This window comes from Delphinus delphis, chromosome 5 (assembly GCF_949987515.2).
Source record: "Delphinus delphis chromosome 5, mDelDel1.2, whole genome shotgun sequence".
In the NCBI taxonomy this organism is placed as follows: Eukaryota; Metazoa; Chordata; class Mammalia; order Artiodactyla; family Delphinidae; genus Delphinus; species Delphinus delphis.
In genome coordinates, this window is record NC_082687.1 from 103,572,894 (window position 1) to 103,630,401 (window position 57,508).

Below are 57,508 nucleotides of genomic sequence, written 5' to 3' on the forward strand. Positions count from 1 at the left end.
CCTCTTTCTAACTAGTATATTTACCTAAATATTGAATATCTCTACTTGATCACCTTTATAAGCATCTTAAGCTAAGCTCAGTGTATGTACAACTGAACCCAAGACCTTTCCCCACCAAATCTATTCCTTCTTCAGAGAATTTCCTATCTCAGAGAATGAAGCTACCATCTACCTAGTTGCTCAAATTAGAAACTGAGGAGTCATTCCTTCTCCCCTCTTTTCCTTTCCTGCTGACATCTGGTGAGTTACTAAATCATGATAACTCAAGCTCCTAAATATTAAAAAAATTTGCCCACTTTTCTCCATATAAATTGCCACTATCCCAGTCCAGGCCATAAGCACCTTTCCCTCTAAACACTATAATGGTCTTTCCAACTGTTTTCCCCATGTCCAGCCTTGGTACTCCCCCCTGTAATTTCCATAATGCATCTTCTAAAATGTACAGTGATTACAGCAAGTTCCTGCTTAATATTCTTCAATGGCATCCCATAGAAGAGAAACGTCCAAACTCCTCAAACTCAGCTTACAGAGCCCTCTGTTATAAGGGCTAACCTTGTCCCTGTGTATCTCCTCATTCTTCACTTGGCATTCTAAACTTCAACCGTACTAAACTGTAGTTCCTCAAACTTGTCATGCCTCACATCCCCAAGACTTTATACATTCTGTATGTTGCCTCCTCACCCAACACCCCTGCTTTTTTCCCAGCTAATTCTACATAGTTTAAGAAGTCATTCTTGTAGAAGCTCCCTTCAGTATGCATTCTTATTGCAGCATCCACCCCAGTATGGTAAGTGCTTGTTTAACTACCATCATTCTTTTACTTGACAAATATTAATTGAGAGTGCACTATGTAACTAGTACTGTATTCTTTATATAGAATTTAGTCACTATAGGGTATTGTGGAAGCACGTATGGTACATGGGGTCCAAGAAATGCTTCTCAGTGACTCGCATTTCCATTTATTTTCCTGGTAGATTGAATCAGTGCTGATTTCATAATCATTTCTGGGTTCTTCGAATTACCCAACACCATAGATGGTAGATAAATATCTAATCCCATTAACTGTTGGATTTTAAACATATACAAAATGTTCTCACATTGTAAGTGGACTCCAGCCAGCCATTACTTTCTACTTAGCAGAACTTTTCTTTGTTATCACTTTGGATATAATGGAGTGTAAAAAGTGAAGAGGCAAACTACTATAGTGAAAGATATGGGACTTATTGTCAGAACACCATGGTTAGTAATTCTGCCACTTTCTAGGTATGTGCCCTTAGTCAAGACACTTAACCTCTCCAAGTCTCAGTTTTTTCATCTGAAAAAGGTAGTTACAAAATCAAATGAGATAAGAGAAAATAAAAGCATAACATAAAATATAAAGGGGTATCCAAATGCAATTATTATTATTGTTATTAGGGTGACTACAGATCAGGTCTCCCTGTTACTTGTCATCCCAGCTCTATAGGCAACAGGAGTTCCAAATCTCATCCTTCATCTTCCCTTTACTATTTAAAAGGTAGGCTTTTGTACTTTAATAAACACATACTCGTGAAAATGTTTAAAAAAACAAAAACAAAAGACAAATACTATATGATTTCACTTATATGTGGAATCTAAAAAATAAAACAAGCTAGTGAATATAACAAAAAAGAAACAAACTCACAGATAGAGAGAACAAACTAGTGGTTACCAGTGGCGAGAGGGAAGGGGGGCCAGTATAGGGGTGGGAGATTAAGAGGTACAAACTACTATGTATAAAATAAATAAGCTACAGAAATATATTGTACTGCACAGGGAATACAGCCAATATTTTACAATAGCTATAAATAGAGTATAACCTTTAAAAATTGTGACTCACTATGTTGTACACCTGAAGCTTATGTAATATTGTATATCAACTATACCTCACTTAAAAAAAAAGTCAGATAACAAGTGTTGACAAGGATTTGGAGAAATGGGACCCTCATATACTGCTGGTGATAATGTAACATGGTACAGCCACTTTGGAAAACAGGCTGACAGTTTCTCAAATGATTTAACATAGTTACCATATGACCCAGCAATTCTACTCTTAAGTATATTCTCAAGAAAACATATGTCCACACAGAAATTTGTACACAAATATTTATAGTAGCATTATTCATAATAGCCAAAACGTGGAAACAACCCAAATATTCATCAACGGATGAATGGATAAGCAAAATGTGGTATATCCATACAATGGAATATTATTCAGCCATAAAAAGAATGAAGTACTGATACATGCTGTGATAAACCTTGAAAACATAATGCTAAGTGAAAAAAGTCAATCACAAAAGATCACATACTATATGCTTCCATTTATGTGAAAGTACAGTATAGGGAAATCTATAGAGACAGAAAGTAGATTAGTGGCTGCTTAGGGTAAGGGGTGGGGAGGACATAAGGGTGTTAGCTCCAAGGTATAGGGTTTCTTTTTGAGGTAATGAAAATATTCTAAAACTGTAGTGATGGTTATATATATCTGTGAATACACCAAAAGCACTGAACTGTATACTTTAAATAGGTGAATTTGGTATGTATGGTATGGTATGTGAATTATATCTCAAAAAATCTGAGTTAAAACAAAAACAAAACACACACACACACACACACACACACACACACACACAAACAGCCAAAATATTTAACAACTAAATATTAAAGGGACAAGAGAGTCAGAAACACTAGCCTATGAAAGTCTAGAATTTAAATGTATTGGCCAAAAACCATCAGACCACAATTTTTAAAAAAATGTTAACTGGAAGGGTAGGTGGCACAAAAGAGTAATGATCTGAACCATTTCTCAGTAAAATAGTAACCCATTGAGCTGGAAAGTCAGGGTATCTGGGTTCAAGGACTAGTTTAGCTACTAACTTAATCACTTATACCCAGGTAGTCTACCCACCCACCACTTTGGTCTTTCAGTTCCTTGATCTCCTTGGCTCCTTTGATCTTTTTTCCACCCTATCTCAGCTACTCACTCACAAGGCCACAAATATGAAATGGCCACTCAATTCTGCCCAGCTATGCTGCTATGTTTCTCTAGTATTGCTACAGACTGAATATTTGTAACTCCTCAAATTCCATATGTGGATATCTTAACCCCCAATGTGATGGTATTAGAAGGTGGGCCTTTGGTAGGTGATTAGTTCATGAGGACAGAGCACTCACGAATGGGATTAGTGCCCTTATATGAGACCCAGAGAGTTCTCTTGCCTCTTTTGGCCATCTATAAACCAAGAACTGGGCCCTCACCAGAAACTGAATCTACTGGCACCTTGATATTGGACTTCCCAGCCTCTAGAACTGTGAGAAAAAAAATCTGTTTATAAGACACCCAGACTATGTTTTTTTTATTGGTTATAGCAGCCTGAACGGACTAAGACAAGTATGACTGCCTTCTATCTTCGAAATGACTAGTTTATGTCTTTTCTTCACCCCTTAAACCTCTTATCCAAACATTCCACCTCTCTTCTACTGATCCTGCCTCATACTTTCTTTATGCTCTTTGAGAAAAAGAGAATTAACTTCAGGCAGAAACTCTCTCATCTTCTGATCACTGAATCTACTCATGTATCTGCATCTCTACCTATACTCTCTTTCTTCCCATTACTATAAATTTTATGTTCATGTTCCTGAGCCAACATACATTTCTACATATTCCCTGGATCCCATCCCCTCTCACTTTCTCAAAGATTCCCCTCCTAAGATATACGTTTTCTCTCTTATACTATATTTTCCCCCTCTATACTGGGTCATTCCCATTAGGCTAAAAACATACTTAAGTATCCCCATCTTTAAGAATCCTACTTCGACCCCATATATTCTTCTATAACCTCCATTTCTCAGTTCTTCTTCACAGTGAAATACCTTGAGATGTCTACAGTGTTATGTCCATTTCTTCACATCACATTTACTCTTCATTATGCTTGTCAAAATTCAAGTCAGATTTTTTTATTTCACCTCACCTCTCACCACATTTCAGTACCACTGGCCATGCTTTGTAGTCTTGGCTTTTTAAGTCACCACACACTTCGGACTTCCTTCCTACTTCACTGGCTACTCTTTCTCCATCTCCTCTGCTTGCCTCTTTTCCTCTGCTTTACCTCTCATCATTGGAATGCTTTCTATGAACACACTATCCCTAGGTAGTTTTATCTACATCCTGATGTCTCTCAACTTTATATCTTTGGTTCCATACACAGAACTCAAGACTCAGAACTTACTTTAGATTTTTAGTAAGCAGACCAAACATAAGGTGAGCAAAATAAAAACAGTCCCCCCTCTACACATTTTCTTCTCCGGTCTTTTCCATTTGGTAAATGGCAAAACCATCCACTAGGAGCTTCTCTCTTTTTCTCGCCCCTATATTTAAAACATCACCAAGTCTGTAGCCTCTGCCACCAAATATATCTCACATCCATCCATGTTTATACCACTTTAGCCAAAACTATGGTCATTCCTTCCTGGATTACCACAAGGGTCTTCTCCTAATGCTGCTTTCCATTCCCTATGACCCATTCACCATGTAACAGGTGGAACAAACCTTTATACAATAAATCAGATTATATTACTCCCTTCCAAAAAACCCCCTACTGGTTTCTTATCATACTTTAAATAAATTCCTAACCTGTCCCATGAGTAGAGCCCCATGGCCGATTCAAAGCCCTTTGGGGTTTGAATTGGGCCGATTCATGGCCCCTATCTATGCTTTGGCTCCTAACTATCTCTCCAAGCTCATCTTGTCCCACTTTCTCTACATCCCAGCTACAGCATTCTTTATGATATTCTTTGAAAGAGTCAAGTTCTTTCCTACCTTGGGCTTCTGTAGTTGAAGTTTCCTTTATCTGCATTGCTCTGGTCCCAAATATTTCCATGGCTGTCTATTTTATATCACTGAGGTCTCAGCACAAATGTCAGCTCTTCAGGGAGGCCTTCCCTAACCAATCAATCTCAAGTAACCCCTCCCTGAGGTCCTCTCACCTCACACTGTTTTACTTCTTCACTGCACTCACCATTATCCAAAATTTCTTTGTTCACATATTGTTTACCTGTTTATTTTCTATCTTCATTACAATTTAAGCTCCATGAGAACAGGAATCTTGCATCTTTTTAACCATCGTATTCACAGTGTCTGGCAAAACAGTAGATGCCCTAAAAATATGTGATGCATTCCTGTCCCTGAGCGAGTCACTCGACCTCTCTAACCCACATTTGTGGGCTTACTGTTGCCAGCCTTACCTCTGGGTTTGGAGAATACAAAAGTGAATAAGACATGGCTTCTTGAAAATCTCATCCATTTATCCCTTTTCTCATATTTATTGAATGTATATTGTACTATGTTCCACATACTGCCCAATCTCAGTGTTTAGTTCCTTCTTCAGTAAAATGGAGTTTTGTTAACCAACTCTATCTCATAGGCTATATAAACAGGATGAGTATGAAAACAATATACAAAATGAGAAGTGCTATAAAATATTACTTTATATATTGCTATTGTTACACCTGCCTCTTTCCTTTTGTCTGGTACTGGCCAGGAGTTTATGACAACAGAGAGTCAACTGACAAAACCAGTCGTATAAATTCTAGTACTCACAGAAGGTAATAAATATGAATATCCATTTCACAGGCATATAGTGTCTAAAATGTCTGGTGCATGAATTCTTAAATGTGATAGTAATAAGTGTCACCTTCCCACACTTCTGTTGCAGTAACAGAATAACAATAACAAATAACAATACCATTTACACCTATGAAAAATGACAGAGTGAGGTGTGACCTCTCTCAGTGCCACCCAAGCCAATCTTCCCTCTCCATCACCCCATCTGATCTTTCATAGACTACAGGACACACACAGAGGGGCATCAGTGACCAGTTATGGGCCTGCAGAGCTCTTATAAGGACTCCTACATGATATGCCTGACACGTGGTACCTGTGCAACAACTGTCCTTAATCCTTCAAAAGCACTGATCTAAAGGGCTGGTCCACTGGGATAGAACAGGCGGAGTGAGGGGCGTGGGAGGAGGGAGGTGAGCCTTCCCAGGATCAGCACCCAATCCTGGAACACATCTCCAATCACAGGAGCTTACGAACGTTCATTTGCAGATATGCACCATTTGTACAGTAGTCTGCGCTTAATAAAATTAATGTTTCAGTCAGTCCTGACTGACAGACATTTCCTTACTTGCGAGTACCTGTAAGACGAAAGAAACGCAGGAGGAAGAGAGAATAAAGAAGAGAGATGTGGGGTGAGGGAGTAGAGACACGAGTCAGGGAGAGGAGAGAAAGAGGTCTGTGACTGTTTCCCCAGCGCCAGGCAAAGAAGCCCCCTAGAACTACCCTCCCTAGAACTGAAGGGGACGGAAAGGCGTTCCTGGGGGCTACCAGAGAGGAAAGACCGCGGGAGACAGGGGACTAGTGCCAAAGGGGAGAGTAAAGACAAATAGGCCGTACATACAATTCCTTTAGCATCCGCCGCTGCCCCGGCAGCGGCCCTGGCGCCCAGCAACCGCCGCAAAGCCCACGCGCAGCTCTGAGGTACAGGTGGCGGAACTTCGGAGAGCGCAGTGGGCTGCGCGACAGCGGCTTCTGGGCGGCGCTGACGACGGCGGGGCGGGGCTAATGGCAACGAGGCTGGGCTAATCGCAACGAGTGGGGGGCTGGCGGCGGCGGGGCGGGGCTGACGCGTCTAAGTGGCGTCCTGGTCTTTCCAGGCCCCGGAGCCGGAGGGTTCCAGAGTTCTCCGCGACCGCCCGGTGTGTTTTCAGTCTGTTCAACCCTTTCCTTTCCATGTCTGAGAACACTGACCTATTGTGTTGTAAAAGTCAAGGGACGGAGTTGACTTCGGAGGGGCATTAGCCAAAAAGCAGCGCCAGGGGCTGCGCGTGCCAGAAGTAACTTGTCAAAACTCAGATCATATTTCCTCTTACGTAAACTTAAATATAGTGCAGTCTTAAAATAACATAGTCTCTGGGGTCAGGACTGCGCTCAAATTTCAGCACTGCCACTTTGTAGCTTTGGGACCACAGGCAAATACATAATCTCCCTGAGTTTTGGGTTTTCTTATCTGTAAAGGATGTGGTGGTGGTGTGAGACTAAATGAATTGATGCATGGTAAGTGTCTGCAACAGGGCTTGATACAAAGTAAACAGACGATATTCTGTTATCAGTGTAAAACCTTTGTTTAGTTTTGTCCCCGGCACCATGAAATCTTATGTGGAAATCTTCATATGAAACAATGAAAGCAGAACTGCTCTGGTTTAAGGTGGGCCCAGAAGCTTTGGGTTCTCAGTGCCAAAGGTGGACTTCAAGTTTCCTCTATGGAATCCCCAAGCTTCCTATTATATAGACGAAAACAACTGTTATTGGAGAAAGTCTAAACTTCTTAGAAAGACAAACTGACCTTTCCTGTTTTTTTTTCTCCTGATACTCCAAACAACTTTTTCTCCTGCACACGCTGTATTCCTTTTTTTTTTTTTTTTTTTTTTTTGTGGTACGCGGGCCTCTCACTGTTGTGGCCTCTCCTGTTGCGGAGCACAGGCTCCGGACGCGCAGGCTCAGCGGCCATGGCTCACGGGCCCAGCCGCTCCGCGGCATGTGGGATCTTCCTGGACCGGGGCACGAACCCGTGTCCCCTGCATCGGCAGGCGGACTCTCAACCACTGCGCCACCAGGGAAGCCCCTGTATTCCTTTTTGACCCCATGTTTTTTCTAAAGTCATTTCGTCTATGCGGAGTGTTCCCTCTCTCCTTTTCTTATTTATCATTTAAGATCTCATTCAAATTACAACTCTTTTTGGGGCGACTGAGTAAAAATTCTCTTTTTATTGTAACCCCTTCCCACTTTCAGCATGGTGTAGACAGCTCAGCAAGGATTTAAAGTCATTTTCTTCCTTGTTTTAGGAGAGTAGACAAGGTCTTTTGTGATTATACGGCTAAGGAAATGCTTTGTTCTCATGGTATGGAAGGAAAAAGCAAGGAGATCCCCAAGGATACTGGGATGAAGAACAAATGGTAGAGCTGGGAAGAAGGACCTCTGAGAGGAATCTGCTGGCCTCCAGGACATTGCTCTGTGCCCCAGATGCAATGGACTGCTGGAGGTCAAATGCTTTAGGGTCAATTTAAGGAAGATGGAGGGCACATCAACAAACAGAGTTCCAGAATTCTCACCAGGTCAGAGGGCTCAGGCCATATTTAATTTGAGTTAGTCAACTAAAGCATGTGATATCACTTGCTCCCAAAATGGCACGAAGCAATTCCCATCTGTTACAGAGAACTAAATTATTCATATAGAAATATAATGTCCTGAAACATTTCAAAAATAATGTCCTTCATTTATTTAAAGACAATATAATACAAACTTAATAATAATCACTTAAAAAGCAGCTAAAGAAACATCTGAAGCTTTTTTGGTAAAAAAAGTCAATAGTAAGTTCATAGCAATTAAATTGGTTATATTTGCAACAATGTCATTAAAAGCAAAAAAAAAAAAACTTTTGAGGAACAAAGAGAACCTTATTCATTACAGCAGTTTTTACTAAATTGGATATGAAAGTAGTTTCAAAAATATCTTCTGTGTAAAGTATAAAGTTTCTGTATAAAGTTTCAAAAATATCTTCTGTACTTCTGAAAGCACTTCAATAAAAATAGAAATTTGGCCAATGATCTATTTGGTATGATTTAAGTGCCAATTTTCTTTTCCAGTCTTACCTCTCACTAATTCCCGTTATCAACCTTAAGTGTCGGCCGTTTACCCCAGGCTTTACTGTTTTCACACTTGGCTAATATGCCAGCCCTGTACCTAGCTGTTCCCTTCTTCGCTTTACTCCCTAATATCAACTCATCAATCCAAATCATACCCTTTCTTCAAAGTCCGGTTCAAGTATCACCTCCTTTAAGAAGTTTTCCTCACTGAGAACAGTTTTGAATCATTCATTTGGATTACAGCTATTTGTACACATCTTGCTGCCTTGTAAGGTTCTTGAAGGCAAGTATCTTATTCACATTTGTATTCCCCTCAGAGTCAATCTCCCACTAGAATTCAAGTCCCATTAAACAGAACCCTTGAATATCTTCATCACTGTATTTCCCAGCACCTAGCAAAACTGGCACATAGTTAGCCAAGTTACAAGTGTATTCGGAGTGAGTGAATGAATGGATTTTAGAACATAACTCCATAAAGGCAGGGATTTATCTGTTTTATTCATTGCGAAATGAATATCCGAATATTACCAGGTGAATAAATTATTTTTTGGAAGGCTTAGGATTCATCGTATACAACAAAAACTCTTCAATCTATATGCCTTCCCAGAGGTCAAATGTATTTATGTTGGCTTTCACCCAATGAATTTGGTGGATGATATATCGTTCTGAAGATAAGACAACCCCCAGAACTGCAAGAGTAAAATTTTAAAGAATCAAAATAAAATGGGTGTTTAGATTAAGAGTAAAATTTAAAAGAATCAAAATAAAATGGGTGTTTACATTAGTTTCAGTTTTCTTTATTGTTCTTTTCTGTGTTCTAAATTTTCTGCAATGAAAGTGTATTATCTTGTAATCAGACAAAAATAATCAGTACCATTTTTAAAGAATGTAATGGATGAGATCACTTGCAAACATAAGACTGAGGATATTTTGAGAACATTAAAGTCCAATCAATGTTATGGAGTTAATACCAGAGAGAAAAACACTGGACTGTGAAAATAACTTGAAGAGCTGAAGCCTAATCAGTCTGCCTAAAGACAAACAAACAGACAATAAACAAACACTTCTCAAAGGGAGAATGATGGTACCAACCCTAGGAAAAATAGGCATCTTGAAGAACATGAATTTATAGTGTTTGTTTAGCACTGTCCTTGGAAGTATGACACCCTTGCTGTGCACTGAATTGTATCCCCCCACCAAATTCATCAGTTGAAGCCATAACCCCCAATGTGATGGCATTTGGAGATGGGGACTTTAAGAGGTAATTAGATTGGATAAGATCATGAGGGTGGAGCCCTCATGGTGGGATTAGTGCCTTTATAAGAAGAGACACCAGAGAGCTTGCACACTCTCTTCCATCCCCATTTTTTCACCCCACCCTGTGAGGACCCAGCGAGAAGGAGGTTATTAGCATGCTACGAAGAGAGCCCTCATTAGAGCCTGATCAGGCTGGCAACTTTCACGTTTGACTTCCAGCCTCCAGAACTGTGAGAAAATAAGTATCTGTTGTTTAAGCCACTCAGTTCTATGGTATTTTGTTGCAGTAGCCCAAGCAGACTAAGATAGACTAAGCAGCCTAACATCTAAACTGTTATGTGGCAGGTAGTTTTCTGATACTGAAAGAGAATCTCCTCACTGACTCAGTTAATAAAAATTTACTAAATGCCCTGTGCAAACTGCTGAGGATTCAAAGATGACCAAGATAAGGTTCCCACCCCTCAGGGGTTAATTTAATAGGAGACAAACATATAAACAAACTGAAAAAAGGACTATAAGTACTATGACAGAAGTATGCATAGTGTACATACACCGTTCTTTCAGGCACCTAGAGGTTAGAGTAATGGTTCCTATCTGTGGTTGGGTGGGTGGAGTAAGTTTGGTTGGCTTGAGTCAACACTGTATCAAATTAACTCTGAGTTCACCAGCCAAGTCAAGAGCTGTGACTTACAATGTGGTGACAAACCTGAGACTTCATGGTGAGCCCTGCAGAGACCAATACTGGACAGACAGCCAGAGAGACTTGGGTGTAGAGTAGAGGTAGGAAGTAGCCGCATGCTCTGAAAATGGCATAGGCTATGACAGTGGCTTACTGTGCTCTTCAACTATTTCTACATTCTGTAAATTTCCATTTCTAATTCTTCTTTGGGGCCTTGAATATTTATAACAACATTCTCATTTACTTATACTAACTGTATTTTGTATTAGTTAAAAAGTATTCAAAGCCTGTTACATGGAGAAGAGCTACTGGTGAACATGGGAACCAGCACTGACTGCAGCACCCTTGGGCCTCACATGCCTTTTGCTAAGTCCTAATCATCCCCCATGTCCTAACCCTAGTCCTACTTTCTCTGGAGGCTGTGTCTAAACTGCACCTCCCCCTGGATTGATAAGGTGCTCCTGCTACGACCTCCCTGGCGCCCCTCTACTTCCTGCATCATGGCATGTATCATACTGTTTTGCAATCTCTTGTTTAGTGGTTGCTCTCCTCTATCAGACTGTCAGATCCTTAAAGCTGGAAACAATATTAGTCTTCATGATGTGCCTGGGTCACCAAAGGCTTTCAGTAAGTATTTGTTGGATGAATCTAGTTTCAGAGCTTGTAAAAGTAGAGGACCAGGTGAGCATTAAGTTTATGGTGCTACCCCCAAGGTGCACCTGGCCAAGGAAGTTCATCCATCTGAACTTTGGTATACATTAATCCAGTCCAATTTGGGAACGTAAACACTAAGGGAATACAGTCCCAGAAAGTAACCAGAGTCAGGCTGACATAAAAATGAAGATTCTATGGCTTCATAATATGTTAGCTTAATAAAAATTAAGCTAGTTTTGAACAGAGGTGAATGTCATGGTGGAAGGGGCTGCAACAGTAGTCTAATGATAAGATTAGTTCAATATGAGATGTTAGTCTAACAACTAAATGAAGGGCGTATGTACCCTATTCGCACTTCTGTCAGAGCACTTATATCCCTTTTTACAGTTTGTTCATATGTTTGTCTGCTAATAAATCAGACCCTTAGGTAGTCTAATGACATGTTTATTTACATATGATTATTCTAACAACTAGGCAGGAGTTGACCTAGAGTAGAGGAACTTAATGGGTGACACACAAAAGCAGAGACGTTCTGTTGATCAAGTGGGATAAAATGTGACTTTTGCAGATAAGCCTTTCTTCTTATCTTCTCTACTAGCATGTTGCAATCCCTGAAATTCCTGCCACAGAAGTCACTCTTTTGGTTAAAGTTACAAACTTTACATGGTCCTTGTTAACCTGTAAGAAGATGCTATTAGGTGATGGCAACACCCAACACATTGGTACTTCTGGCTCTCCAATCTGATCTTCCCATCTCCCAGGATGTGAATGCTTAGTGAGAGACACTTTCTCAGCCTCCTCACAGTGGGGTGTGGGCTTCACTAACATTATGTAAGAGGAGAGATGTGTCCAACTCCACAGCACGTCCTTAAAAATAAATTGCTTGCCTTGGGCTTTCTTTTTTCCTTCTTCCTGAGGACTAGAAAGGGGACAGACATCTTTAACCTTTGTCCTAAGCTAGGGCATAGCACAGCCTCAAGACAGAAGGACATGGGTCTCTGAGTAGACTGCATGAGCAGAGTAACACTGTCAGCTGGTTTCATAAGAGGGAAATAAATTTCTCTATTTAAGTACTTCATTTTTCGTTTCTTCATTATAGCAGCTTACCTGACCCTGATTAATATGATATTCATGAGGCTGGTGTAGAGATTGATAGAAATTGAAGAGGGATTGTGTTATGGTGTTTTAAAAAAAGAAAAGAGGAGCCCAAAGCAATTCAAGGCATGAGAGGCCAGGTGACCATGAACCGTGAAACTGTGATGGTAATAGTAAGTCAGAGCAAGCTGTTGGTTAGCAGAACAGGACACTGCAATTAAATTGTGGTAGTACATTCAAGTGTATATGTCCCTATAAAAATTAAGATATAATGATGAATAGTGTGTGAAAGAAAAAAAAAGGCAGAGATCAGGTTGGAGATGTAGAACATTACCCCCATCCCCCCCAGATGGAAAGGGTAATGGCTAAAAATGCTGTTTAGAGAAACAGCCACACTTGGTTCTAGTACATTTTAAGCTTAAACAGTACATATGTCAATATCCATATGGATAAAAGTTGCCTCCGAGAGCAGCTTTCTGATGACTATATTCGGCATTCTCTCTTTTCACCTCTAAACCTGTATAGAAGTCTCTCCTTCATCTTCTTCATCTTTATTTTGATGTTCAGCTTTCTGGAGAAGTCTGGGGCCTAGCAAACCAATAAGTAGACTTCCAATTGGGGCTGTGATGAGGATGGCCAAAAATGCCACTGTCAACACATCCATTCCATATCCTTCTAACTGTTTCTCTCCATGTGATCTTGCTGTGTCCAAAGCCACAGATCCTATTGCAGCCTATAAAAGTTTAAAGGTAAAGTTGGAAGCATGATAAGACAAGCACATAGAAAAAACGGTTATTTTATCATTTGCAAAAACAAATTTCTTGTTCTTCTGCTCAACTGACAAAGTTCTATTAGTCTTCTTTCAAAGTGTACTACAGTTGATTTTAATGATCTAAAAGCTCTCCCTGCCCTTGCATAGGGAAAGAATGATGATTCATATGTACGTATTTGCATAAGGTAAACTTACAAAAATATCAGGCAAATATATTTCAGAACACAAGGCAAATACAGACTTAGGATATTAATTAACTATAACAAGATTCTATATACTAAATTCCTCCTGAGTAAAGTTGAAAGTTACTGAATTGTCATCTCATTCTTTTGTCTTTAGGAATTTGGAATTAAGAAAGGACAAGATGAAAAAATGCAGTGATACTTACTGGAAGATGGTGAAATTTTACATGAAAAAACATAAGAATATTGCTGTAGAGCCTAAGCTAATTGTTAAACATCAAGAAACTTGAAAGTGGTAGGTACCTTTGAAACTTGAAGTTAACCTTATTAGGAATTTGATGAACTCTTTGCCTTAGGAGTTGGTGAAATGTTTTGTTTAAAATTTATCTACTGGGAAGTATTATGAAAACTCTTAGAGACAAAATGCAATATTATCAGTGCACATGGGGAAAATACATCAATCAATCTGGTTATCCTCTTATTGGCACAGAACATAGCAATGAAACAGAAGAGAAAATATCAGTGTGGATGAGACACAATGGCAGAGACGACCCATTGCCCACAAATATCTGAATGCCTCTTTTCCCTTCTATAATAGAACTCCTGAGTTTAGCTGGTCACATTGCTGTCCAAATACAGACTTTTTTCCCAGTCTTCTTTGCAACTAGTTGAAGCTATGTATCTAAGTTCTGGCCATTAAGAGGGGAGCAGAAATGATAAATGCTTCTTGTAACTGTTCCCTGAAAAGAAATGGACACTTGTACCTTATTCTTTCCCACTTCCCATTGGATGACAAACAGTGAAAGTTGGACTCATGGATGAAAGGCATACGCTGAGGACAGCAGTTACCCTGCCAGCTCTGGAATTCCCATGCTGCACTGCTGGTTAGAGAGAAATAAAAATCTATCTCGTTTAGTCCTTGGGTTTGAGGGCTCTTTGCTATTTCAGATCACCTTGTGCCATAACTAATTCAACATTTCATGAATTCTCAGCAAGAACTGCACACATTTTGATGTATATTTCTCTTTCAGCTCTCTGTCATTGAGTATATGTGTATGTGTGTGTACGTTTGGGGGTTTGTATGTTTGCTAAGTTGTCATTTAAAATCTATTTCCGGGACTTCCCTGGTGGCCTAGTGGTTAAGAATCCGTCTTGCAACTCAGGGGACGCCAGTTTGATCTCTGGTCGGGGAACTAAGATCCCACATGCTGCGGGGCAACTAAGCCCGTGCACCACAACTAGAGAGAAGCCCGCGCATGGCAACAGGAGCCCGTGTGCCGCAATGAAAGATCTCATGTGCCAAAACTAAGACCCGATACAGCCAAAAAATAAATAAATAAATGTTTAAAAAATATACATATATTTCTTATAGTAAGTCATAGACAAAAAAGTTTAAAGAACACTAATGTGGAAAAAATATATAAGAAAGTCTTGTTTCTTGTGCAGTGGCAAAAGAAGAAAAAAGAAATTGTATACAATACTTGCTTTGAGAACATGCATTATTCAAGACATCCCAGATAATTTCTCCTTATTTTAAAATTTGTTTTCATAGCAGGAAAGTGCCATCTTTCAAATGTTGATGTTAGAAACAAATCTTTCATACTAAAGCTACTAGAGCGATTATTTTGATATTTACCTACTAAAGTTACTGAAAGTAGTGTGGAGGCTGGAGATACTGTGAGGGAGAAACTGTTCAACTTACTGTGCTCTATTAACCTCACAGCATTCTTAGCCACTATGTCTCAGACACCTTTGAAAGTCTGATGGAAAGAAAAACTTCTCTGGAATAATGCCCCAATCCCATAGCCACACAAAATCCGGCATATAGTTACAGAGCAGCACACTGCACCCCTCAAAGCTTCCTAAATTAAGAACACCTAATTCTCATTTAATGAAACAGAAATTTACACATTTAAATAATTGCAAAATAATCAAGGATGAAACAGTTCAATCTTATTTGTTGTAATTAGTTGGAGAATACACAATACAATCAGGGATATATTACATTTGCAACAAATGATGATCTATAAAGTTCTAATTTAACGAGCAATTATAGGTATGCTACCAAATACCTGGTCAACACTTTCGAGTACCCATTGGTTACTGCTTTTTATTAGAGTGCACAAATTTTGGGTCATGTGATTGAGACGTTTGTCAGGAGGTTCAGGTGGTTTGAAAATTTAATATCAACTAATAATCTAGGAAATAAAGCATCTTCTGAGTTATTTCTCAATAAATCTTTCTCTATTAAAGACTGTGGTCAAGCATAACTGATGATCAATCATACAGACATTGAAGTATTTCCAGATACTAAGATGGGCTATGCTATTTCTGTTTCACTCTCTTCTTAGAAGATATTGAAATGAATAGAGTTAATAACTATCTCTTTGGGTTATTTTAGAGAGCTCTGACTGACAAAAATTCCAACTCTTCCCTCCTGCTACTTACTACTGCTTTCTAGTAGTGTAGGGATTTATTGGAGTTTGAGTTGCACCCTGGTGATCTAAGGAAATTTAATGAGTTGTCATATTTAATGAATCAATATACCAAAAATAAAACTTTTAAAGAGTAAATTAGTATAAAATCTTATCATAAATCAAACTTCAATTATTTATTTTCACCAAATTTGAACAAGCCCTCTTATTAAAAATGTCAAGGTATCATATAGAAATAGGAATTAAAATCCATCATTACCTGGACTGTGGCCTTTGGAAGCCATGCAAAAGAAATAAATATCTTTTCCTTAAAGTTAAAACCAGCAAAACACACCATCAGATATGTAGCCAAAATTCGTATCAATACTGCAATGCCCAGGGTGGCAATACAAAGGCCTGTAAGAAATACTCAGTTTTTAGACATAATGAAATACTGGGGGAAAAATTGAATCACATGGTTACTGATTCAGAACTCTTTCAACAGAAGTCTAAAAACATTCACAAAATTAAAAAGACAAAAATGGCTAGGCATAATTTATCAAAACATCAATATTAAGGATTAATCAGATCACTTGTTTAAAAGAAGGTATTTCCCCTTGACTTTTTTTTTTTTAGTAAAATCCGAAAGAGTTATTTGCTCTGAGAGAAACCAGAATATTCCTTTAAACTGAAAACAGAAATTAAACATATTTTAATTTCTAAAAGGAGATTTGAATGTTCTTTTAAGCTTTATAGCAAGAAACACACTTTCTTCCATGCATTTATTTAACAAGAATTTATTCAATAACTATGCATGGCAGGATCTGGACTAGGTACTAGTACCCAAAAATGTATAATGTACAGACTCTACTTCTATGAACTTCAAAGACAGAGGAAGACAGAAACATAAAAAACGAATTAATATACTATAAGGTAAGTACAGTATAAGCTTACTGGTAAGAGGGCACAGAAGAGGAAAAAATTATTATTTTCATCAAAGTGGTTGAGAATTCTTTACAGAGAGTATAAGACCAGAGGCGATACTGAAAATATTTATAAGCCATTATGGGGGCAATCAGCCAATCAGAACAGAGCTCGCTGGGCAGTGACCAATCAGAACAGACAGTGGCAGTCTACAGCTGTTTCATCATACTGGTGTGTACACTGACAGCCCATTAGCCCTGGTCTTCATATACAGCTACTGCATTCAGTCAGCATTTAGAATCCTTTGCTGGTAAAGTTAAGTTCATCCTGAAGTGCAAAATAAAGGATTGTGACTTGGCCGCTGCAGGCTACTGGAATCTGAGAAAGGCACAGCTAAAGTGACTGCTAAGTTACAGGATGATTTTTTTTAAAGTAACATTTGTTGAGTATTTACTCTGTGCCAGGTTCTGTACTAAGCTTTAAGTGCATTACTTTACTTAATCCTTACAACCTGTGGGGTAATTCCTGTCACTTTACAGTTGAAAAAAGTGAAGTTCAAAAAGGATAAACAACTTTGTCAAGTTCAAAAGCCTGGGTAAAAGGGATAGACACTGCAGGAGGCTCTACTGTAAATCTGCAATATTTTTTTTACCGAAAAGTTTTGTGGCTTTTTGTTGGAGGATATTTCTCCCAGGTTGGTAGATTTTCAAAAATATTTGTTGCTGAAGTACAAGATACAAAAGAGATGATCCCATTCCCAGGAGGGAACATTGAAGGTTTGGGGAGAAGATGAAGAGGAAGTTTTAGACACACTGAGTTTTAAGTTTTGTGGGATTTATAAGTGGTGATGTCCAATCAGCCACTGGATTTATAGATTTAGAGATAAAGATTTTGGAATTACATAGCTTATAATCAAAGTCACTGAGTGTAGATGAGCTCAAGGAAGTGATAAAAGAGCGAGAAGCATAGAAGGTTTTGGAAAGAACTTTGAGGAGGAGCAGCGCTTAAGCCATACATACGGTAAAGACTCAAAAGGCACCGGAAAATATGAAATTTCAGACTTCAATGTAAAAGTGTTTTAAAGAGGTCAGTAGTATCAAGTGCAATAAAGACTGGTAAGTATTCAGTGGATTTAATAATATAACCTTGGTAAGAGCAGGGTTGGTTGTGTGATGGGGCAGAAGCTAAACTGAAATGTACTGAGGAAGGGAATGAGAACTGAAATGGAAAAGGAGAATATAGACACCCTTCTGGAAAAGTTTGAAAAGAGCAATAGAGAGATAGAGTGGTAGGTGAGGGGGGAAGTGAAATGGAGGAAGGAAATATATATATATATCTTTCATAAATATATGTGTGTATATTTATTTAACTTTGATTGTGATAAAATACACATAAAAATTACCATCCTGATCATTTTAAAATGTGCAGTTCAGTAAGAATTAAGTTAAACATTTATATTTTTGTGCAAAAAATATCTAGAACGTTTTCATCTTGTAAAACTGAAACTCTGTACCTATTAGACAACAAATCCCCATCTCCCCTTTCCCAAAACCACTGGCAACCATCATTCTACTCTCTATTTCTATGAATTTGACTCATATAAGTAGAATCACACAGTAGTGTCTTTTTTTTTTTTTGGACCTTGTTAATTTTCTCTATTGTTTTCTACTTTGTTGATTTCTTTTTTTTTTTTTAATTGAAGTAGAGCTGATTTACAATGCTGTGCCAATCTTGGCTATACAGCAAAGTGACTCAGTTATACACATACAGACATTCTTTTTTTTATATTCTTTTCCATTATGGTTTATCACAGGATAATGAATATAGTTCCCTGTGCTATACAGTAGGACCTTGCTGTTTACCTATTCTATTTGCAATAGTTTGCATATGCCAACCCCAAAGTCCCAGTCCCTCCCTCCCCCTTGGCAACCACAAGTCTGTTCTCTATGTATATGAGTCTATTTTTGTTTTGTAGATAGGTTCATTTGTGCCATATTTTAGATTCCACATAGTAGTTGTCTTTCTATGATTGGCTTATTTTACTTAGTGTAATGTCTTCCAGGTTCATCCATGTTATAGCATGTATCAGAATGGAAGGATATTATTTTAAGTTAGAGATTAAAGTCTGTTTAACTTCTGAAGAGAAGAACACTGTGACAAGGATATTTGAGGATGAATAAGAAAAAGGGAAGAATCTATGTGTAAGGTCCAGAAAGAGGTGGCAGGGGATGGGATCCCTAGTATGGACGGAAGAATATTGTGATGCAAGGAAAGGAGGAAATAATGAGTATATGTGTGTAAATTAATTTTTAAGTGAAGTGCTATGAATTAAGAGAGTTTTAACATAATGGCTTTCAAATGTGTGAATGAATAAAAGAATGAATGAACAAACATTTTTATTCTATGGGTTCATATTATAGAACTCACTATTTATCTTTAAAATTCTGGCCCTTGATCAGGGTAAGGCTAGATGAACATTTTTATCCTTGGAAAAACACTTTAAGGCCTGCATTTTATTGATGGCAGTCAGCAGTGTCACTTTTCTTTACAAGGAACAATATTTAAAGGTATAAAATTTACTGTCTTAGATTGACAAACATTATTTTTTAACGAACTGCTCTAAAAGACTTAGCTCGTTACCTTTTTATATAATTGTGACAATGGGAACCACTGAACACACACCTACTAAAGATATTTCAACTGAATATAAGAAGAGTTGATTTTAGCAAAATTCTTACCTACAGTTTCTGGTCTGAGAGCTGTAATGGCTACCTCTGCTCCAATCAGTCCAAAGAGAAGGGGCTGAAAGATGAACCAGGCAACTGCTATAACCTTTTCAACATCTGCCTAAAAGGAACACACACACACACACAAACAGACTTTCATTATATGAATTTAGAAGTTCTAAGAATTTTATTAATTTGAAATTTGAGTCAATTTGACCTGAGATAACCTTTACCTCTGTAGCATCTATGAATAAGAAGTTAGCTAGAAGAGAGCAAAAAATTGCGCAAAGATATTTCTAACACAATTAAGATATATGAGGTACTTTAGTGTTGGTTTACAAGTAAATGTTAATTATAAAGAGTTTTAAGTAATCTTAGGACTTCTGCTGCTGAATACACAATCTGTGTGTGTGTATTATAATGAATAATATTATATTAATTATATTATTATTACATTATTGCATAGTTTAAAATTTTGTTAATTTTCATTCAGCAATATGATTTAAAGACCTTATATCAGTGCATATATCTAGATATTCACCTCATAACTGCTGCATAGTAATCTGTGGTATGGGAGAACCATAGTTGATTCAATCATTTCTTTATCAATAGGCCTTTAAGTTGTTTCCAATTTTTTCTTTATAAAAAAATACTGTTTGTGGATATCTCAAATCACGCACAAAGATAAAATCCAGGTATAACAAAGTACTGTACCAGTTATTAATTTATTGCCCTTTGGCTCCAAATCTGCCTTTCCTTGTTTCTCTGCAGAAAATGGAGCTGGGCCCTTTAAACATTTCACCTTTGCCAGCTGGTACCATGTTAAGTATTGTCAGTAGAAGGTGCTGAAATCTATTGCAAGAGAAGGAACTCTTCCTGGTTTCTGTGGCTCTTCCCAGAAAGATCTTCCAGCACAAGGCTCCTGCAGTCCAGGTGGCTTCTCCAGTGCCAGGGTCTTGCAGTGCATGGTGCTAGCAGCTTTCCCCAGCCTATACCTGGGGTGGTTTCGTAGCCACCTCCCTTGGGCCATATACCTCCCCATGCACTTAGAGGGTGGATTTCCTATAAGTTTGGAGAGTAGATTTCTAGTAAATTTTGTAGGTAGGGCACCAGGGTGATCTCTGTGTCACCCAGTGAACCAAGGCTCTAACAAGGTCTGGATTCTCAGCCCTGGAGGAGGGAGTAGTGAGGTGAGGAGGAGAGGTGGAAGGGTGTGCTTTATCTCAGCCCTAGGAGTTTATAGCTGCTATTCCTATATTATTTAGGGGTCTCTGTACATCTTACAAGCCAATCCCTTGTTAACTGATCCCCAGGATGGTTAATAATAAACTTCCCTATTCCAGTTACTATGTGATTTCTCTTTCCTTAGGAGACCCTATTTGACATAAGCATAACTTTATAACACATGATGCAAACATCCTAGGAAAAGACTGACACAATTGACCATGCAAAACTAAAATGTCTGTGGCAAAATAAACCATAAAAAAGACAGTGACAAACCAGGAGAAAATAACTGTACTATGTGTAACAGAATAAGGAACAATGTCTAATCAATAAGAAAAAGATAGAGACCCTAGTAGAAAAATGGGCAATGCATATGCACGAGTAATTGTACAAGAAGAAACACAAATGGCCAAAAACCCTGAGACACTAAAACTCAGTAATTAGAGAAACACAAATTAAAATGATATACCATATTTTGGGGGGAGGGGGTAATCACATTGAAAAAGACACTAAAAAAGTTTTAACAATGTAAAGTATTTGTAAGATTGTATAATTGAATCTTTGTAAGATTCAATTTGTAAGATTGAATAATTGGTAGGAGAGCAAACTGACAACACTTTTTTGGAGGGCAATTTAGCAGTACCCAGTACAGTACCTATGAATTTACATTTAACAGATTTTTTCAGTCAACATTAAGAATCTTTATTTTGGGGGACTTCCCTGGTGGCACAGGGTTAAGAATCTGCCTGCCAATGCAGGGACATGGGTTCGAACTCTGGTCTGTGAAGATCCCACATGCCGCAGAGCAACTAAGCCCGTGTGCCACTACTGAGCCCGTGAGCCACAACTACTGAGCCCGTGTGCCACAACTACCGAAGCCCGCATGGCTAGAGCCCATGCTCCATGACAAAGAGAAGCCACCACAGTGAGAAGCCTGCACACCGCAACGAGGAGTAGCCCCAGCTCGCTTCAACTAGAGAATAGCCCGCACACAGCGACAAAGACCCAACGCAGCCAATAAATAAATACTTTTTTTTTTAAATCTATATTTTTGGACCACATTTTTACCCTTACAATTACATGTTCTTAAGGATATGCACTTCCATATATGTATGGAATTCCGACAAAGGAGGATTACATTGTTTCTCTATTTTCTTCAGTTATTATTTCTGATATGTTTATTAGGGTGAAGATTCTATTTCCTCTTAGCTTATAAAGACAGCATCTGTGAGGGGATTTGTTGATTTTTTTATATAATTCTATTCTTCTATCATGAAAAACAGTTGTTTCTACATCATAAGGAATCAGATGATGAATGAGGTTCAAATTCTGCCACCCACTAACTGCAAGCCACTTGCCCTTAGCACCTCATTTTTCTCATCTGTAAAATGAGAGGTTTATATTAGAAAACATCCAAGATCTTTTATCATTTAATGACAATGACTAGTTCTGCCCCAACAGGTCCAGTTGCCACCCTTCCACATCTTTAAATTTTACTTTTGCATTTAATTTTTAGAGTATATCATAGCTAAAACTAAGACTTTGATACCCCCAGTTGTAAAGAACAAAATTCAACTATATTAACTTTAGGTTACTTAGCCTTTTGTTGCCAGGACTAATTGTTTAAGGAAGGTCCTCAAAAATATTTCATGTATTCAGAACTCCAATGACAGCAGAAGTCCTAAAGAGTTTTCTCTATCAAATTATCTTTACTTCTAAACTGTAGACTAAAGACATGATTTGTATTTTGACTGTAACATTTTAGACTAATTGAACATCAGATATAGGCTTACATATTATATAATTTAAGAAAGGGAGAAGAGTCACAATGTATCTTCTTGTGGCTTTTCATAACTTCAAAAACAAAATGAATTTATTTATAAAGAAAATGGAGGTCTTCCCTGGTGGCACAGTGGTTGAGAGTCCGCCTGCCGATGCAGGGGACACAGGTTCGTGCCCCGGTCCGGGAAGATCCCACATGCCGCGGAGCGGCTGGGCCCATGAGCCATGGCCGCTGGGCCTGCGCGTCTGGAGCCTGTGTTCTGCAACGGGAGAGGCCACAACAGTGAGAGGCCCGCGTACCGCAAAAAAAAAATAAATAAATAAAAAGAAACTGGAACCATAGAATAAGCTAAGTATAAAAGAAGATGAGCCAAGGGGAATGAAGACTGTGTTGTCCATTGAAAGTTAAGGCCACTTTATACATCTCTATGCATCAATGGTAAGAATCTTCAAAAATATAAATCACTTTCAAGGATGGACAAAAGAAGAAAGTTAAGAGAAATGAAGGTTTCATCATGGGTTAAATATCTATGTAAGTGGACACTTCTCAGACTGAACAATTCAAGATTCAGAAGATCCAAAATATAACAGAAAACAAAATCCCATAACTATAAAGGTCATCTAGAAGCACTGAATTTGAAAATAGATGAAAAAATAGATGACAGGCCCAAGAAAGGTGAGTGCATTTGAATAAAATAAGACAAATGGCAAGATTAATGATTATATGGAAAACCAAGCAGAAAAGTAAGAAATAACATCAGAAACTACAGGCACAAACGAATTTTATAAAATATTTTAGCTTTTCAAAGTATAACTCAACAACAGTATTACTGTAGCACTATTGAGTTTACAAGTGCTTCATTTCCATTTCCCCAAACAACAGCCACAATTCTTTAGATGTTATTATTAGTCTCTTCATATTACAGTTGAGAAAACTGAGTATTAGAGAAGGTAGGTGACATTTTGGGGATTATACAGCCTGAAGCAGGATTGGAATCCGAGTCCCCATAACTTAAATTTTATGTTCTTTATATAATATTGTGCTGCTCTGGAGGGTGTCTGCCACATAATTGATTCAATGAAGATTCTCTTGCTTTCCTTTCTTTAGGGAACCAGTTTGATGTATTCACATTGTGTGTTCTCATCCTGACTCTGCCACTTACTGGCTTTGCGACTTTAGGCAGTCTATCTAGTATCTCTAAGCCTTGGTGTCCTCATTTGTAAAATGGTCTGATATCTACCTTTCAAGGTTATTGTAGAGAATACATGAGATGACGTATGTAAAACTTTACAAGAAAGACATCTTTAAGGAAAAAAAAAAACTATTGAGGAAAGGTTCTAATAAGAGATTCATAGATCTGACCACATGAAAGTATATGATATTTGAGTGTAAAAAATGAACAATATAAAATGGCACAAAAATCTAACTTCATATGTATAGATGTGTGTATACACCACCAGGTGGTTCTGATGCATTCTCAAGTTCGAGAAACACTATTCTAAGCTGATGAGGGTGCAATGAGATAGGTACTTCATATATTACAGTGGAAAAGTAAATGGATACAACTCTAGAAAGCCGTTTGGTAATGCATGTCAAAAACCTCAAAATGTTCATATTATTTGACCCCAAAATTTCACTGTTAGAAATCTGGCCTAAGGAACTGATCAGAAATTGAATTTCAGCATAATTAAAAATAGCAGAGACTAGAAATCACCTAAATATTTAACTATAAGGAAATGGTTTTAAAAAAATTATGGGGCATCCCTATGTGTATATGTATGTGTGAGTATGTGTGTTGTGTTTTGTGTGTGTGTGTGTAGATAAAGAGATATACACAGGAGAGTAACCAGAGGTAAATATGAAAACAAGGTACCTAGTTCTTTCTCTGGGTTGTGGCTTACATTGACCTTCTATGTAATCAACCAGGCTGCAGGTAATTCAGGCAAAGTTACGACAAATGCATTCAAACAGATGCTTTGTTTCAGCTTTAACAATATTTTCTATATAACCCACACTATATTCTGGAGAATAGCACAACTGAAACTCATCAGAGTTTCCCTTTCCCTCTTTGTCCTTCTATGCCCACAGCTAGTGACCACTTGTAGTAGGGATCAGTCTCCCCTTTGATTTCCCTGTTGCTAAAACTATTGCCCTATTCCAAATGACATGACTCTTTTTTGTTGTTTTTTAAAATCCTATCATTTATGAACTTAATTTTAAATTGCAAAGTATAGAAGTATAACATTTTTAATATATGTGATATGTGTTATTCAAATAGACGTCAAAATATAGAAATGTGTCCTGTGTAATAATGCTACAGTTGTATTATAAGGGTAGTACCAGTCGCTTTGGATTCAAACCGGAGCTTAAATCCCAGTGCCACTTTTTCAATTTTGTGACCTCGGACATGTTTTAGAACATGTTAAGTTCTTCTGATTTACAGTCTCTATAAAATGGAAATGGTAATACTTTTTCAGTTTCTTTTGTGAAAGTAAGTGAGAATACTCACTTAGTGCCTTGTATAAGGCCTTACAGAGTGGCAGTAACATTTATTAGTTCCTTTCCCTCCTTTTACCCATGACAGGATAATATGAGCTGGTTGTTAATTTTTGAAAATTTTTAAGAGGTGACAACAGATAGCATTTTCCAGTAAAATTCAATTTGAAGAAACTTACTATAAGTGTATTTGAAATTTTTCCTGTTGAATAAATGAACGGAAATAAGCCAAAATACTTAAATAGCTTACAGAGCTGTTGGCTTTAGGTAGAGGAATTGTAAACGATTTTTTCTTTCCTTTGCTTTCTGACTTTTTTTTATTTCCCAATATTTTAAAATGAGCGTATAGTACTTTCATACTCAGAAAGAAAACTAATTTTATTTAAAAATTATTCTCTTTAGTAATTTATTTCTTTTAATACTGACAAATGTTTACAATTAAGAAGTTAAGGGACAGATTCCAGTCTCAGTCACTATTTGGCTGCAACCTCATGAGCAACTCCAAGTAAGAAGCACCCACCTGAGCCAAGTCTGTCCACAGAAATGCAAGACAAATTAAAACAAAACAAAATTGTTGTTTTAAGTAATTAAATGTTGAGGTAATTTGTAACCCAGCAACTGACAACTGAAATAAAAAATATTTACAACAGCAAAAAAGAAACCAAACAATATACAAAAATAAGAAGTTAAGGGACAGTTTGTAGAATGCTAACGGCTGGCAAACTTCCCAGGTGTCGGATAAGGGGTCACAATGCAACTTTAGCTGCATCCCTTTACTGGGTGAAAACTGTGTCCTTGGTCCTGAGGCAAAGGAGTAGATCAGAGAGCTTCAAGGAGCAGGTGTATTAGTCCGCAGCCCAGATTAGGGTGGAAGACAGACAGTGGTGAGTCCTCAGAGAGAAGCAAGGGAGGCAGCACAGCCCTATGTCCCAAGCTGAGATTGGACAGAAGACTGCCCACGATACGGGACAACCTTGCCTCAGCCCTCAAGAAAAGGGAAGCCATAGAAAAACAAATGTTTGATAAGAGCAAAGGCTTATGAGAGATAAGGGATGACAGGAGTACCCAATTTATACGAGGAAGTTTGTTTACTTTTTAGCTTTGCTCTTGTTCGATGTTATATGAAATCAGAAATCTTGTTCGATGTTATATGAATAATATAGGTGCTGCTGAAAAGAAAAAAAGTAGACCACCTGAAAGCCTTACCGCCAAGCCTCTGACAGGGCAACAAACCTAGGTGCCCATCTGGTGTCTAGAGCAGGGTTTCAAAGGGACCCTCCTTTTCCTCGAAGTCCAATCCATCTCAGCTCACTTTCTTGTGGCCTCAGTACCCTTGTTCACACAAGGCTCCAGGAGCCCCTTCCAATCCTTCCCTCCTCTAAAGCAAGATGATTCACACTTATACTTGTCCTAATTTTATAATCACACTGTTAGAGAATGAATGGAAGCCTCCTATCTGAATGCTATTTACCCACAAGGAAATTCTATCTCTAGTATATCTCTGCAGAGATTCCCATAATTGAACATGATTATTTATCTAATCTCAAGATTTATAACCTTCACATGTTTCCATATGGCATTATATTAAGCTTAATTATTTTGAGCAGTTTTCTTTAGGTTTTCCAAAAGGATATATCTACATTTAGTTTAGGTCACATACATCTAATTTCTTTATTAAACAGAATAGCACATGACCCTGTCAAGTTCAAATCTATAAAAATGTATTTTAAAATTAAAATAAATAAATGGCAATCAGCTGATTTCCATAATACATATTAAGAAAACAGATAACCTTAATGATCTTGAAACTTGGTAAGGAAAACCAAAACAATCTTATAAAAAACAGGCACAAGCTTTTGAATACACTGGCAAGTAAACATATGAAAAGATGATTAGTTTCACTCATAAAGAAATGCCACCAGATCAGCAATGAGATACATTTTTCACCCATCAGATTGGCACAATATCTGAAGACTGAAAATAGATCAGAGAAGCAGATTCTCTCACATACTGTTGGTGAGAATGTACATTGGTACAGTCTTTTAAAAGGGCAAATTGATATTATCAAAAGTATCAGTGTGCACAGTCTTTCAAAGAGCAATCCTATTTCTAGAAATGTATCCTATAGATAAACTCAATAATATGCTATAACATTAAAATTTTTCTCATTTTAATATTTCTGAAATTAGGATATCAGTTTAATTGGCAGCATTCTTTTTCTTTCTTGATAGCATGTAAAATAATAATAAGACTGGATAGTGCCTTAGAGTTTACTGAATATAGTATATGAAAGGGCATTTTATTGAAGCGCTTTTTGTCTTAGCAAACTAGAAACAATCTAATGTCTATTAGTAGGAGACTGATTAAATAGAGTATAGCACAGCTATACAATGCAGTACTCTGCAGCCCTTACAAAGGATAAGGAAGGCAGCATGGAAATAGAACCATGGTACGCTTTAAGTAAGTAAATATGGGTTTTTTTTCCTACTTAAAGATGTATTTTTTGTTTGTTTGTTTTGTTTGTTTTTGTTTGTTTTTGTTTTGCGGTACGTGGGCCTCTCACTGTTGTGGCCTCTCCCGTTGCGGAGCACAGGCTCCAGACGCGCAGGCTCAGTGGCCATGGCTCACGGGCCCAGCCGCTCCGCGGCATGTGGGATCTTCCCGGACTGGGGCACGAACCCGTGTCCCCTGCATCGGCAGGCGGACTCTCAACCACTGAGCCACCAGGGAAGCCCAGTAAATATGTTTTAAGTAAAGACCTTAAGTTCTAGATTCGTATGTAAGGGGAAAAGGATGTGCGTGTGTGAACTTGGACATACATTTACAAATGTATAGAAAATAGCTTTTATGATTAAATAATTTCATTAATTTGATGTTAAGGAAGTATCTGGAAAGAAAAAATTAATCTGATCAGAAAGTGATCATGAGCAGAAGAACTTAAAATAAATTCACCTTTGCGCTGGCCCATCCCTTGCCTGCAAGGAAAGCCAGGACCAGCGTGCACAGTCCTCCTGCCCCAGGGAAACCAAAATACATGCTGCTGAACACAGCCAGCACAGACAGCCCCAAGACCAGGAATGCTCTCTTCCACACGAGCTTGTCCTAGAGGAGGAGAGAGGTTGGTTAGCTCAATTATTTCATATAACTGATTTCTAACTATTGGTTTTTCCATAGTCAGGACTTAGTAGAAAATAAAAACGTCTGTGTCTGAGCATATAAATGCATGACAGAACATTTACTTTCTTTTCCTTAGTAAAAGTAGAGTTAGCACATGTACAGATGTTAGGTGCCTCTCCCAGGAATACCAGTTATCCTTCTCTGCAGTTATCAAAGCAGAATTTCACAGGGCTAAATGCAACAGCAGAAAAAAGCACATAGGCTTTAGGGACAGAGAGACCAGGGATAAAATTTCAGCTTTTACACCACTGACATATGTAGTTGGCCATATTACTTAAGCTCTTCAAGTCTTCTTTCCCCGTTCCCTAAAGCAGTTACATCCCAGGGATTCTGTGAAGGCTAAAGATATGATAGCTCTATTATTTTTAGGTTCTCTGTTCACTCTTTAATTTGATACTCTCCTGGTTTTTCTTTCTAAATCCTTGAATACCAAGAAGCTTTAAGAGGCTGTCGACAGAGTAGTTTTTCGTTGTTGATTTTTTTTCAACTTTTTATTCTATATTGGAGTATAGCTGATTAACAACGTTGTGATAGTTTCAGGCGCACAGCAAAGCGACTCAGCCATACATAGACATGTATCCATTCTCCCCCCAACTCCATTCCCTTCCAGGCTGCCACATAACACTGAGCAGAGTTCCCTGTGCTACACAGTAGGTCCTTGTTGTTGATTTTTAAAGTCTCAGAAACGTGTACCTCTTTCCTTTCACTTTTCCGTTTGGCCTTTTAAACTTCTTGATTGCTTTAGAAGGCAGGCAGGCTTTTTAGAAGTGCTTGGCTTGGAAGCGTGCAGGCTCTGGCAGTGGGTTACCTGAGTTCATTCCCAGCTCCACTGCTTTCTAGCTACGTGACTTTGTTTAAATCATTTCTCCCTAAGCCTCAATTTCCTCATCAGTAAAATGCTCATATTAACAGTACTCTTTTCATCAGTTATTGTATGGAGTGCACTAGATCAGCACTTTCCAACAGAACATTCAGTGACGACAGAAATTTCTGTATCTGCATTGTCTACGGTAGTGTTCTGTATCTGCGATGGCCACATGTAGCCAGTGGCTGCTATATTGAACTAGTGGCACTTTATTGTACCTACCACGTCATTTTATACATGGTAAACAACAAAATGTAAGCTATCATTTTTCTCTTTACTTTGCTGTTTAATTAGAAAATCCTATAACTTTCTATTATGCATTCATAAAATCTACAATCTACAATTGAAGCTTTTTGTGCACAGTAAAAATTCAAACCAACATACATTCAAGTAATGTTAATAATAACGTTCTTACGTACAGTTCGACTTTAGTTAAGTTTCTAATTCCATTCAAAATGCTCTGAAATCTCAAAATAATGCCAGTTCTTCTAGGAAAAAAAAAGACTTTTATATGTTTATCTAAGAGACAAGGGGAGTAAAGGAAAACAAACAAAACCTTTGTTTATTAAGAAATCACTGTACAGTAAAGGACTTTGATATCTTTGGTGAGAAATGTTGAACTATATGATATGAGATGATAAGGTCTGTCTATTTGATAGTACTAGAATCTAAGGTATTTTGGGACTTCCCTGGAGGTCCAGTGGTTAAGACTTCGCCTTCCAATGCAGGGGATGTGGGTTCAATCCCTGGTCGGGCAGCTAAGATCCCACATGCCTCGTGGCCAAAAAACATAAAACAGAAGCAATATTGTAACAAATTCAATAAAGACTTAAAAAAAAATGGTCCACATCAAAAAAAACTTAAAAAAAAGAATCTAAGGCATTTTGATACTAAAAAAAGAGGCCCCCAAAGCCATTTTATATCTTGATTTAGTTGAGTACTATGAATAATAATAAAATTAAAATAAATAAAAATAAAATTAAGATAAATAAAAAGACATATTGTATTATTTTAGAATTGATGTTATTTGTTTTACAGTCAAGTTTGAAGTATACAGAATATAAATTAGAGAAAAAAATTCCAGGACTGCATTAAAAATCTGATACATTCAGCCCTCTTCATAAATCTCATGGACAGCACTAATATTGCAATGAGCAGTTTTAAAATGGGGGGCCATTTTCTAAATCACATAACTCACACCAGCTTTCAGGGGAGTGTTCTAGAATGCTCCTCCAATGACATGTTAGAGCATGACTTACCCACAGATTATTTCTTTTACCTGGTCACTGCTTGGAAAATACTGAATAAAAAATCCAAGAAGCAATCCAGCTGCCATACCGACTACCACCTCCAAAACTCCTTTGAGGACATTAAAAACCGTGGAGCCTTAAAAAAAACGTAAAAAGAAAAACCTGAGACAGAATTCTAAATCCATAAATGCACAGACGTTAATCATTAACATAAAGAGTCTAATTATATAGAAGGAAAATGTACAGATCTTTCCTGCTTTCCATATTCTTAAAATGTCTAATAAAATGGGCCTCCATTAAGAAAGGTATGCATATTATTGGAGATAAATTTAAAAATAGGCATAAGCTATGATTTGTGTACTTTCTTCTATGTGTACTTCAGTATAAATTTACATAATTTACTAAGAAAATATGAAAGGTAAAATTCATAAATCAGGTCTAATTTGTTCTACTGTATTACATGCATAGGCTGGGTGAGCAGACAGACCTAGTATTCAAACTGCCATTTAAGAGCCTGATTTTTTAATAATAAATGCATATTGATTTTAGTAGCTATATACAGAATACAGTAACTTAAGAATTTGGCAATAAAAGTAAAATCTTTTCTTACTACAATGAACGTAGGGGACTCACTCCTTCTCGAATGTTATTTCTAAGATTAAATCTGAAAATAAATTATTTTTGAAATTGCTCTTGGAAGTCTTTATTTGTTGCTTAGCTTCTTTGAAATATCACAATATAGAGGTAAGTAAACTATATTTTCCCCCATAGCAAACAGGATTTAGGAAACTTTAATTTAAAAAAATCTTTGCTAGCACATTGTGCAGAAAATTATATTAATATTGCTCAATATATAAAGCCATCCTCACAAACTGTTCTAAGAAAATATGTACTAACCAGTTATGTGGTTTCTTGTTATTATAATTTCGGGTACAGCATATGCCACCCCTAAGGTATGCCACTTTGGCATAAGGATTATTTTGAGCTGAAGGCAATTGAGAAGAAACATACAAAATAAGCTCTCAGCCATCTCCCTATTTGCTTTTAAAAGAAGGACATAAATTTGTAAAGCTCTCCCTCTCCCCTCTCCATCAGGAATGACAGAAGTTAACCACTGAGGCCACGTGGAACCCTAATCAGCCCAGGGACAGCACCAGAGGAATCTACATAACAAAGCGCTGAAACCAGCCCTTATCTAACAATAGTTTGCTCGTGTATTCGCCTTTCCCCAATTTGTTGCCTCTAAAAGCTCAAAGTCCTTTTCCTTTGTCTTGCACTTCTCTACAAAATCACTGCTCTCCGCTAAGATGCTTTTTAAGCCCCAATTCTAACCACCCCTTGAGTTACTCACCACTGCGTACTCCAGTGTGTAAGCACGACGTACGCACATGCTAGTAAACATTTTCTCTTGTTAAGCTGTCTTTGGTCAGTCTGATTTACAGGGTCCCAGCCAATGAACCTAAGGTGGGTAGAGGCGAAATAGCTTTTCCTCCCCTACGGTTTCTATCCTCTCTCTTATTTAAAAGAATAATTACCTCTGTAGTAATTTTACTTAGCTAGGATAGCTCTCTGCTAGGTAATGGTGGGACTGTCAAAAGCATCTAGCTGTGATAGTAGCCTATGTCTTGAGCTAATATGGTAAATAATTTACTATAAATGTGTAGAAAGGAGCCAATTAGTTTGTCTCTGATATAGTAAGGTTGTTTTAAAAAAAAAAATACTTCTTGGGCCCTACCTCTGAAAATTCTGATTCAGTAAATCTGGCAGGGCTTGGGATCCACATTATAAAGAAGCTCCAGGGGCTTCCCTGGTGGTGCAGTGGTTGAGAGTCCACCTGCCGATGCAGGGGATACCGGTTCGTGCCCTGGTCTGGGAAGATCCCACATGCCGCGGAGCGGCTGTGCCCGTGAGCCATGGCCACTGAGCCTGCGCGTCCGGAGCCTGTGCTCCGCAACGGGAGAGGCCACAGCAGTGAGAGGCCCACGTACCGAAAAAAAAAAAAAAGAAGCTCCAGGTGGTTCCAAGCAAAAGGCCTAAGGACCACATTTAGTCCACATTTAGTGGGGCAGGGCAGAGGGAATACAGCACTGCTGACTGGGAAGGTTCTGCAGGCAGCCCTGCAGACCCTCCTCGTTGCCCTCCCTGCCCTGCTCTCCCCATCCCCTGTGATTCTAATGCAAACTGTTGCTCTAAAGCCATGGTTTCCATTCCCAGAAGTTCTAATTTAATTGGCCTAAGGCAGTGCCTACAAGAGTATTTTAAAAAACTCCCCACGTAATACTAGTATGCAGCTGAGGCTGAGAGCTATTGTTTAAAAGGTGTATAGCAGGAGAACAGTGCAAACATACTTCTGGATAGGTAGAGCAGAGGGTTTTTTTTTTGTTTTTTTTATCTGCAAATAAGCACTTTATTATCAAACAGTTCAGCATCAGAACAAGGTTTCCAAAAGAGAAAAAAGTGTAGATTTGACTTAATAGATAAGAGGAAATCCTCACTGGTTCTTGAACAAGAAGGTAACCTTATGAAAGCCATGTTTTTGATAAGATTAATTTAACCAGTGACATATGGCAGGGACTGGATGTAAGGCAACTTTGGGGCAACAGGAAGAGGCGAAGTTCTAGGTACTCAGCAGAAATCATATATAACCCCCCAAAATGGGACAGTAACTACAGTGGAGTGGAGAGGCTAAAAATACATGACTTTCTATGAAGGCGTGTTCCCACTAAATAATCTGAAGCTAAATTTAAGCTACAATTACATTTTGTCAATAATATGAAATTGCAAATCTTATTTCCAACTCTTGGACGTGGATTAAAAAATGAACTTAAATTTATGCTGTGCCAAAGGAGAGTCAAGGTACTGAATAATAGTGGGAGAGAAAAAAATGCCTTAAGTTCTTTTTCATTACTACTTAAAACATAATGCATCCATTTCCAACATTTGGTAAGTATGGAAAAGATACCCATTAAAATCATTGCTGCTATTACCCACCAAATGTTAAAACTGTTCCTGTTTTAGAAGAGCGCTCTTCCTCCCACTTGGCCTGCTGTCATTGTGCTCATTGAAAATCTACTCATCCCTTGTGTGAAGTCTCCAAGATTAAACCTTCCCAGAGGCTCCATGTAGAAGCTGTTTTAGTCCTTCTCTAAATCTTCAAGTCCTTTGAATCTCCCCTTACTGCACTTACCAAACTGCTTGAGCAGTCTATGTCTAGAGGGTGAAGCTACTGGTCCCTTCCTAGTATGGAACTAAATCTTGGGAGGTGACTTTTTCCATTTTAATTTGCCTTAATTAATTATCAAGCAACTATGCCATGCTTGTAACACCACAATCTATGTTTCTAGAGTGCAAGAGAACAGCACGTTGTGAACGCATCCCTGTACCTGTGGAAAAGGCCATGCCCAGGCAGGTGTTGAAGCCAGTGATGGCCAGAATATCATCGAAGCTGCCAGCAGCCATGAGTAAGGTCGGGACGCCTTTTTCAACACCATAGCCTCCTTCCTGCAAAAGGAGCATTGAAGGCACCACGACAGCTGGAGATACAGCGCCTAAAACAAAACTAAGCAGGCAGTGCTTTAGGCATTTATGACAGTATCTTACTCATTATTATTATTATTGTTGTTGAAAGTATAATAACCTCTACTCTTTTAGAGGTTACACTTTGGACAACTAAAGTCTTTCAGATGGGAGCAAAGCACCAACCCAGAAACACATACATATATGCAAGTTCTATAGAACACTTTTTTCAAAGTATGGCCATGGATAACCTGTGTTAGAACTACTTAGGCTGCCTAAAAAGTTACGTTTATGGGTGGTATAGAAGACCTGACGGGGTTAGGCCCCACGAATCTAACTTTTTTTAAAAACAAAACATTATGGTATGAGGTTTGAAAAACATGGCCACAGACTTTTTGGATTGGAACCCAGTGACGTTAGGCCTTTTACCAGGATTGAGTATGAAAAATAAGACAACAGATTAGAAGGAAAAGGCCATAATGACATTGACAGTGACACTCATAATGGCAGCAGTAGGAACACCAGAAAGCATTTTATAGTGCTTACTACGTGCCAAACACCATTTTAAGCACTTTACATCTATTAATTTAATCCTCACAATAACGCCATGAAAAAGCTACAATCATTATCTTTGTTTTGCAAACGAGTAAACTGAGGCACAGAGAGATTAAATAACTGGCCAAAGATTGCATAACGCAAAGTCATAGAGCTGGAATTTGAATCCAAGCAGTATAGCTCCAGGGTCATAACCCTGAGAAATAAGAACTTCTTACTTGTTGCATACTCACTAGTACTAAATTCTAAGTACTTTCATATTTATTTAATTCTCATGGCTTTTAACCATTAGACATAAGAACTGACAATGGAAGGAAGAGACAGCAGAACCATCTATTCAAACAGTCTGGTGACAAAAGAAGGAGGAAAACACTTCTGGGTGTTGATGACCGTTGATACATTTATTATCCTTTATACCAGACTCTGAGGTGAGATCTGGCATCTCTCTCACCAGTCTGGAATCACGTATAGGTAAAAGATCATTACTTCTTCAATAGTTTAAATTATTATAATCACTGCAAAAGCTAGACATACACTATACACATATACTATCATTTGAAGTTATAATATTTAGATTATGCTGATATCGATGTTGTATTTTTTGATGTCCTTAAGAAAATGCTATTACGTGTTCTCTTGTAAGGAATCGGTGAAAGCCCTAAATGTCTGTGCATATTTTCATCCAATAAAGAAAAACCATTACCCCAGCATAAATCCCCATTGCCATGGTAAACCCATGAGGAAGTGGGCAAGAAGAGCAGACGCACACGCCTCCACAAGACAAGGACCCAAGGATAATCTTATACAAACACCCTTCAACTTCTTCAGGGCCTGCAACAGAAAATTAGACATACTAAAATACTTCTCTAAAGACATGCAGAGATGATGACATTCAATGCTTTTGCTTCAATATTCAGCCCACATCTGGACCATCACAAATCTTCCAGGAATGTTCCACTTAGAACATCTAGTGTTCTAAGTGTTTACAGCTAGCTTATTTATTCCTCAGAGCAGCCCTACGACATAGGTAATATTATGCCCATTTTGTAGATGTCCTCAACTAAAAAGGCTCAAGTTAAAGTGATCTGCCTATGATCATGACAGTGGTGAGTTGTGGAGCTAGGTTTGCACCCAGGCAGGCTGCTTCCAGAGTCTGTGCTCATAATCCCCACGCTAGCTGAGTTAACCCTCTCAGGGTTAGCTTTATTTATAATTTATGGTCCCAAAATTAGGCTTGGGTGAAAACCTCCATCCCCCAAAACATGCATTTCTAAATCAAAACATTCCTAATGTAAAAGAGCATTTAAAAACCTCATACTTGAGACTCATTCTATATAGGAGGCAGTTTCCTGAGCCAGTACAGTTAGCCCTAAACTCTTATATAGGGCTTCGCATGCCAAAGAGATGATGTCTTCTCTCTCATGACCATAATTTATAACTATGGCCCATATCTCTGTCAGAGAAAAGGGGGGGCCTTTATTCTTGGTGCTGTCCCCACATAGTAACTCCACCTTTCTCCAAGAAAGAGTATGGGAACATCTTCTGGGGAGAGTTCTGCATGAAACAGATTCTGTTCTCTTCTTGAGAATGTCATGCACAATGCCCACTTCCATTTCCCAAAGCTCAGTGATTCTAAACACTGGCAGTGGTGAAGGAACAAAATTCCTAGTCAATAATTAGAAATTTATACTTCATACATTTGAATCAAGCCCAAGGCCAGCGCGAACCAATATGACAGCCAGGGCTATGCTTCTCAAAGCAGAAGACCACTTGTGCTGGATCTGTACGTTATCACTGATGACAGGGATATTTCTGATGAGAAACCCAGCAAGCAGCATGCCTAGAATGGAAAAGTCAAACAGCTCTTTAGTTAGTTTTCAAATACAGGCAATAGGTTTTGGCACTTTAGCTGTGAAAGAGACTACCCTATAATCCTAGGAAATACTTCCTTTTTTGCTTATCAGTTAGGTGAAATTAGGTTAAGCTTTTAATTAAAATAATATAATAAATTAGAGGAGTTAAGACAAGGCTTTAATACGAAGATTAAAAACAACAGATTAGAATAATTAATAATTCCTAAATAGCTGAACCTGAAAGGGAGAAACAGGATGCAGTATTTGGATAGAAAGTGTGATCAAATTCTAAATGTAAAATGTTTTGATACAATGTCCAGGGACTTCCCTGGTGGTGCAGTGGTTACGAATCTGCCTCGCAGTGCAGGGGACGTGGGTTCGATCTCTAGTCGGGGAACTAAGATCCCACATGCCGCAGGGCAACTAAGTCCACGTGCCGCAACTACTGAGCTCACTTGCTCTGCAGCCCGCGCACCACAATGAAGATCCCGTGTGCCACAACTAAGACCCAATGCAGCCAAAAATAAGTAAATAAAATAAATATTAAAAAAAGTACAATGTCCAACTTAGTCATCCCTTTGTGTGCAACTAGCAAAGAGCTCCTGACAGTATTGCCTACGTCGGATTACCTGAAATGTCAATAAATACCTATATGGATTCCATTTTACCTTCAAACAGGATAATTTAAGAACAAAAGACCCTACATAACCTGCTCTGCAAAGGCTTAAGGTGAGTTATGATGAAATGGACATTGCTCTGTCATGTCAGCTGGTGACTCCTTTTTCGTTCAGCCATTCAACCTTCACCAAATGCCTTCAGTATTTTAGATACTATAATAGGCACTAGAGATATAATAATGGACAAAAACTGGGTACTACACCTCAACAAGCTTTCAGCCTCTAGGGGAGCAAGACAAATTGACAATCTGAATTTTATGGAAGCATGAGGAGGTATTGTATGAGCTGAGACGGGAGGGGAGAGTCAGAGGGGTGCAAAGAAGGAGAAGAGGGGTAAAGAGGCCGGGGAGTTGAAAAGTTTCTGAAAGAGAAAGCAGTTTCTTCCAAGGTATGAAAAAGAAGTGTGACCTTCTAGAAACTGCAAGTAGCTGAGTGTGACTGAGGAAACTGAGTAGTTTGTAAGGGAATCCTGCCCTCAGTGATAATACTTCATGCCCATGCAAAGGGAAAGACTTCTCCAGCAGATACTGTGAGGCTTCCACCCTCCGTTCTCCAGCACTACCCTCTTCTCACCATGTCCTTATAAGCACCACCCGTTATATGACTGGACAAATTTACTAGTGTTGGGATGTTTTGAATGTAAGCTTTGAGAACAGAAAAGAATTACCCGTGTGGCTTTTTGTGACTTGCCCCAGACACCGTTAGGTAAAGGAGCATCACTCCCAGGCATCTTTCATCACTGCCATTTAATCTGGAAGAAGGTCTCTAAGTTCTGAATTCTGCAGTCGTGGTCTTTCTAGAATTTGTGAAAATATAAACTAGCCTACAATAACTATTTTTAAAAGAATAATGAGAAGAATAATATATGCTTATGGTAAAATTAAAAATTACTGACAAGTGTAAAGTGAGGGCCTCTCACTGTTGTGGCCTCTCCCGTTGTGGAGCACAGGCTCCGGACGCACAGGCTCAGCGGCCATGGCTCACGGGCCCAGCTGCTCCACGGCATGTGGGATCTTCTCGACCGGGGCACGAACCCGTGTCCCCTGCATCGGCAGGCGGACTCTCAACCACTGCACCACCAGGGAAGCCCCCAAGGGCAACTTTTGATCTTCATTCCCCAAAGGTTTTCATTGTTAAGGATTATTTGTGCCCTTCCAAAAGGTTTCTATACCTATTTAAGCATGCCTGTGTGTGTGTGTGCTTTTGTGTGTGTGTGTGTGTGTGTGTGTGTGTGTGTGTGTGTGTGTGCTGGACACAAATGAAAGCATGTTTATATACCATTGTATAATATTTCCCCATTTAACAATATATCCTGGATATATTCCCATTGATATATATATCTGCCTTATTTTATAATAGCTGCAATAGTATCTCATTGTTTGGAAGTACCATAATTTTGGAACCAATTAATGGACTTTAAGATTTTTCATTACAAACAGTGCTGAAATGAGCACAGTTCATACATCAAGTATTTATTAAGTGCCTACTACATGCCAGACCCTTATTATACCCTGCTAATACAGATAGCAGCTAGACCAACATGGTCCTTGTCCATATGGAGCTTACATGTTTGTAGGTTTGTGTAAGTATATCCACAGGATAATCCCTAGCAGTGGAAATGTTAAGCCCTAGGGTACAGGCATATTTCATTTTCATAGATATTGATGAATTACCAAGCCCAAAATGCTGCACTAACCTTATATTTCATTAATACGTCAGTAGTTCCTCACTGAAACTTAAAATGTGGATCTAAACCAGTCCTAAATTAATTATAGCATATAACTACCTGGAATCAAAAAGAATAATAATCTAACAAGAATTCAAAAATACGTTAAGAGGGCTTTTTTTTGGAGTTTTAGGGGGGAAGGGAGCATTTTTTTGTTCCCCAAATGAATGTGAAAATTTCCCTGGGAACCAGTTTCCTTTGCCAATGGTCTGGATTGCTCTGGTCACCTGATATGGACTTGGCAGGCATCTTCTTGCCTCTGAGCCCCCGTTGGCCTCTCCCTCTCATGTAGGTTGTGGAGGAAAGAACACTTCCTTTGATATAGGACTATTCTTTTTTTCTTAATTTGTATTATGGAAATTTTTTTCAATTATAATGTGCTTCAAAAAAACTTGGGAGTAGATGAAATAAGATTGGTCATGTATTGATAACTTTTGCATATTTAAAAAGATTTCCATAACACAAATTAAGAGAAAAAAGAATAATACCCCTCTATTAGGAAAGGTGTTCTTCTCCCCACAACGAAAGGAGAGGCCCATGTGGGCTCAGAGGCAAGAAGGGAATATCCAAATCAAAATCAGGTGGCCACGTCAGCCCAGACCATGGGCAAAGGAAAGTGTTCCAGGGCAACTGTTTTCACGTTTATTTGGGGAATAAAAAAAATTCTCCTTCATCCTCTATCTCTAGCAATTATTTCAATGAGCTTATGAAAATATAGAACAGGCAATCATCACACATATTCTGTCTCAACAAGTCTTTATGCATTCAGATAATGTTTCGGTTTTAGTTACTGGCCCTACTACAATAAAAAGTGGTAAACTTTTTTCTATCACAAGTGCAACACTACAAAAAGGGATGCTAAGATATATAACGTATGTGATCTTTCAGAATAATTTCAGTCACCCCAGGAGATTTCATGAGATCTCAAAGCCCAAGTCTGTACCACTTGGCAATGTGGTATACTTAGTTTGTTGTAATAATAGGCATAGAATGGAAAAAAAAAAAGGATGAGGGATAAAGTGTATTTTCATAGAGCCTAGAACAGCAGTCTCAACTTAGGTTGCATAGTAGAATCACTTGGGGAACTTTTAAAAATTCTGATGCCCAGGGCATATGCCACATCAATTAATTCAGAATCTCTGGGCATCAGCTTTTAAAAGACTTCATGAGGTGATTCCTATGCACAACCATGTTTGAAAACTTATAATTAGCTTATTAAAAATGCAGAATCTCAGGCTCCACCCCCAGATCTGTTTAATTAGAATCTGCATTTTAACAAGGTCCCAAGGTCATTTTTCTGCATGATAAAGTTTGAGAAGCACTGATTTAGATGCATGAGTCAGCAAACATTTTCTGTCAAGGGTCAGATAAGAGATATTTTAGGCTTTGCAGGGTCTCTTTCACAACTTCTCAACTCTGCCATTGTAGTGTGAAAGCAGCCACAGACAATATGTGAATGAATGAGCATGGGTGTGTTCCGATAATATCTTATTTACAAAAGAGGTGGATTGCCAACCCTTTATCACAGCATACAGGCATATTTAGAAACAACTCATTTTAACAATAATTCAGTTCATAACTTTAGAGAACAAAAAGCACTCATGATAAATAATATGAATTAAGCAAAATAACTTTATTTTTACCTAAAATTGAAAAGTATATTGAGAAATAGTGCATGGTCAAATGTAAATAACTCTACTTCTTTTTATATTTAGCTTCAACTGCTGACCACAAATTCAAAAGCAAGTAATTTTGGTCTTTGTTAGCCAATATTGATTGTCCTCACTAACATAAAATAACAGGAAAAATTGTTACTCAGGAATTGTGTGCAAATATATATGTGTGAAAGATATGTGATTTTTAAATAAAACTTAGTGATTTATAAATCTGTTAGAAAAGGACACAAAATGCCTTTTGTGGTATAATGAAAGTGGTAAATTAAAATTTTGTAATATGGAATTCTTTGAAGAAACATTAAAGATATAATGTCCAGTGTTAAGACTAATTTTCATGTGTTTCATGTTTGGACAGTTCTCATGGCCTCTGGAAGAATATTTTTGGCTAAATTATTTTAATAAGCATGATAATACAATACAGCCAATGGTGTGCTGGTAAATGCTTAATAAGTAGCTGTCCAAAAAAGTGTGTATTTATATATTTACATATTTATTATAAATTTTACTGATATAAGGGATGTGCAGAATACAGTTTATAAATATGCAACAATCATCGCTGTAAATTCTATAGAGCCAATCGATTCTCATAGAATGCTTTCATTGTTTTTCATTGTTGAACACCAGATCCATAACCAACTATGGTTGCAGTTCAACAATGAACTGACAAAATCAGATTACAAATAAATGCTTGACCACTATCTGGCTTAGCAAAGAAGTCATTCACATTATGACGAGCCAGTATAGTGTCACCATGAATATTGGCTGATAAGTTTGTTTATGTTAATGAGTAAGATGAAAATGAACCAATGAAAATGCAGGTTGGAACTTCACTTGTTTGTCAGTGATGTGAATGACTAACAATATAGTAAGCCCTGATTTGTAGCACTTGCTGAGTTCTGTCTTAAAGATACTTCCACCATGGCTGATGTTAAGCTACCAACATAGTGTCAAAGAATGTGGATTTAGGAAGAGGGCATGAGAGGCACAACATTATATATTATTTCCATAATATGACTTAATATGACTTACTCTGAAGTAAACAGGATGTGTTTAGCACTTACCCAGAAGGGGAGGCAGTGGAGGTAATGTAGGTAACTTAATGAGTCCCAAAAGTTTACCTCCAATGATGGCACAATAGAATAGGATTATAATTCCAAACAGGTTTCCTCCAGGAAGACATTCAGGGCCGGTAATTGACCAAACTACAGCCCACAGAAGAACCACCATGGTAACTGAAATAAACGAGGAAAACTAGTTTCTACCAAGGAGTGGTCATCTGCAGGTTTTAATATAATCTAAACATTAAAAAAAAATGAAGACACATACAAATATTTATAATCATGTGTAAGTTTTAAAGAACATCAGTAATATAAAAAACTGGGTAATTTCCAAGCACCTTAAAAAGTAGGATATTACCACAGTGCCTTTGCATCCACCTGTGCGCTCTTTCTAATCCCATCGCCCATCTGCTTTCACACTGCCAGCAGAAACTACTATCTTGGATTTTTTTTTAACTATTCCCTTATTTTTCCTTATAATTTTACCATAAATATTCATTAGTTAATAAAAAGAGAGTCACTATCTATATATCTATATATTTCTCTTCGCAGAAACATGAGAACACTTTAACAATCACACTCCAGTATTTTAGTTCTGCCTTGAATTAAGCATTATTGTTTATTGTTTAACTATTGCTTCTTTTCTATTGTCAGTTTGTTTAGAATTACCTACATACTTACCTTTTTCTTTCATCATCATTCATTATGGCATCTCAAACCTTTCATCTCGACAATTATTTTGTTGCCTGAAGTATTTCCTTTAGGAGAGTCATGTCTGTTAGAATGTGAAATATGTTTCCCTGTTTGAAAACCTTGTGTTCTACAAAATCGTACATTGACAATAGAAAGGCACATGGAAAAAAGAGAGTTGGGCAGACTACTCACAACTCAAAACTTGTGACCAAAGCACTAACAGAAACAACAACAATCCTAATAAAAGTACCAGCACAGTTAAATCTCCACTAATATTTGTATCTCCCATAGTCAACCTCTTCTTTGCAGACTTCAACACTGGAACCACACTTACTATTTCAAGATGCAGAATCTTGAGAGCATTTGCTCTAAGCAGAGAGTAGTTCCATCAAATCCTATCCAGACTGTAGCCTTCTCCATCAATCAAATGGTTTGTTGTTGTTAATGTTTTGTTTTGTTTTGTTTTTTAACTGAGGTAAGTGTTGGCAGCTTCTTCATCACATGTGGCTTCATTAGACAGCTTAATGTCGTGGAAAGTTTAAGTCTTTGACGTCCCTAAGAGAACAACTAACCGCCTCAAAGGAAGGTACTTACCCAGGGTGCTCAGCTTTTTAAAAGGCATTATCTTTAAAGTTAGTAAGTCTTTATCTTTAGTTGTAATAAAGTATATACCTGATCTTTCTTGGGGGAAGGGTTCAATTCACTTTGTACTTATTTGCTATTGCTCGATGATGTTAAAGATTAATATGCCAGGAAAAATTATGTACAAAAATGCAAACTCCATATTACACTGATACAGTTCCCTATTTACCATCGCATATAAACTAAATCATGGTACAGAAACACTCTGTAGCAGAGCATGCTATATTTCTCATGAAGGTCTGCTGGTAGCAAATTTTTAGTTTTATTTATCTGGAATCATCTTTATTCTCATTCTTAAAAGATAACTTATCTATGTATACAATTCTAAGTTGAGAGTTACTTTCAGTTCCTTGAAAATATTATTCCTTGGTTTTCTGTCTTTCGTTACTGTTTTGTAAGTCTAATTTCAGCTCTTTTAGGGAATTCTTTTTCTTTGGTTGGTTTTAAGATCTTTCTTTTCCTTTGGCTTTCTGCAAATTCAGTATATGTTTAGGAATGGCTTCCTTTTGGTTTGCTTAGGATTTATGCTTTTTATAAATTCTGTATTTCTTCAAATATTTTATCTCCCCCATTTTTCCTATTCTTTTTTTTTCTGGAACTATGATTAAATAGTCACACTCTCCTCTCCGTGTTGCTAACCCTAGTTTCATATTTCCCATCTTTGTCTTTGTGTATTGCATTGTACATAATCTCTTCAGATCTATTTGCTAGTTTACCAGCTTTCTTTCCACTTACTCTGTTGTCTATCCACTGTTTTAAATTTCAATTACTGTACTTTATTTTTCATCTCTAGAACTTCAGTTCGGTTCTTATTAAAATCTGTTCATTTTTATAAAGAGTTGTTTTGTACTCATACTTGCTATTTCCTCTTTAGGTTCTTTACAGATATCAAAAATATTTTATATTCTATTTTCTGATAATGGAAAATGTTGAGATGTTTCCTTGTGCATTTATTTATGATTTTTTGTTTGTTTTCTTGCAACAGTGAGCTCTTCCTTGCAACTGTATCTCTGGGAATTGCTGGAGCCTTAGGTTTGAGTCTGAGTTTTTCCAGATAGGATCTGAATTTGCTTCTACCATGTGTTTAGATGCTTACAAATTGGGACCACTTTTAGATATATTTTCAGTTTGAGTTATTTTTCTATGAATTTGGAGCACAAATCAGAATGAAGTTACCCATTTTTAGTGGAGACTCTCCTCTCCTCCAGCCAGCACCACAGTTTAGACAGACAGGTTTAGTTACTGGGCCCCTCTGCAGGGCAGGTTTACCTCAAATCCACCATCACATTGGGTTCCACCTTTGTGTGGGTGAGGGAGAATGACTTCTCCTATGATACTTCTCCCAACCTGGGCGGCTCTAGCAAAGCCTCCTATACTCTCATGGTTCTCAGAATAAATCTCAAGTTCATTGGTATTTTGCAGAAGCCTCTGGAGAGAAGGCCAGCTTGAGTGTTTATTTCTCTCTCCTACTTATACTTTGTTTTTGGTGTCCGATGACTTCCTGTTTTCTTGACAGATAAAAGCCTTAAATTATTTTCAGATGTTTTCACTGGCATAAGTGAAAGGATTATTCATTGAATCTCCTCTACATATTGCTAGAGATCACGTCCAATGTCCCATTTTCTAAACCCTTACAGAATTGTTCCAGATTTTCTAGGCTTATGATGCTATTACAACAAAATAACAAAGGGGCCTTCAGTATTTCCCAATTGGCTATCGGGGCTGAAATTTGTAACAGGAGCTGAAAAATAATGGGAAATCAGGAATTGCCAGCTACTAACTTGTATCTTATCACAGCATAAACCTAGTTTCATACTAATTCAGAAAGGTAGAATTAAGGGTTTTCCACTTCAACATTACTTTTTTAAAAAATTGTACTTATTTTTTTTATACAGCAGGTAACTATTTTATACGTATCAGTGTATATATGTCAATCTCAATCTCCCAGTTCATCCCACCACCACCCCACCCCTGCCACTTTCCCCCCTTGGTGCCCATACGTTTATACTACTTTTTTAAAAAAACCTCTAACTTCCCTTTTCCCTCCTCATACTCAAAATGAAATTCTGAATACATAATGAATGTACATGTATAAGGTTTCTCTAAATCATGTTTAATTCAATTAATAATTTATTTCTTATCTACAATTTTGAAAAATAATATTTTCACATGTAAGATTTACTTCTTAAGAAGAATACTTTGCCTGATGAAGGGTCACAGGAAGGAGTACAGGGGAAAAAAGCAGTCTTGTAAGCCTCAGAAACGGAAGTATAAGAAAACAAGCGAGAGGTGTTTATGTATCGTGAGTCCCCATTTCTCAGGCAGCTTTAAGGACAATGATTATAGAATTTTATAAAACTAGTCTCCAAATCACATCATTCTTTTATACCCCTTTCCTTAATGCAATCCATATCCATTGTAATGCACAGGTTTTAACTAGAAGTGTGTCATAACTTGAACGGTGAAAGTTTAAAAAAAATAAAAAGAACAGTAAAGGTATTAAACTATCTGTTGCCTTCTCAACTAGTGTATATTCCAGAACCTGGTTTTCTCTACATGTTTTAAGTAAAGTTTGAGACTTTTTTCTCGTGCTGGTTTAGAAACTTCCCTAATTTCATTAAAAACATATCTAGAGCCCGAAGAACAGTATAACGTATCATACTTGGCTTCCACTGTTCCAGTGGCGAATGATAAAAATGTTTTTCAGAGCTCACAAATGAAGTATATGTATAAAGAAGTGAGCCTGATTTTTCAGTGAATATAACTTCTAGATCAAACATGTTACATTCTTCAACATATTTCCTGGGGGAAGCCATATATGTAACGATGCTGTCATTCCTCAACACAATTTTTGAAACTGTCTTTAAATTTGCCTTTATAGAGAAGTTTCAACCCCATTCTCCTTTTTCTTACTATATTACACATCCTCCAATATACATGCAGTATACATGCACACAACTTCCTTTTTGAACAAAAACAACATTACTGAAATTGAACGTCCATTTATTCATCAAATTGATATCAGAATAATGTTGGGATGCCTCCAAAGACCAAATCCATTCCTAAAAGACAAATATATCTCAACCCTAACACATCAAAATAGTGCAGAGATAAATTCCCCCTCCTTAACCCCCCAGTTTTAAGTAATAGCAGCAATAAGTTGAATTGGAAACCAGGATCTTTACTTACAAAATGATGGATTTGTTTGGAAGTATAAATTGAGCTGTGTTTGCTCAAACATTAGTGGCATGACTTAACAGTAATAACAACCAACATTTATTTGGTGCTTTTCTGTTTATAAGTAATTTCTCAGTCATTTTTCTCATTGGAGGCCTAACGTAATCCTGTGAAATTACTCAGATACAGAAAAGGAAAATGCCCTTGATCTCTGCTCTCTCCCTCTTCCTGCTAGCGGGAATGGTGGTGACAACACTGCTCTTGGTAGCCCTGTGTTGAAAATGGTGGAGCCCTGTCAGCCTGGGACCTTGAATGACTATGGAGCAGAGCTACATACCGTTATGAATTGTTCACCTTGTAGTTTTTATGTGAGAGAGAAGTAAACGTCTTTGTGTCCTTTAAACCATATTACTTTGGAATCTCTCATTATAACAACTTCATCTTTTACCCTCTTGTTCTGAATTCATCCTTATCATTTACATACCATTTGTTATTACTCTATCCAGTAAACCACGTGGAGGGCAAGCAAATATCTGTCTTAGTCTTTGCAAGTGATTTGGTTCAGCTGGTGTTTCTTGCATTTTTTCATTGCTATTCAGTAGGTTACTTCCTTCTGTTGGTACATTTCCATCTATACCTCTGGGGTTCATAACTGTTTCCTCCTGTGTTTAGAGCAATTAAAAAATCCTTAGAACTATATATTTGCTGTACATTTTTATAGTTACTGAGCCATCACATCACAAATCAAATTTCTGTTGCTAGAATCAAGGCTAACACTTTACAGAGGAAAAGCACAGCTTTATTACTAGCTAATTGGAGAATGCTCAGAATAAGAACAAACTATGTGAAGAGTATTTACCATTGAGTCACTATTTGTAGAATTATAAATGCTTGAGTCACATAAAATCTCATTATGATTTTCAATACTGGGTTTAAATATTAGCCTATTTAAAATATGATTCAAGACCATAGTTGGTAAATATGTCAGAGTGATTCAGAAAGAGATAATCATCTGTGGCGAAAACGAATTCACATTCATTCATTTACTTTAATTTAAGCAATAAAGACGGAAGAAACCAGAATCATTCTAGGGCTTAGGCTGGGAACACAAAGCACTTCACAGGCTCTCCATGTAGGGCCAGCTGCTAATGACTATCTAGGAAAACTGGCAGTCACACCTACTACACCAGTTTGGGGATTTAAGAATGGGGAGAATTGTTAATTGAGTGATAGAGAATGAAGAGAACACAATTCTGTCATAGATTTGGAAATGTAGTCCCCTCCTTAAGGAAATGGTTGGGATGTTCTACATTTGATCATACCTGTTGTACTTGACACCTGGAGGCTGTGTGATTCACCTCTGTGGATGGTTCTGAATCTTCATGCTTAATTGTTTTATCTTGATTCTCCATGATTTATAATTAAGAATATGATAGAGGGAAGAACAGGATCTGTTTTGAAGGAGAAAGAGTATAGAAATAGAACAGCAATTTGAGATTTAAATGAATGAACTGTACTTATTTTTCCCCTTAGTGGCTAAAATATTTTAAATTAGACTGTTCTTAACTTTCAATTGCTAATCTTTTCTTTGATTACAATATATAATCCTAATCCTTATCTTTTTACCTTTCTTGAAAAAGCCCTTGTTTACCATATTTTTATATGATTTCCTTCCCACCCTGTTTTCTGAGTTATATTGCAAATAATCCCAGCAATATTACTGTTAAATTGTCCTCTCTAATGGGCCAAATTGAAGCAGGAAAGCTGCAGGTAATTTTCCAATGTTGATATGAGGAAATGAGTCACCAAAGAGAAATCTACGGATTCCATCATATTCAGAGAAACCAGAGTCACTAATTCCTGCCTAGTTCTTATTTCAAAATTGAAATTAAATAAAATACAACAACAATGATGGAGCAGCCACAATGTCTTAGACACTGTGATAAGTGCTGTGACAGACTCTTGGTAGTCACTGTGGATAATTCAAAGATTACCAAAGCACATCCTTTGTTCTCTACAGACTTACAGTACACCAAGAAAAATAAATTTGTATGAAGTAACTAAAAAACCTGTAGGGCAGACCTGTAGGTTGCCTTCATAAACACCCACTTCAATCTCTTCTCCCTTGGCTTCCCACGCTATATGGGCTGAAAAGCCAAATATTCCAATTCCTAGCTACTTCTGCAGCTAGAGGTGGCCATGTGTCATAGTTCTATGTAATGAGATATAAGTGGGAGTCCCTGGGGAGGGCTTTCATTCCCAAACAATAAGGCAAGACCTTTCAAGGATCATACTGTTTACTCTTTGCCCTCTCACGTTTCTTTCTCCTTCCTAGATTGTAGATATACCTCCTGGAGGGCCAAAAGTCATCTTTTAACCATGAAAATAAAAACCCCTATACAAGGACAGTAGACAAGAAAGGAGGAGGAGCTGGTTCCTTGATGACATCATGAGTTGCTGCGTAAGTCTTGGACTGCCAAGCTTTGGAGTAATTGTATAAACCACTATTACCAAGTTTTCTTTTTATTAGTAACCAAACTTATTCCTAATGCAACAAGTATGATGAGTATTATGATAGAGGTACAAACTATAAGCACTGGCAGAACCAAAGAGAAAATTATATGAGAGAAGGGAAAATCTAATTCAATACACACTTTTTTTTTTTTTTGTGGTACGCAGGCCTCTCACTATTGTGGCCTCTCCCGTTGCGGAGCACAGGCTCCGGACGCACTGGCTCAGTAGCCATGGCTCACGGGTCCAGCTGCTCCGCGGCATGTGGGATCTTCCCGGACCGGGGCATGAACTCGTGTCCCCTGTATCGGCAGGCGGACTCTCAACCACTGCGCCACCAGGGAAGCCCATCAATACACATTTGAGTGCCTAATATGTGCCAGGCACTATGCTAGACCATAAAGACAGGGATAAATTAGCTAGGACCCCTGCCTCAAGGCATCATTTTCTGTTTAACAAAATGCCAAGATGCTTGCATTTAAAATTTCAATGAAAATGATATCCTTTCCACCACCACCATCATCATTTTTCTTCCTTGCAGAATACAATGTTGGCCAGAGTGGCATCTCAAAAAGCCTTCAGTTTGATTTTTATTATATATTATATAAAATAAATACAAGTATATAGAATGATACATTACATATGTGTCTATGTATATGTAGTTTTTAAAATTTAAATACTTCAAACTTTAGACTGATGAGAAAGAATGCCATTTTGACTGGAAAATGCTGGGTTCAGAGAACCCTTGTCTTAAAGGCATCGAGGCGTGAAAGCCAGTGCGGTGCAAGGGAAAACTCTGTTAGAGCCTGTGGTGGGAGGCTATGGATAATGAGAGACAAGGCTGGAGAGTTTGGACATTGTATCCCAAACCATGGCACTTGGCCTTCACCCTCTGTAGAGACTGACCCCCTAATATAGTAGGTGACAAAGTCTATTGGCTCTGGATTTGGACAAACCTGGGTCTAAAGTCCAGCTCCATCATATACAAAATTTCTCAGGCTGTAAGTAATTCTCCATCTGTACAATGGAGACAAGAGTAGGTCCAACCATGGATATGTTAGGCATTCACTAGTGTTGGTTATTAGCCACTCATATTCCTCCTCCCTAATTATCATAAATCTCTGAGATTCTTTTTGCTTTTCCTCTTAAAGCAGGACAAGGCCTCTCCAGTCTTGAAGAATTTACTACCTAATTCCATTCATTTTCTTTGATCATGATTTTAACCTCTTTCTTTCAAGGCAAACTTCTTGATTAGGGGACATAACACTACTGGCTAAAATGAATTTGAGAATTCATTTTATTAATGTTATTCTAGTCCTTTTTAACATAAAAAATCAAAATTGGGCATGTTGCACAATATATGCTATTTTCGAGAATTCATATAGTTTTGTGTTTAAAAAAATGTCCCTATTCTCCCATAGTCTCCACCATGGATACCAAAGTACTGTTTGAGATCAGAGAGGTATTGCAGAGAGAAAAGGTAAAATAAAATACCAGTATTTTAATAAGTTGTTTAATAAAACAACTTACAACTGGTCAGTTCTGTTTGTTTGTACTCTGCTATGTTTCCATTTCCAAAAGAATACTTAAACCACCAGTCTCATTTCAAAACCCAACTTAAATTTAGAAAAATCACAAAAATGTAACTTAAAGCAACCATGTTCATGGCATTTATTGTTCATAGTCACTGGGTCTCGAAATTTACAATATTTACAAATTTACAATAGTATATCTCCCATTAAGAAGGCAGAAGAAGGTAAAGAAATCAGAAAATATGGAAAAATGAGCTTTTTAAGGAACGTAAGAAATATCATGAAGTCCATTAAAAAGTAGAAAGTTTATACGCCTTGCTCATAAAGAGGCTCTCAAGTTCTCAGAGCGCATTAACTCTTATTTTGAAAACAATTCTAATGATTTTGCTCATCTGACTTCCAAATCCTCTTATGATGTTATACATTAAAATGTAGGAAGAGATTGTGATAGAGACAAATTGAGAGCAGCGTGAGTGACAGCTGACAATGAAAGAGATGGAAAAGATTGCAATCTAATGCTACAAAATGTGGGAATAAATGTCTTTTTCATAGGGGATATTTATAGTTTTGGCCGGCCAAGCATGATTCTCCCCCTTGTTTTTGGTGATAGCACACTAATTTTCTTTTGTGGAATCCATGCCTCCTCTATTCCCCATACATATGGCTCATGTGAGACTTTTATCCTTCCCTCTCTAATCCCCAAGCTCCACCAATGCTCCAGAGATGAAGACACGCTTGGCCAGAGAGGGAACTCCTTCCCTGGTCACCTTGACCAGTTCAGGCATAAGCATGTGACCCACAGCTGGCCAAGGGAGTCAGGTTTAGGGTGTTTACTGGAACCATTAAGAAAGAGTTTTCTTTCTGTCAGGGTTGCTAAGCCCAGACTTGCTGTTGACAATCATTGTAACATACAAGAAAAGCCTTCTAAAGAATGAGGTAACTAACCACAGAACAAAGCAGAGTCTTAATATGGAAAGACAGAAAGAGAAAGCTCTAAATTAATAATCAATAATAAAAATAATAATAAAAAGCAATAATAAATAATAAAAAGCAATAATAAAAGCATTGCTGGTACCGCTGAAAGCAGCTCCTTTTCAGTTAGGTGAGCCAATAAATTTCTTACCAGTCTGAGTTGGGTTTCTGTCACTTGCCACCAAATAAATCCTTAGTAAGAATTTTCATACCTGAATTGGCCTTGAAGGAGCCCCTGTATAATAACAGATGTTTAGAAAGGTGATTCTACAACTGTAAGAAAATGAAAAGAAAAAAATTAGGTGGAAATATTTTGTTTTAAAAGGCATTAAAATATACAGTACCGTTTAGAGCTTTTCTTTTTTTTTTCTTTAGAATTTGTTTATTTATATATGCATCAAAATGTGAACTCAAAAACTATACTCCTTAACAAGATCACTTTAATTCTTTTCAAGTTGCCTGGATGGTTCATAAATATTCAAACCTAGCATTCTGTATTGGCAAATTTTTAGAGCTTTTCTTTAAAGCGAATGTTAAACAAAAATGTTGCATTCAGTAAAATAGGTGTCAGTTACCAATAAAATTAATTTAAGTGAAATGCTTTGTTTTTCAACAATGCTAGTTAAATGATATACTATAGTTAATGGACCCTAATTAATTTTCTTATTGTGTTCATGGAAGTCTTTAAAAGTCTTTGGGTCCAGTAAAGGTTCAACAGAGTTAAGAATCGATGTGAGATGCTAGGTGTCTGAGATGGAAAAGTTAAAAAGTGAGGAAATATGGAGAAACTAGATGGCTTTTAAGCAGCTAAAAATCACTCATAGTTTAATGGAATAATAAAAGTTGGAAAGGCCTTTAGAAATTACCTTGTCCAATCTCTTTCATATTTAAATAAGAAAACTAAAACTTGGAAAAGCTAAATAACTTTTCTCAGTGAACACAGCCAGTATCCGCCAAGCCCCATAGTAAAACTATAAAAATTTGTGAAATGAGGTAGTTCTTTAATCTATATCTTTGACTTCATGTCCTTTCTATCAAGTCACTGCATTATAATTTTACATTTTTGTTATATTTTGTTTAAAATTCTACTTGTATATACTCATAGTTAATTATAAGTTTGAAAACACATTCCACAAGCAAATATAAATATTAAAAATTTCTATCTTTTGTTCAGCTCTACTTTTTTCCATTGTTATCAATGTTATAGAGTTTATTACAAACAAAAATTCTTACTAATCCATTTAAGTTGCACAACATTGGTAACAAAATGAATGAAATAAGAACTTTTATTCTATTCTCTTGACAAATATTGTTTACGTATTCTGAATTACCAGTTAACTGGCTCGGTGACAACTTGCCACTTAAATATGACTTAATATTCTAAGAATTAAGAAGCTTTTCATTTAAAAAAAATCCAGTTAAACTTAGATGGTTTGAGAGATTTTTGTATATCAGAAAATTATACTGAGAACTAGGAAGGCAAGGTACATTTTAAATAAACAGTAAAAGGGCCTATACACAGAACCAAGTTTTTTCAAGTTTTTTTTCCTGCCTCTCAATCAGGATATTGCTTTATTCAGACTGATACACAACCTGTAAACCATATTAGAAAAAAATGTATTTTTTTCAAATGGTGAAATTTTATAGACTTCATAAATTCAGTAAATAATGTGAGTTTAATCAAAGTTCTCTGACTCAAGTACAGATTTCAATAGAAGAATGAGGCTTGACATAAGCCCAGGGACATGGCTGTTATGACTGTTGTGACTGCCCACTTGCTTATAAGTTAGTAGGTCAAGTATTTTCTAAAAACAAATGCAAAGGCTATTGGCCAATCATGCCTCTCTTTAGCATTCCCAGTATACAGAATTTCCTACAGGACTGATACACATACTTAGAAACTATCTTGATTTAATTTGAGCTTTATTTTCCAGTATTAGGCACATATGCCACCAAAATCATAGAGCTGTGGACTTCAAAGGAACTTTGTCTTTCCTCCAAACTTGAGAGAAAACTGCAGATCAAGAATATGAGCAGTTCTGGTATGTATATATATGTAAATAAAGAGGAAAAAGTCTGTTAACATTAGTTGCCTTTGAGGAGGGAAATGGAGTTGTTGGAATTTCATTTTTATTCTCTATGTTTCTTTATTGTTAGTATTTTTACAATAAGAAGATTTTTCAGGGGCTTCCCTGGTGATACAGTGGTAAAGAATCCATCTGCCAATGCAGGGGACATGGGTTCGAGCCCTGGTCCGGGAAGATCCCACATGCCGTGGAGCATCTAAGCCCATGCGCCACAACTACTGAAGCCCGCGTGCCTAGAGCCCGTGCTCTGCAACAAGAGAAGCCACCGCAATGAGAAGCCCTCACACCGCAACAAAGAATAACTCACCGCAACTACAGAAAGCCTGTGTGCAACAAAGAAGACCCAACGCAGCCAAAAATAAATAAATAAAATAAGTAAATTAAAAAAAAGATTTTTAAATGCAATTTAAAATACATTTTAAAAGAATTTACGCAATTCTTAGAGCTTTAGAGAAAAGAAAATGACACAGCTTTCCTTGGTAATAATATTTTTCATAGACAGACTCTGGTAATTTGATTTTAGGTAACTTAATTCCACCTGCCACAATTTAAGTCATTTTTTTGTTTTTGTGGTTTTCAAAGAAGATGGGGGAACTGCCTAGAAGCTTTTACAGCAATTTTCAAATATTTTTTTAAGCCAGAGATCTTCTGTTAAATGAAACCTTATCCTGAAATCCAACAAATGGGACAGATAAAGGTGGAGCTGCAGAAACCCTGTCCACTCACCCCTGTTCCTCCTGGCAAGTGAAGCACACTTTGAAAACAACTTCCGTAAATATGCTTTCATATATAGAAAGAGGTTTGTTAAATCAACCTTCTCTTTTTCAGGTTATCTTATTAATCTAAGTGTTTAAAAGTGCTTTCTGTAATATTCCAGAGGAAATGAAAGAACTATCAACTTGCAGATGTCCACAGGCTCTTAGGCAAGTAAAATACACTTACTGCTATCACCTGAATTACTGCTGAAAGATCATTACATGGATAAAGAATGGTTGTTCTTGTTATTTTCTGTCTTTGGTAGGACAGGCTGACATTTAATGGGGTGACTGTACTGAGAATTTACGTATATTGCTGGAGTACTCTGTGCACTGTATTCATGCATTTGAAATAGCATCTCCATGATTGCTCATTAAGTACTCTGTAACAATTATAATAAAAATCTCCTATCTTTGGTGTTCATCCATTTAAATGTTAAAAGTGTAGGGTTTCCATACCATACGGTATTTCTATGTAGAACATATTGAAACTTTCCAATTTCTGGATTCTGCTAATCAACTCTGATCTAATGCTCATTTCCCTAAAGAAGCCCTATTCCATCAGTGAGGAATTCAGATTAAGTGAAGAGTAGGGCTTAAAATTTCCTTGACAATTAATTACTGAAATGACTAAGAATGTCTCCTTGAATGAGAACTACCTTATCGGAAAGGATTAAGTGTTCCAACTGCATGCAATCAAGTTATCAAAAGAAAACAACCACTATTCTATTTGGTTAATTAATATAGTGATTTGACTGAATCATCATGAAGTAAAACACTACGCAATGAGATAGGAATAAAAGGAAATGATCCCTAGGTAAGAAGGGACCCAATACTTGCTTCTCTTTGTAAAAAATCTCTCCCCCCACCCAAAGGCAAATATGTTTAATTGAAAGTTTAAAATATTACTTTTAGGCTTACTAATATCAGAATCTCCAGAGACTGAATCTCCCCAAGTGTGGCAATGTGACTTATTACCTACCTAAGAGCCACTGCTCAGGTATGCCAGCGGGTCCCTTCACCAGCCCTAGGAATAAATCATGACTGGTCTAAGTCAATCTCTGTAACATCATTCCTCTTTGCCAGCTGTCGGTTTAAGGATGGGCATGATTCATTTCTTGCCAATGAAATTTGCGGGCAAGGCTATTGCGGACCACTGGGTAAGATTTTCCTTTCTAATATAAAGACAGAGAGGCAAGAGGAGAACCCTCTTCTCTTTTTGTCTGTGTGTGTGTGTGTGTGTGTGTGTGTGTGTGCGTGCGCGCGCGTCTATTTGCAGGGGAGGATGAAGCTGTGGATGGGGATTGTGTTTCTTGGAATTCTAGCAGCCATCATTTATCCATGAAGAAAACGTCAAGATTAGCTAACGGAAAGCAACATGGACCTTGATATCAATGTGCTACTGAACAAACCTTGGATCTACTTACCTTAGATATTTCGTCGTATGAGGAAAGAAGCTTGTATTTTTGAAGGCAATTTTGGCTGAATATCCTGTTACTTATAGCCAAAAGCATCCTACCAATACAACAGGTGACTCTGATGCAGAGCCGTCTCTGAGAAGCTCTGATAAGAGCAGTGATGAGGAACCTTTGGCTTACACATGTCTCCCTAGCTTCTTGACATGGTACAAAACCTTCACAGAGGATGAACAAATATTGATAGAACACTGCCTTCGTATCGAAATTTCTCAAAAATGTCCAGAAAATAACATTTCAGCAGCTAAAAATCAGTGCCAAGGTTTTTAGCACCATTCTTTTAGTCTTTAGAGATTGCATAGCTTGTAAGGTTATATATATTTTTTCTGCCCTATCCCTGAAGTTTAGTTGTAATATTTGAATATTGAATTTTTAAAAGTTGGGCTTATAAACATATGATTGTTTTGTTACTTTCTACTCATGAAACAAAACAACAAGAACAAAACACAACTACCATCACTGCCTGGGGTTTCATGTTTTACTTCTCTACTTGGTAAAGTTCTACGAGTCATTCAAGATCTAACCCAAATGTCACCATCTCAGTTAGTATTTCTTAACTCCATGTAGACTAACTCTGTTCCTCTTTTTTCTCTCTAAGGACTCATTCATTCAACAAACCTCTATTAAGCTCTTACCATGTTCTAGCCCTTGTGTTAGGGATTTGAATGTGAACAGTCTGACACAGTTCCTATAGTCAAAGGTTGCAACCTAGTCAGAGTATGACAGATCATTCCCTAGGTAACCATAATGAAGTGTGGTTAAGTTTCAATTTAAGGCACATGAGATAAGCAACCCCATCTTTTCACAATCATTGAAGTTCATCAGCCTTTTACTGGGTTTCTATGGTGTGTAAACACAAGAGACAGAAAGATGACTGAGATGCAGTCTCTGCTCTTTAAGAAAGGGACAGAGATTGTTATGTGTTCACCAAACCAGTTTCCTCTGCTGCCTAGACACACAGATAGTTGACATTTCCCAGCCTCCCTTGAAGGTCAGTGTGGCAAGTCCCTGAGTCTGGCAAAGGGATGTCGGCATAAATGATGTGTTGTACTTCCACCGCTGTAAGAAAGCTCCCATGTTTTACATTATGCTCTCTCTTTTCCTGTCCATTGCCTGGAAACTAAGGACTCCAAGGTCTTAGGGGGTGGCAAAGCCATAATATAAAAAGAGTTAGCGTTCCTGAATCACTGAGGAGAAGGCCACCAGCTGAACACCTGGTTGGACTTTATATGAATGAGAAATAAGCTTCTATTGTGTTAAGTTACTGAGGTTTTGGAGATTATCTGTTACAGCAGCTAGTGCCACCTTAAGGTAATTTAATTATAATGTGAGAAGTGCAGGCATAGCGTTAAACAGGGGAGAGGAGGTAATGCCCTACGTGGCTGATACTTGAATTAAGCCTTGAAAGATGACTTAGTCTCGAAAAGAAAAGAAAGACCATTACAGGCAGAGGAACCACATGATTAAAGGGTAAGGGGTAAAAAGGAAAGTGCAGGTAGGGAATTTTGTGCACATCCATGTCAATGAGCTCATAATGAGCATCATATGCAAGCTATGTGGAGCGGTCAGAGGAAAAAGGACATGAAAACCCTGAGTTTCCTTCTTGTGTCATTGCCTCCTACTTGGGCCATTTGGGGCAAGTTACTTAGCCAGTCTGGACAATTTTCTTCAACCGCAAAATGGTGATAATGCCTACGTCACAGAAAACCTTAAACTAGTACTAAGTACATCAAGGAGTCCCCCAAAAGTCCCTGAGTGCGGGCTTGCCTGATGGCGCAGTGGTTGAGAGTCCGCCTGCCGATGCAGGGGACACGGGTTCGTGCCCCGGTCCGGGAAGATCCCACATGCCGCGGAGCGGCTGGGCCCGTGAGCCACAGCCGCTGAGCCTGCGCGTCCGGAGCCTGTGCTCCGCAACGGGAGAGGCCACAGTGCGTATCGCAAAAAAAAGTCCCTCAGTGCTTTATCTTCCTTTCATGAGATTTTCCTTGAGAAAGAAGCATACATGTACTGTACTGAAGAGCACAGATAAGGGACACTGGTAAACTCGAACCTTTCATTCCTCCTTATGAACCACAGAAACATAAATAGATTCCTAAAAAAAACACATAAAGAGCTTTTACTGTATTGGCAAGGTATACTTACTAACTTTATAAGGCTGTTCAAAACTCCTTCGAACTTATCATCATTGCACTTTCCTTAACATGTATGACCCAAGACTACAAAGAATGCTCCCTCACTACACAAGTGCATATACAGGGAGCTCCATCTCCCCACATACTAGTTTCCTAGGCTTTGTGTGAAAAAGATGTAAATTCCTTTTCCCAAGAGGAAAAATCTGTTCTACCATTAGGGTTTGTGTGCCAACCAAGAGTCAGTGGCCT

At 37.7% G+C, this 57,508-nt stretch overlaps 1 protein-coding gene across 5 annotated transcripts; it reads right to left on the bottom strand.

Moving 5' to 3' along the window:
• Positions 1-12,920: 12,920 nt before the first annotated feature.
• SLC9B2 (solute carrier family 9 member B2) lies at positions 12,921-47,247 on the bottom strand. 5 transcript variants are annotated; one of them, XM_060011813.1, is made up of 11 exons: positions 47,118-47,247; positions 46,280-46,457; positions 41,287-41,457; positions 35,991-36,133; positions 34,997-35,124; positions 33,606-33,781; positions 30,252-30,358; positions 27,883-28,032; positions 19,440-19,548; positions 16,058-16,194; positions 12,921-13,142 (listed from the first exon to the last, which is right to left on the bottom strand). In XM_060011813.1, exons 1-11 carry the CDS (start codon positions 47,205-47,207, stop codon positions 12,921-12,923), a joined length of 1,611 nt encoding a protein of 536 aa, XP_059867796.1. In that variant the 5' UTR covers positions 47,208-47,247. The 5 variants fall into 5 exon arrangements, with proteins under 5 accessions (XP_059867796.1, XP_059867797.1, XP_059867798.1 ...); XM_060011814.1 differs by lacking the exon at positions 41,287-41,457; XM_060011815.1 differs by lacking the exon at positions 34,997-35,124 and having other exon boundaries at positions 33,606-33,723.
• Positions 47,248-57,508: the final 10,261 nt, after the last annotated feature.

Coding starts and splice junctions, on each gene's coding strand:
- SLC9B2 (XM_060011813.1), bottom strand. CDS start 47,207: ATGGAGAATCAAGATAAAACAATTAAGCATGAAGATTCAGAACCATCC. Junction 36,134..41,286: donor TCCACTGCCTCCCCTTCTGG/GTAAGTGCTAAA, acceptor TTTCCATTCTAG/GCATGCTGCTTGCTGGGTTT. Junction 28,033..30,251: donor ATTTTCCAAGCAGTGACCAG/GTAAAAGAAATA, acceptor CTCCTCCTCTAG/GACAAGCTCGTGTGGAAGAG.